The sequence below is a fragment of the Hemibagrus wyckioides genome, linkage group LG13 (genome assembly GCF_019097595.1).
Source record: "Hemibagrus wyckioides isolate EC202008001 linkage group LG13, SWU_Hwy_1.0, whole genome shotgun sequence".
In the NCBI taxonomy this organism is placed as follows: Eukaryota; Metazoa; Chordata; class Actinopteri; order Siluriformes; family Bagridae; genus Hemibagrus; species Hemibagrus wyckioides.
This window is the reverse complement of record NC_080722.1, coordinates 19997009-20063990: the sequence shown is the minus strand read 5'-3', so window position 1 is coordinate 20063990 and position 66982 is coordinate 19997009. Positions and strand designations below refer to the sequence as shown.

At 36.5% G+C, this 66982-nt stretch overlaps 3 protein-coding genes across 8 annotated transcripts in view; 1 reads left to right on the top strand and 2 right to left on the bottom strand.

The window, feature by feature from the left end:
* Positions 1-9580: 9580 nt before the first annotated feature.
* LOC131363523 (uncharacterized) lies at positions 9581-28419 on the bottom strand. The gene is made up of 19 exons (XM_058406145.1): positions 28292-28419; positions 25026-25370; positions 24506-24856; positions 24230-24337; positions 24018-24113; positions 22751-22843; positions 22098-22172; positions 21366-21470; positions 20041-20142; positions 19532-19612; positions 14956-15051; positions 14567-14650; positions 11640-11678; positions 11377-11469; positions 11093-11188; positions 10978-10996; positions 10815-10872; positions 10601-10661; positions 9581-10360 (listed from the first exon to the last, which is right to left on the bottom strand). The coding sequence occupies exons 1-18, from the start codon at positions 28347-28349 to the stop codon at positions 10647-10649; spliced, it is 1914 nt and encodes a 637-aa protein (XP_058262128.1). The 5' UTR covers positions 28350-28419; the 3' UTR covers positions 9581-10360; positions 10601-10646.
* Positions 28420-31305: 2886 nt separating this feature from the next.
* On the top strand, positions 31306-36554 carry LOC131363529 (7-methylguanosine phosphate-specific 5'-nucleotidase-like). Of its 5 annotated transcripts, none has more exons than XM_058406155.1 (6): positions 31306-31445; positions 32225-32323; positions 32585-32654; positions 32856-32902; positions 33414-33499; positions 35253-36554. In XM_058406155.1, the coding sequence occupies exons 2-6, from the start codon at positions 32294-32296 to the stop codon at positions 35311-35313; spliced, it is 294 nt and encodes a 97-aa protein (XP_058262138.1). In that variant the 5' UTR covers positions 31306-31445; positions 32225-32293; the 3' UTR covers positions 35314-36554. The 5 variants fall into 5 exon arrangements, with proteins under 5 accessions (XP_058262138.1, XP_058262140.1, XP_058262139.1 ...); XM_058406157.1 differs by having other exon boundaries at positions 34461-36554; XM_058406156.1 differs by lacking the exon at positions 35253-36554 and adding an exon at positions 33611-33670.
* Positions 36555-49680: 13126 nt separating this feature from the next.
* Positions 49681-66982, bottom strand: part of LOC131363524 (uncharacterized) — an 81793-nt gene continuing 64491 nt past the window's right edge. Inside the window, exons 4-20 of one of the 2 annotated variants that reach the window (XR_009206334.1) lie at positions 66554-66658; positions 66342-66437; positions 65017-65109; positions 63009-63083; positions 61965-62069; positions 59160-59252; positions 58674-58757; positions 56437-56532; positions 56050-56133; positions 52884-52922; positions 52621-52713; positions 52336-52431; positions 52221-52239; positions 52058-52115; positions 51845-51905; positions 51363-51383; positions 49681-51249 (exon numbers count right to left, since the gene is read on the bottom strand). Coding sequence is in view for 1 of the 2 variants with exons in the window: in XM_058406146.1 (XP_058262129.1) it covers positions 51891-51905; positions 52058-52115; positions 52221-52239; positions 52336-52431; positions 52621-52713; positions 52884-52922; positions 56050-56133; positions 56437-56532; positions 58674-58757; positions 59160-59252; positions 61965-62069; positions 63009-63083; positions 65017-65109; positions 66342-66437; positions 66554-66658 (1151 nt within the window). In the remaining variant the exon portion in view is untranslated. Of the gene's footprint in view, positions 51250-51362; positions 51384-51413; positions 51605-51844; positions 51906-52057; positions 52116-52220; positions 52240-52335; positions 52432-52620; positions 52714-52883; positions 52923-56049; positions 56134-56436; positions 56533-58673; positions 58758-59159; positions 59253-61964; positions 62070-63008; positions 63084-65016; positions 65110-66341; positions 66438-66553; positions 66659-66982 lie in introns of those variants that run through there. The other variant, XM_058406146.1, reaches the window with a different exon arrangement.

Here is a 66982-nt window from a genome sequence, read left to right as displayed (position 1 = left end):
CGCTTCAAAATTCGACAATCGTTAACCTAAAGCAATCCGTTGCACTTAAATGAAGGTTTACCACACAATATACTTCGGAATTAATAACTTTGTTAATAATTCACCTTCATTTTTCCGCAATTATCACCTACACACCCGTGATTCACACGGCACGTCCTTTTTTTCCTTTACACACTTCCGCTTCCGCCAATACGATGTCAAGCGTTATAAGTAACTTCCGGTGTCTATTGATTTTATGCATATGTTGTTTTACAAATTCAATTTCTTTTTTTTTTCTTAATTAAATTAAACTAATTGAACTTCTAATTAAACTGGTTCCTCAATTCCTTTATTTTTTTAATTATATATATATATATATATATATATATATATATATATATATATATATATATATATATATACATATATTTTTTTTTTTTTTTTTTTTTTTACCTGGGTTACAATAAGGTTATGGGATGTGTTAAATGTATGCCAGGCTAAAGAGATATGTCTTTAGTCTATGTTTAAACTGGGAGACGATGTCTGAGCCCTGAACACTGTCAGGAAGACTATTCCAAAGTTTAGGAGCTAAATACGAAAACGCTCTACTCCCTTTTGTAGACTTTGATATTCTGGGAACTACCAGAAGTCCGGAGTTTTGTGATCTTAAAGAGTGTGGTGGACTGTAACATGTCAGAAGACTGTTTAGATACATGGGAGCTAAACCATTTAGAGCCTTGAACGTAAGTAGTGTTAGTTTATAATCTGGCCATAGATTCCAACCTGTCTGCTGATTTTCATGAGTTTTTGAGCATGTTAAGACCCCCAAAAGTGCCCAGATGATTGCAAAAAAAAAAAAACCTTAGAAGAACAAGAGGGCCCTTCGCACTGCTAGTGCTTGGGCCCTAATTATAGTTGCAAACAACGATGATCGGGCCCAAGCAATGGCGCCATCGCCGACCAGGCGCACCAGAAAAAGTGGGTACAGTGGGTACATGCAGTAAAAGGGGAAATACCAAAAGGACAAGAGTGACAATTTGGGTCTAATGAAAGTGATCACAGCAATGTCCACTGATGTCAAAAAGAAAACTGCCTCTCCCTCTGAACTATATAAGGGCAAAAGTGACAGTTTGGGTGTAATGAAACAGATCATAGCAATGTCCAGTGATGTCAAAAGGGACAATGACTCTCCCTCTAATCTATATTACTATATCAGGTTTTATATATACATATACTCTATATGTATATGTGTGTAGAGTCACCCAGAAAAATGTATACGCCAGTGGTTTTCAACCTGTGGGCCGGTATTGCAGGGGGGCTGCTAGTTATTATTATTAATAGAAATAATAATATTGCTAATGTATGAAAAATGTGTAGTCATAATTAAATATCATAATTTGATAAATAATTAAATAATGAAAAATTAATAATAAACTGTTACTATGCATTCACTATTCCATCTCGTTGATTGGTTTAATAACAACCCGCCAATTTAGGCTATCTATCATATTTTTGCTGCATACATGCTAAAACAGATGTAAACATGGACAAATGGTTGTCAGTGGGATTGCTGAAAAGGACAAATACAGACTTTTCTTCATCCACAAGTAAGCAGGACACTGAAAAGACTCAAAATAAATCTAAACGAAGAAAATATAGCAGCGATTACCTAGCAGGTTTCACATGTGTGGGAGCAGAGAACGAGCTACCGCTCTGTGTTGTATGCTCAGAAGTCTTGTCAAATGAAGCTTTAAAACTGAGCAAATTACAACAGCACGTGGAAACAAAACATAGTGAATATGCATCTAAGCCAATTGAGTTTTTTGAGCACAAACTTAAAGAGTACCAAAGGAAAAAAACTCTTGAAACTGCGTTCTCTGGCAACGACAACAGTAAAGCAGTGGAGGTATCTTATCGCGTTGCAAAACTAATCGCGAAGGCTGGAAAACTACACACAATTGGTGAAACTTTGATTTTACCTGCCGCGAAAGAAATGGTTGGCGTGATGTGTGGAGAAAAGGCCCGCAAGCAGTTAAATCTGATTTCACTTTCGGATAATACGGTTGAGAGAAGAATAAATGAAATGGCAGATGATATAACTCAGGAGTTTGTTTGTTTCGACTTCTCTGTGAAGAAATGGGAAGTACCATGTTCAGCTTCTGTTACACACTGAGGTACGATGGCTTTCACGAGGCCGGATGCTTACTCGTCTCTTTGAATTACGCAACGAAGAACGGATTTTTTTATCCAACTCAAATTTTCCCCTTTTGGACCGCCTCAGTGATTTTGAGTGGCTTTCAAAATTGTCCTACCTTTCTGATATTTTCAATCACCTTAATGGAGTGAACTTGAGTCTTCAAGGCAAATCAGTGACAACAATGACTATACAACTACATAGTAGGAAAATGTAGATTGGCTTACTTTTACACTGGTGTGTAGGATACGCCAGAGAATAAAGTGCTGCTGGTGATGGAGTAAAAGGTGAAGGAACACTAGCAGAGCTCCTTACTACTCGAGCTTCATGGCTCCTGAACATCGGAATTATCTTTCTCCTCCGGCTACACACAACGTCTTTTTGACACAAACTTTAATAAGTTGCTCTGTTTCATTTTAGTTTAATGTGCAACTAAACTTCGGTGACCCTCTGTGAAATGTGCTCGGTGTGGAGGGAGATGGGCAGCATGAGCGTAGAGACGTTTCATTATCCCTTATTTCAGTTTCCCTTGTGTCTTTGTTTTTCTCTTTAACGTGCCAGCTGCACGTAGCTCAGCCGCTCATTGGTTTCTCTCTCTTAAATTGTTCGCTCTATATCTGCTCTCGATTTGAGCTTCTCACTCGAGCCTGACTCTAGTCTTGCTTTGTCCAGTGTTGGAGTTCTCTGCCAGTTTTGACCGCTCGTCTCAACCCTGCTCTGCCTGTTCCCTCTGACTGATTACTCCGATGACGGTCTACCCACTGCCGACCTCTGAATGGATTTGTTCTCCCGTTTACTTAAGAATTGTCACCCCGAGTGTCTCGGGGCTTGGTGACCCGTGTACCCGTGTTATGTACATTTTCTGTTTATTCAACATTACCAGTTTATTCAATAAAGACAGTTAACAGTCTTGCTTCTGAGTACTCAGTTACTAACCCGACACAAATAGTGGGTTCATTTTTTGCAGTGGGCCGCGGAAACATATGTGTTTGGTTGTGTGGGCCGTGAGTTAAAAAAGGTTGGGAACCACTGATACAGAATTTTAAATTGTGTAGATTTGGTTTTAATTTAATTTCTTTAAAATTTAGGTTAACTTTAATCTATCTGAATAACTTTAATAACGTTAATGTTGAACCAAATCATGGTTGTTGTCGTATATTCCATCGTATATGGGTATTTTATTAACAGTTAAGTAGATTGCTAGCACTGTGCTAACATTACTTACAGTACAATACAGAAATCTGGATGTTCTTCATGTCTTCATGTGTGTATATTGATGATCTCCTATGAATTACCAGCTTCATACTCATTACAGCTGATTTTCATTAGATGACGCACACAACATGCTGTTAAAGGCAAAGGTCACAGAGCTGAAATCACAAAATGACAAATAAACAGAAAAATCTGAATTGCTCAGAGGCAGAAGTGGACATTATGTTGAGTCACCAGGTTGACCATACGTCATAAGACTTGATCATGTCTTTCTTTAGGATATAAACTACACACATAGAGAAATAAAACATCAGATTGATTAATTTATTATTAATTATTGATTAACCACTTTATCCCGTTTAGAGTAGCAGTAAAACTCAGGCATTAATATAAAACATACAGGTAAATAACTCTTATTAAACACAATCATAATTTAAATAATTTTTAGTGTGGCATGGTGAGAGTGATAAAGAAATCAAATCTGTCTAAAGAAGAGAACCAAAGTTAAAGCTAGTGAGAAATCTTTTGCAAAAAATGTTATAATAAATAATTATTTTTTAGAAGTCCTTTAAACTACACTGTTTCTGAAATGATCTTCTAGATACATGAAGCACTGCACAGAGCATGGGACTGGCAGATTCACATATTCACCTGATTTTATTCTATACTGTAATATTTCTGTAATACTGAAACACAGCAGATTATTAAGGTAAGTACCAGTCCTGTGTCATTACTGTTTATTGTTGGTGGAGAAGCTTTTCCACTGGATGATCCTCACATGGTTTTTACGTACATAAGAAGTTCTAATAGTTTTATTTAAAGCTGAACAGAACAGACGATCAGGAAGATAAGAGGAAAAAGATAAGAATCATCCAATACAAAAGCATGACCCTGTGTTTTAGCTTTAAAAGTATGTCATTGCAGTTTAATGAATTATTTGTACATTGAATATTCAGTTAATAACAGTGTCATGATTACACTGATGTATAAATGTGTGTTTTTTCCGGCTTGTAGAACGACAGGCATTGGTCTGTGTGACTGCATTCCTCCAAATCTTGACCCTGATTACATTGTTTACATATATAAACGAGGACTCAGGTATTCATCACTTTTCAGCTCTTTTTCAAATTCTTTTTTTTTTGGATAGCATATTTTAAAAAAACAAATATACAGTATCTCACAAAAGTGAGTACACCCCTCTAATTTCAGCAAACATTTTAGTATATCTTAATGGGGAAGCTTTGAGTTCTGAATTTTATCTGATGATTTTCCTGCTACACATACAGAAGTTACAGCTAATTTCACTCAGCAGTGCTCTTTATTAACAAGCACAAAATAACAGATTCTGTATATTTTTGTTACTTATGAAATCCCCCTCAGGGCATCTTCTCTCTAACAGACCAAATATCATTAGCATTTATTTCCATGTAGAACAGTTTAAGCTGAAAGAATATGGAGTTGTGAAATGTCTGGATTTATTAATTTCACAGAAGGATACTGAACCATGTGAACAAACTGTTGTGCTGGAATATTAGTCAGCATACATATGGCATGCGCTATATGATGTTACACTTCAATTATAGTATTTTTTTTATTTTAATTTTTTTATAATAAATAGACTACTGAAGTGAATTCTCAAATCAGAAAGTGTTGATTAATTTTCTATAATTGTACGGACCTGAGTATTTATAATTTTATTTTAATGCATTAATTGTAATACTGAAAGTTATTGTTTCTAAAGTAACAGTTCTTTCACAAATAGAACTCTGTGGATATTTAACAAAGAAAAGTAAATAATTATTCATGTCTTTTTTTTTGGAACATTTATGGAGTGAATCTTGAGTAGATGCTTTATAACAGTCAGTAAGGTTCCTGACAGGGGGGTTAGATTTTTAGCATTTATGCTGTAAAAGAGAGTCATTCCTCTTTTTTCATAAAGTCATGGGAAAAAGAAAGTACGTGCTACCTGGCTCTGTGTGTTGTTTTCTGTCCCTGCTCAGCGCACTACTATCTATCTATATCTATCTATCTATCTATCTATCTATCTATCTATCTATCTATCTATCTATCTATCTATCTATCTATCTATCTATATATATATATATATATACACTATATATATATACACTATATTAATACGCATATATTAATTAACGCATATGAACTTAAGTGACATCCCATTCCTAATCCGTAGGGTTCAATATGACGTCGGTCCACCCTTTGCAGCTATAACAGCTTCAACTCTTCTGGGAAGGCTGTCCACAAGGTTTAGGAGTGTGTTTATGGGAATTTTTGACCATTCTTCCAGAAGCGCATTTGTGAGGTCACACACTGATGTTGGACGAGAAGGCCTGGCTCTCAGTCTCCACTCTAATTCATCCCAAAGGTGTTCTATGGGGTTGAGGTCAGGACTCTGTGCAGGCCAGTCAAGTTCATCCACACCAGACTCTGTCATCCATGTCTTTATGGACCTTGCTTTGTGCACTGGTGCACAGTCATGTTGGAAGAGGAAGGGGCCAGCTCCAAACTGTTCCCACAAAGTTGGGAGCATGGAATTGTCCAAAATGTCAGAAACCCAGACTCGTCCATCAGATTGCCAGATGGAGAAGCGCGATTCATCACTCCAGAGAACGCGTCTCCACTGCTCTAGACTCCAGTGGCGGCGTGCTTTACACCACTGCATCCGACGCTTTGCATTGCACTTGGTGATGTATGGCTTGGATGCAGCTGCTCGGCCATGGAAACCCATTCCATGAAGCTCTCTGCGCACTGTTCTTGAGCTAATCTGAAGGCCACATGAAGTTTGGAGGTCTATAGCGATTGACTCTGCAGAAAGTTGGCGACCTCTTCGCACTATGCGCCTCAGCATCTGCTGACCCCGCTCCGTCAGTTTACGTGGCCTACCACTTCGTGGCTGAGTTGCTGTCGTTCCCAAACACTTCCACATTCTTATAATACAGCTGACAGTTGACTGTGGAATATTTAGGAGCGAGGAAATTTCACGACTGGATTTGTTGCACAGGTGGCATCCTATCACAGTTCCACGCTGGAATTCACTGAGCTCCTGAGAGCGACCCATTCTTTCACAAATGTTTGTAAAAACAGTCTGCATGCCTAGGTGCTTGATTTTATACACCTGTGACCATGGAAGTGATTGGAACACCTGATTCTGATTATTTGGATGGGTGAGCGAATACTTTTGGCAATATAGTGTATATATATATATATATATATATATATATATATATATATATATATATATATATATATATATATATATATAGCGGCCTGACAACACGTAATGTGCAAAAATATCATCAATATAAAAGATGTCTGATGGCCCTGGATAACCAATGACCCCCCCAACGAGACTGGAGACAAAGGAGGAATCCTGCCTCCATGAATGTTGGAGTTCTGCAGACCATCAGTACTGATAGCCCAGCCTCACACCCCTGGAACTTCCCATCAACTTGTGACCTTAACATGCAAATCACCCTGCGCCTAGAAGTTTACTGCTGTTAAAAGTCAACAAGAATTCCCTAATCTAAACCAAATCAATGCCTTGAGCGGGGGATGACCAAAGTTCTGACTGAAGACACACACACACACATATACATATACACACACACACACACACACACACACACCCAAAGCGTCTGGAAACGCTCATCCTGACCCCCACACCCACACACATAAGGAGAGTTCCTTTATTCCTTGTTCCTTTACCTGACCCATGCCCAACACACCTGTATATGTATTCCCCTTTTTGCCTTTTTATTGTTGTATTACCACTCATGACCTGTTGTTCTGTGTTTTGCATGAAACAGAACATGTTTTATAAGATAAGATTCTATGTTTTAATTGCCTATACCCAGTTTCCTTTCCTCTCATACTGTTTCTTTCGTGTCTACTATCAAAATGATCCTCTTTTACTTTTATAAGCAATAGTGTATGCCATGTGGTCATCCAAGTACATAATATGAGCCTACGTTACTTTAATTGAAACTTTATCCATTCCTGACTTCACCATAAAGTATGCAAATGAGTGACCGAGTGGAGACAAAGAAACTTTTCCCTCCAAAAGTTTCAGGCATTGGAGTGGTCACTCTGAAATACTGGGCACGACCAAGGGATCAATAAAAACCCTAAGCACCCATCTATCGTGGCTTTTTGCTCAGCTTTGGCTTTTTGTCCAGCTTTGACTTTTTGTCCGGCTCAGCTCGGCTCGGCCCTGTGGGGGCCAACCCCCTCTCCGCTCTGCGGTCCCCCGTGCACCTTTTCTTCCCGGCACGACCTCTTCTATTGTCGCCCGACTTGACTCCGATCTTTCTTCGGGACAAGACTTTCACTTTCTTCTGAGACTTTGCTGGCAGCTTCAATCGAAGAACTTTGTTTGCACCACCGAAACCTTTTTCGTTCCAGCAGAATTTCTTGCTTACTCCGAGGACTTCGAATCTCCGAACCTCCTTGATCCACTACATCAGGACTCTTATCAACAAACCAATGCAAGTAAAAGTTACTAATTACTTTAGATCCGCAATTTTAAGCTGAAGCCCCTTTATTAAGGCGAATCCTAATTACCTTGACGATTCTCACACGGTTGTAATGAAAACTCGATCTGAAACTTGCCATATTTGATCTCTTCTCTAGTTCCTTATCTCTATCTCTCTCTTTCTCTCTCTCTCTCTCTCTCTCTCGTTCTGATTTCCTCCGTATTCCCTTCCTTAATCTCCATCTCTCTTTGCCTACTTATCCCCTCTTTATGATCCTTAACCTGTCTTTTATGTATGTATATCATAGTTAGTATGTGTTGTGTGTTTCTGTTTTATTAAATGCATTTTATTCACAAGTGATTGTCTCTGTGCTTTGCTCACAATTTCGGGGTCCCTGAACATTGCTCTTGCTACGTGCTAAATTACAGCTAGTATTTTATAAAGTAGTTATTCTTTCTTGGCCAGGAAGATAACTTTCCCTGGAATTAATACATAATTATACAGTCTGTTCGCTGGAAGCAAATAATTGTGTTATTGATTCTCTGACAGTTAAAACCCCATTTGAATATTTATAATTAATTATAACCAGTTATAACTACACTTAAATATTTAAATTTTGAGCTAAATCCGCTACACAGAAATGAAAAAATTGAAATGAAAACAGATAAAACAGAATTGTAATGAATTTATTTATGTTTTATTATTATTTTAACAAACCTGGAAGCACTGTTTTCACATAGCTGAATATATTATAGAACCAGTACGTGAGATTTGGAAACAATAACAAGTAACATGTAACACTGTATTTCTGTTACACTGAATACTGTTCTGTACTCACAATTTAATTCATGTAGAAAGTGCAAAAATACTGATATTTACATAAACCACATTTTACATGAAAAAATTTTTGGCAGAAGAACCAAAAAACACAATCTGATCAGATGCTGCTGCTATCAATTCAGCATTGATATTCATTGACACACACCTGAGTAGTTTACAGTGTATAAAAGTATACAGTGACATTTCCTGTGTTCCTGTACTGAACGCTATACACAATTATAGAAATACCTTTCCTGCATTACCCTTACATGAAATACTTACATAATATGTAATCTGATTTATTTGTTCTGTATAAAAATATAAACTCTGAGCTCTCAATGATGCAATAAATGAATAGAAAACTTTGTTATCCCTGGAGATTTATACACAGATATCTGATAACAGACTACTGCATCATAAACACAATAAATGTTTTTAATGCCAGACTGAGTTTAAATCCTAATCTTAATCAGTATCTCAAAATAGGCAATTAATTAAAAAATCTCATCATACCTGACAATTAAATAATAAAAACAATTATATAGTAGAAGCAAACATGAAGACAAGAGATCCGCATTTAAGTATCACAGAAAGTATTGTAAAAAAAAAAAAAAAAATACAAATAGGAAAATAAGATATAAAAATATAACACATTACAATAAATCTTTGACGCAATTAAACTAGTGCATTCAGTTACTTACAGTCATGGGGAAAAAGGACACCTTCCTTCAATTTTATATTTTTATTTATCAGGACCTAAATCTCACAAACTTCTATAAAAAAACTAATAACCTCAGGTACTGTACTCACTTTTTCCCCAAAAAATAAATACACCTTTCCTACCGCCAGCATTAATAAGAGAGTAATTAGCAGCCAGGTTACTAAAAAAAAAAAAAAAATTAGTTCATCATTATGAAGTATGACTATGTCTGTAAAAGCAGAACTTTGGGCAGTTTAGTGTACGGGATCACTTGTGTGAGTGTCTACATCATGCCAAGGAGAAAGGACATCAGCCAGGACTCAGAGAAACTGTTGCTGCTCATCAGTCTGTTCAGACATGTAAAGAAATCCTCAAAGCAACATCTTAAGCCTCTGTAAGCAGATTAAACCAACTGTGGAGCATGGTGGTGGAGGGGTGATGATGTGAGCTTGTTGAGCTACAGGACCTGGGAATCGTGCAGTCAGTGAGACAGTTGATAAAGAATATTTTATTCAGTTACTAGAATATTTTTGAGACATATGTGAGACCACTTTATTACTAGAATATTCTTGAGACATTTGAGACCATCTGTCCAGCAGCTTAATCTGAGCTGAAATTAGGTCATGAAACAGGACAATGATGCTAAATGTTCAGAATGTTGGTTCATGTTTAGGGAAAAAATGATTGAAATCTGTGTTTTTTTGTTCTCACCTGAGATTGTTTATAGAAGCTGGTGAGAACCAAACAGTGGTTATTAGTCCCTGATAAATAAAAAGGTGGAACTGATGGAGGGTGTTTTGTTTTCCCCATAACTGCATATGAAAAAACAAAATACAATGAAAAAAACAGATCTTTTACAGTCACTAGTGGTTTCTGTGGGGATGTCAGCTATTCAGGTGACAGTGCAGAAACCAGGTAAATGTACATTAGCAATCTTCTGGATTTGTGTTTGAGGGATTTTTGCTAAAAACAAAAGAGGGAGGATTATTCATGAGTAAAAATATATGAAAAGCCCAGTGTAATGAGTAATGTATTAGTCTGTCTATTATTATTAATGTAAGGAGGAACTGTATTCAGCTGAACATATAGTAAGTGTAAGTAAATGAATTGTGGATCAGATTTTACTGTTTTGTTATTTGTTTAAACTCTATGTAGTTATATAAACAATTACAGTAGAATAAAAGAACATGGGATTGATCCTACCTGCTAAGACCCTGAAGGCTGAGAAACTCGATTCAGATTCTCCATTTCATGTTGTGGAATCCTGTGTTAAAGGCAAGACATTATTTTTAGGAAGCGTTCTGGTTATAGGTCTTATATGATGTAAAATGTGGAAACTGCATAAAAGTTAATGATGTTCATCAGATTTTACTTCTATTTATTCCATGTAAAATATTACACACAGTGATATACTGACCCTCTGTGAATTTGTACACACACACGACTGTTGCAGTTTCTTTATGCCATTTGCTAATCTGTAATAATGAGAATAAAAAATGATCATGTCTTCAGTCTGAACAAAACTGATAAGGAAAATAAATCTATCTGTATATTCACATCCCTTAAAAATACACACATACCTTTCTCTGTTCTTCTTCCCTGTGAGAAAGAAAAACATGACAGTGTTTAAGAACAGAAACTGGTCATGTTTAGAGAGTACACAAGTACTACACAGATCCAGTAGATTATACTTACAGAAAGTAGATATTTGTAAAGCAAGGTAGCACACAGCAAAGACACTTTCAGTGGGTAGGAGAATAAGTCGCAGATCCACTGTCCGCTCACCATTTCCTGTTTATAATGATGTGTGGAAAAGAAAAGAAATTGAATTCTATATGTTTATATTAACTGGACTGATTTCAGTAACATTTTTGTGTATAATATTATTTTTATCTTTTGGTAATTTCACACTAACATATTTTACAGTAATGAATTTTATAGTATTATTATTAAAATCACAGACCATAGAGCTCACTCACGTGCTTTTAAGGTCAGCTCTACTAATAACACAACAGTGTTCACAAGAACAACCCCCACTGTACCAAACATGAACACAACCAAATGGGGTAAAGCTGGAATAGAAAGACAGGAGAAATAGAGAAAACGTTCACTTTTCCTTTCTTAAACTGAGTTTATTGTTTTGTAAATTTTAATGAAGGTATTTTATGGCCTGATTTTAATTCAGATACATGTTGATGGAGACACAGCAGTGTACTGTGACAGAAAATAATAGTGTACTTACAGTGATGTGTCCCAGGGTTTCTGGGCTTATTTCTTTCATCTGTGGTAATTAAAGCAAAATCACTGATATCAGCAGCATCAAGTCTGTGATAGTAGAAACAAAATCTTTTCCCTGTTCATGTCTTAAAGTAATCTTGTGTACTAGGGTCTGCTTATTTTTCCCAACTGGTTTCTAAATGTTGGTTTATGTTGAAAAATAAAATGTATATATATTGAAATCTGTTTTTTTTTTTTTGTAACCTGAGGTAATTTATCTGTTTACAGAAATTTGTGATAAAAACACAAATGTTATATAGGCCATGATAAAAAAAAATAAATAAAAATAAATAAATAAATAAATAATAATAATAATAATAATAATAAAAACTTGAAATATTTACTTGATTTTTCCCATGACTTTATGAAAAAAGAGGCTGGTAAAGAAATGACTCTCTGTAGTTTTTACAGCATAAGTGCTAAAAGCTAACCCCCCCATCAGGAACCTTACTGACTGTTATAAGGCATCAAGATTTATTCCATAAATGTTAAAAAAAAGTCTCCTAACAGAAAACTTCATGAATAATTATTTGCTTTTCTAACTTTGAGTATTACAATTAATGCATTACTATAAAAAATATAAATACTCAGGTCTGTACAATTTGACAATTAATAAAAACTTTCTTTGAGATTTGAGAATTCACCTCAGCAGTAGTCTATTTATTATATAAATAAAGTTACTATTACTGAGGTGTGATCATACAGCACATGTCATATGTACACTGCTTAATATTTCAGCACAATAGATGGTCTAAACAGTTCAGTATCCTTCTGAAATTAACATAAACAGACATTTCACAACTCCACATTCTTTCAGCTTAAACTGTTCTACATGGAAATAAATGCTAATGATATTTGGTCTGTTACAGAGGGGAGATGCTCTGAGGGGGTTTACAGTTTCATATAACACAAAGATCTACAGAATCAGTTCTTTTGTGTTTGTTAATAAAGAGCACTGCTGTGTGAACTTCATCAGCTGTAACATCTAGACCAGGAGTCTCCAACATGTCGCTGAGTAGCTCGCCCAAAGTCTCATAGAATATGTACAAAACTGAATCACATTAACTCAACAAACCTGTTCAAATTTCTCCCCAATCAAACTCAGACGTCCCGTCCCTTTCCAGTGTTGTACCGAAATCTGACTCCCTGGAAAAATCATACTCCTGCGCGTGCTCGCACATCAGGTAGTTCAATAAATCAGTTCATCAATCAATTTCACACACAGCTAGCATCAATACCTATAAACTTACATCTATAAAGCATGAATTGAAGCAGTTTGGATAAAGGATAAAGAACACATGGCAGATTCTTTTAACTTGGAATCTGCTGGAGATTCGACAGCATTGGGAATAAAGCTACGATGCTGCCAAAGTAAAAGCAGTGAATGATTCTATCCTGTGAGTGAGCTGTAGACATTTCTTATTAGTGCAGCTGGTGTTTCAGAGTAAAGTACTGTGTAATATTTCCCATTGCATATGCATATGAAATCTTGCACCTTGCCATAAAAATACTATTATTTAATCCCATAAAGTCCAATACAGTTGCAGGTATCTGGTACCGTAAATATCAAACGTGTTCCTTTTTTATGAAAAGAGTCTTTTTCAGTCTTGCTAAGGACATCAGTGCATGTGCCATGGGACGTGTCAATAATAATGTACTGATAAATAACAGAATTCATATGAATGAACAAAATCTGATGATAATAACTGATAAATCTAGTCAGCAAACCTGTCATGATAAATGTTCAACAACAATGAACATGCTGCTGCTTATTGTGAATTTTAAATAATTTATTGCAAAATATGATGTTCAATATTGACTTTTTTTTTTTAAAGTTCACACAAAAATAGTTTATTCATCTTCTTTGGTTTATGGCAATAAGCTGTGTAAATAAATGGTACTAATAATATAAAACGAGGAGCTCTTGCCTTCATTTTGTCAAAGTAGCTCTCAGAGGAAAAAAAAGGTTGGTGTTGTATATTGTGTTAACGTTGTTAATTTAACTATATAATGCACCGTTACCTTTTCCGGAAGTGTTCCGGTTGAAGTTATATTATATGCTTTACAAAACTCAGTAAAAAAAGAGCAGTCACATTAATTCAGTGTGTGTGTCATCTTTCCTTTATTACCACTATTGTTTGGAAAGACACGACAAAGTGGCGACGAGGATTCAGCATTTTTCCCCGTGTATGTTCTGAGGATACGAGAGTGAAGCGGCTTGACTGTGAAAACGGGATAACACCTGATTCAAAAAAAAAAAGGGGGGGGCGGGCAGACAGACAAGGATTCAGATAAGTGACTGAATTGATTGTTAAGGACTGAGAACAGAACAAAATGGCATCAATTTTAGGCACTATGGGTCCGTTTGATGAAGGCAGTGAGCAGTGGAGTTCTTATACAGAAAGATTTGAGTACTTCGTGGCAGCAAATACTATTGCTCAAGGTAAAGTTGTACCCACTTTTTTAAGTGTGATGGGTCCAGACATTTACTCTACTGCGTAACCTCCTACAGCCAGAGAAACCGGGAGAGAAAACGTATGAGCAAATAGTAAACACTCTCAAAGCACATTTCTCTCCAAAGCCATTAGTAATTGCAGAGCGATTTAGGTTTCACCGACGAAATCAGCTCGAAGGAGAAACTGTGACAGTGTTTGTGGCAGTGTTAAAAAAAATTAGCTGAACATTGTGAATTTGGTGATGCACTGAATGACACTTCGGGACAGATTAGTGTGTGGACTTCGCTGTGAGGGAATACAGAAAAGACTGTTAACTGAGAGCAACCTGACACTACAAAGAGCAATTGAACTGAGTGTGTCTATAAAACTGGCTTTTTGATAAAACTTTTTATCAAAATAAAAAGCATTTGAAAAAGAGCTGAAAAGTGATGAATACCTGAGTCATAGTTCATAAACATAAACAGCGCAATCATGGACAAGATTTGGAGGAATACAGTCACACAGACCAATGCGTCTCGTTCTACAAACCGAGAAACACACACATTCATACATCAGTGTAATCATGACACTGTTATTATCTGAATGTTCTGTGAACAAATAATTCACTAAACTGCAGTGAAACACTTTTAAAGCTAAAGCACAGGGTCATGCTTTTGTACTGGATGATTCTGAGCTTTTTCTTCTTATCTTCCTGATCGTCTGTTCTGTTCAGCTTTAAATAAAACTATTAGAACTTCTTATGTACGTAAAAACCATGTGAGGATCATCCAGTGGAAAAGCTTCTTCACCAACAATAAACAGTAATGACACAGGACTGGTACTTACCTTTCACATCAATATTCAGAGAATAATGGATGTAGATCGACCCTGAAGCCCTTAGAACCTCCAGGAGCAACATCCATGACATCGCTTGTAATTCACCTGCAACAACAAACATCTATTTTTTACATCATCTCTCACAGGTCTTACTGAAGTTATTAAATCTGCTGCACACTACAGAATCTACAATACCTGCTACTTTCTTGTCAAATTAATAATCAACTCCAGAATTATTGACTTTCTTCATTTACAAAGCTGTGGGATTTTATATAATAGGATATGGTTTGAGACATGGCTTATATAATATTACGAGAATAAAATAAGGTGAATCTGTGAACCTGCCAGGAATTTCCTCTCAACTAAAAAAATAATTATTATTTATAACATTTCTTTTTTAAAAAGATCCTACAATAGTTTTGACTTTGGTTTCTCTTCTTTAGACAGATTTGATTTCTTTATCACTCTCACCATGTCACACTCAACATTATTTCAATTATAATTGTGTTTTATCTACCTGTGTGTTTTATGTTAATGCCTGAACAGGATGAAGTGGTTAATCAATAATTAACTAATAAATTAATCAAACTGATGTTTTACTCTATGTGTGTAGTTTCATATTTATACCCAAAAGAAAGACATGATGAAGATTTTCCCTGTACAGTGAACTTGGTGGCTTAATATCCACATCTGCCTCTGAGCAATCATTGGTTTCTGCTTATTGGTCATTTTGTAATTTCAGCACTGAAACCTTTTGCCTTTAACGGCATGTTGTGTGCATCATCTAATGAAAATGTGAGTGTGAATCTGGTAATTCATAGGACATCATCAATATACACACAAGACTAAAAACATCCATGTCTCTGTATTGTTCTGTAATTAAAGTTAGCACAGCGTTAACAAACTACTTAATAGTTAATAAAATAGTTAAATCAGATGGAATATACCACAATAACCACGATTTGGTTTATTATTAAAGTTATTCAGACAGAGAGAAGTTAACCTAAATTTTAAAGAAATTAAATTAAAACCCACATCTACACAATTAAAAATTCTGTATATCATTAACTTTTTTAATGTATAGCATGAAGTGAAATGTGTTTAGAATTATGTAAACTTTGTAAACTTGTGAAATCAATAAAAAAATTTTTACCTAGTGACTTTTACTAATGTAACATGAACTTGCCACAATGCAAAGTATTGTGCCCAGAAAGCCTTGTGTTGATTATATCACTGGCTGGAGTTATGGACTTTGTTTCATGTTTTCCAGTTTTCGAGTTTCGGTTTGTGAGTTTCAGTAAATCGTTTGCCTGATTTACGTCTTTGCTTAGCGTTTTTGTTCTAATAAAGCTTTACATATGGATCCTGAATCTTCTGCATCAGTCCAGTCCTTACAACTAAACAGTTAAAATAAATAAAAAGTCTGGAAATATCATGCAGATCATTTCCAGGAAAAAACACAGCAGGTTTAATTCTCAGACACCAGAATCAAATGTTTTTGTCTCCCGAGTACAGAACATCCTTCACTTTAACATTTTAATTCATTGTATTTCTGGCCAACACACAAAGTTGGTATTTTTAAGAGTTTGTGTTTTATGAATGAAGTTGTTTAATCAGTACACTGTATCTAAGTGTATAAATTTGGAATTAATGTAAAGCAGTGGCAGACCGTCAGGGCCAGCAAGGCCTTCTCTGCTGGCCTAAACAGCAGTGATCTGAATCACTGACTTGCATTTTAATATATTTAATATATTTTTCCATGAATGTGTATTAAATTATTCCCAATAGTCTATTCTCTACATTTCATACTGTAGCTTTTCTCTCGGTTGCGCTGCTTCCAGTAGTGTATATTTATGATAAGAGTATTTATCCAATCATATTTCAGCCAGTGGCTGACATCATGGTTTGTGCGGCCTTAAGGCCTTCACAATGAATAATGCAGGTGCCCGAAGCTTAAAATAAGTGTTGGGTGTTGAGAAAAGCGCCTATAAATAAAATAAATGTATTATTAAGTGGCAATAAAACTGTTCCATTAACCAATCAGATTTCGAGTTGGCGTCACTGGGGCCATCTAGCAGGCATACGATTACGTCAGCAATTTCCCATCCTTTGATTGGATAATTGGAGTAGGCAGAGGCAGACCCGCCCATATACATTGTTTCTATATTCGCTGCGTCTCATTTAGGATGCGGCGTCCTCCGGAGATTGCAGTTTGCTGCATACGGCATCAAGAATGTCTTTTTTGAGAAAAGTAACCATAATAAATTTGACTATTCCTTGTGAGGTGTGAAATACTGTAGCCTAATTTCTTTTTTACTTCGTTATTTAACGGTTGATTAGTATCTACAGGTACATCTCAAAAAATTAGAATATCATGAAAAAGGTCAATATTTTTTGTCACTCAGTTCAGAAAGTGAAACCCATATATTATATAGATTCATTAAACATAGAGTGAAATCTTTCAAGTCTTTATTTCTTGATATTATGATGATTGTGGCTTACAGATAATGAAAACCTAAAATTCTGTGTCTCAGAAAATTAGAATATTGTGAAAAAGTTATATTGAGCAATATTGGAAAGTCATGGTGTCACACCCTAATCAGCTAATTACCTCAAAACACCTGCAAAGGTTTCCTAAGCTTTCAAATGGTCTCTCAGTCTGGGTCAGTAGGTTACACAATCATGGGGAAGACTGCTGACTTGACAGTTGTCCAGAAGACAGTCATTGACACCCTCCACAAGCCACAAAACATCATTGCTAAAGAAGCTGGTTGTTCACAAAGTGCTGTATCCAAGCTTATTCATAGAAAGTTGAGTGGAAGGAAAAAGTGTGGTAAGAAAAGATGGACCAGCAAAAGGGATAACTGCAGCCTTGAGAGGATTGTCAGGCAAAATCCATTCAAGAATTTGGCGGAGCTTCACAAGAAGTGGACTGAGGCTGGAGTCAAGCCATCAAGAGCCACTACACACAGACGAATCCTAGACATGGCCTACAAATGTCACATTCCTCATGTCAAGCCATTCCTGAGAGAAAGAACTGGACTGTTGCTCAGTGGTCCAAAGTCCTCTTTTCAGATCAAAGTAAGTTTTACATTTCATTTGGAAATCAAGGTCCCAGAGTCTGGAGTAAGAGTGGAGAGGCACAGAATCCATGTTGCTTGAAGTCCAGTGTGAAGTTTCCACAGTCAGTGATGATTTGGGCTGCCATGTCATTTGCTGGTGTTGGTCCACTGTGTTTTCTGAAGTCCACAGTCAACACAGCCATCTACCAGGAAATCTTAGAGCACTTCATGCTTCCTTCTGCTGACAAGCTTTATGGAGATGCTGATTTCATTTTCCAGCAGGACTTGGCACCTGCCCACACTGCTAAAGGTACCATAAGCTGTTTCAATGACCATGGTGTTACTGTGCTTGATTGTCCAGCAAACTCGCCTGGCCTGAACCCTATAGAGAATCTATGGGGTATTGTCAAGAGGAAGATGAGAGACACCAGACCCAACAATGCAGATGACCTGAAGGCCGCTGTCAAAGGAACCTGGGCTTCCGTTACACCTGAGCAGTGCCACAGGCTGATTGCCTCCATGCCAAGCCACACTGATGCAGTAATTCATGCAAAAGGAGGCCCAACCAAGTATTGAGTGCATAGAAATGAACATACCTTTCAGTAACCTGACATTTCTGTTTGAAATATCCTTTTTTATTGATCTTATGTAATATTCTAATTTTCTGAGAGACAGAATTTTGGGTTTTCCTTATCTGTAAGCCGTAATCATCACAATGTCAAGAAATAAAGGCTTGTAATATTTCACTCTATGTGTAATGAATCTATATAATATATGGGTTTCACTTTCTGAACTGAATGACAAAAAATATTGACCCTATTCATGATATTATAATTTTTTGAGATTTTTGAGTACCTGTATTGCTGGGGTGTCTGGGGGCGATTGTAGAATTTTCATTTAAGGGGGGCTCAGCCCCCAATGAGGGTATAATAGTAAAAAAAATAAATAAATAGATGAAATAAAATAAAGGTTTGACTAACAGGGTAGGATGGTAAATGTATTGCAGCATTCCACTGTATTGAACAGATGTGTATAACATTTGAGAACTGAACAAGCCAAATACAAATCTTCCTGATCACACACACACACACACTCACACACACACACACACACACACTTGTCCTCTGATCCTCGCTCTGTGACGCCGCGGTCTGCGGATTGAAGAACACACTGAAAGACGGGGAAGAGCCGAAATCTCTCACCGTTTTCATATGAAATTTAAAGGGGACTGAGGCGATCACCAATTTGTGTATAGTTTATGGAGAATCGCAGAATTTTAGGAGGGCTGAGTAGAAAATGTCAGGGGGTCATAATGATGGTATAGAGGTGGATTAATTCAGGAAGGACACAGGTGAAGGCCTACTTGTGAAATGCATGGTCCGCCACTGATGTAAAGTCTGTGGACTCAAAGTACAATCATGTGATTATAAAATCATATTACATTAAATTTAATGTCTGTAATGTCTGACTGGCAAACATAAATGAGATAAAAAGTAGAATAAAATAAGACATGATGTACTTACGCAAATCGAATAAATCAAGAAAATCATCTAGATAAACCCAAAGCACAGTGAAGACTGGAACTAAAAATGCAATCACACTTCCTGAAAAACAGAGAATATTAATTACAGAAATATCACAGTTTTGCTCGTGAAGGTTTATTTTCAAGCTAAAATTAGTATTAGTGTTTTTAGTTATACTAATAAAGCTTAAATAAGTCTAACTATGAAAATGATTCAGTCCCATCAGATACACGAAAACTGAAATATTACATGATTAAACTGATCTTAGGATATGAGTCTGGACAATAAAAACAACAAAATATTGGAATATGTTTTAAAAATAAATATTTATAATTTAAAAAGTTAAATGTGTATAAAATTGGTTACATTCTGTGCATGTATAAATGTTTTATAAATAATAAATAGCCTTTAGTATAAGAAGTGCTGGGGAAAATATAATAGTACATTTAATCATTTAATGAAATCTGAATCAATTAAATGTAACATCACCTGCAAAAAGTGGTACTTACTTTGAATTACCATTGAAAAAACAGTTATTCGTAGAATATCGCAGAGCATTGTAGTTCTGTACATCATTAGTGATACAAAAAAATCATCCCTTTCACGCCATACTGTACAAAAAATATGGAAAATAAAGAAGTATTAAAAGGTTAAAAGAAAACTAATAAAAAAAACATGAAAATAAAATGTTTAAACATCAGTGCACTTGTTCCAGTTTAAGGATCTGTGTAACTGTGATGTATTAATATACAACAAATTATTCATTATGCTTTTATGTGTGAATAATTACAGAACTGAATCATCCACTATTGAAATAAATAAAATACTATAAATAATAATGTCCTCAACACTAGACCTGATTCAGTAGGACTGAGAAACAGAAAATAACAGGAATTCAAACAGAGAAGATAAAAATGTACTTTTTTCAAAAATAAGCATTAATACTTGATCATTTCATATCCTATGGTGTTTAGCCCTCATCACCTGCTGTAGGTTATAACACACTTTAAAAAGTCAAATATTTATAAAAGCTAACACTTTTTAGGGAAGGAAATAAATAAAGTAAGATATTAAAGAGGATATTGTCAGCAGGGATGGTGAACCTTATTCAATAATGTATAGCCACATTATTAGTAATGCCATTACATAAACATAAACTCTGTAATATCAAAGCAAAGTTATCTGGTGTTTAAGGATTGGAGCTTAAATGTAAACTGTTTCTGCAAGATCAGTCTTTATGCTGTCCAAGTAAAACATCTGCACTGCTTTTATTTCTGTCTCTTTTAGACTCGAGATTCTAGACATTATTTCTAGAAATTATTCAACATTTTATTTATAATGTTAAGCAGAGAAAATCAATACTTTACATGCCCAGAGAAAGGAGAGTTATGATCGCATCATAATGGACTGTATACTATATTTATTTTCAGGTTATCTGAGATACATGTAGATATGTACAATCTCAAGCTGCTTCATATTCACTGTACAGGGTATGTACTAATGGCACTGTAATGCTTATATAGTCCACTAGATGGACATTTGATATTACATTTCAGAAAGAGTGACTGATTATGCCCTTATTAGAATGTGTCTGTATCTATCAATCCTATAACATATTATTAAAAAACAAAAGGATTTTCTTAAGAGTAACATTACTTTAAAATAAAAAAATATAAAATTTGTACTCTTCTCTGACATCAATAATCATATACCCACACCAACCTTTTTGTTTTTTCACACACACACACACACACACACACACACACACACACACAAACAAACAAACACACACAGATTATTAGACTTAAATATAATAAATAGTTGAAACACCTACCTGCAGCGATAATACCCAGAATAGGAATAAGTATCACCAGGAGCATGATTATCAGAGCTACTTTCGCTTCAGTGGTTAAATTATACAAAATATTCAGAAAAATAGCTAGACAAGAAAAACAAACAAACAAAAATGTTAGTATATATTACACAAATACACACCATGCTTTGTTAAAAAAAAATACAAAAAGGGAAAAAAATCTAAATAGAGAACTAAAACCTTTTTTTGGATTTATATAGTAAACCTTATCACATCAACTGCAGCAACAGCCGTAATAATTCATCTAGACACTGATGTGATTTATTCAAAGCTGCACTGAGGAGAGCTGACAGAATTATAATACAGTAAAATTATAATACAGCAGAATTATAACACAGCACCAGTGTCACAGTGGCACCAGGGTTAGTTTTGGTAAAAAAGCACAGCATTCGCTAATGATATAAGTGTTTACATTATGTGAGAAATTCAAGGTTTGTAATTTAAATAAAAACTTAAACAAGAAAAGTTACATTTGTGCGTCTCTGTAATGAGAAGAGTTACACAGGATTCAAAACATTTTCATAGTTTATTTGTTTGTTTTTATTTTATGTCACAAAATCTAATTTGTTGCAACATGTACTGTGCAGTTTCCTGAGTTTCCAGGATTGTTTTCTTTTCTAACTTTACTCTTTCTAAAAGTATGTAATAAGATCTTGCAGATAGTAATGGTGTGATGATTTCATGTATACTCACAAGAATAAGCAAAAACAGTCACCACAATATACTGTAGTATAATTCCCAAGTTGACAATTAATTGCTGTGGAGTTTCTGCAATATAATAAATACACAGTATGTATAGATTAGGCAAGTGTTTTCTTAAATCCCACATATAGTCCACATTTCTACTACTTCCTAGCTCCAAAAGCTTAAATAAAGTAATCAAAGGTCCTGTTGTAGCTAAGACTATTACACAGTGCTGTATGAATATTCATCTCACTTCAGTAATGCTTCAGCCAGATCTCTGGTCTATAATTATTTCTCTACTTAAAAAAGCTCTTTCTGTCACAGTAAATGATAATGTGAAATAAAAATTTTTACCATGTAACTTTGTTAAATATATTTATTAGAGATTTGCTGAAAACTTTCTGATGAACAGCATCAAAAACGGCAGCTTTTGGTTTTCAGATGAAAGGGTTAGAAAAAAATGTGTAATTTAAAAATGCTGTCAAAAAAAGTGTCGGCTCTGAAGCTTTATAATTAATTTTAATGCTAGCCATGAGTTTGGCACCGTGAATAAACTGGAACTTGGGCCTAATGACCCAGCAGTCAGAATTTAAAAATGGACTTTTTGTAATAACACCCATGACTGACAAGTTCACAAAGGACCACTGATCATCAAATCATACCTTGAATTGATTTCAAATGAAGACCAATCCAAAATAGGAAAATGATCCGAGCAAAATTAAGGGCTGAACAAGTTGCTGCTTCAGTAAAAATACCTGATAGATAGATAGATAGATAGATAGATAGATAGATAGATAGATAGATAGATAGATAGATAGATAGATAGATAGATAGATAGATAGATAGATAGATAGATAGATATTTTTTCAGTCATAAAGAAAAAGATGGACCAACATCCAAGTTATAGTCATAAGTGTCTTTTTACTCCAGACCGCTACCAAACAACCTAAAATTACTATAACTGTCAATTATTATTAACATATTTCAGTTATAAAATTTCGTTTAATGTTTAGTATTTTAAATGTTAAAAAATGAGGCACGACTGAATTTATTTTTCATCTATCCTCTTTGGCAGTACAGCAGTGTGTTCTCTATAATAATGTTGATGGAGATGGGGAGACAACAAGGGGTTAAATATCTTTAGGTTACAAATGTGAGCCCAGTTCTCTGGTATCATGAGTGAGGCGTGTTTGCCTTGTCTCTCAGAAGCAATAATTCATTACACCAGTCAGGACCTGTCAGAGGTGATGTGTGCATTAAAGAGGTGTGACTTACTCCTGCAACATCACCTAGGCAGTCTAGATAAACTCACCTCTTCCTTACTCTGCCTAAGGAGATGTTCAGTCATGCTAGTAGAGAACTGGACCATGGTCATAACACAAATTTCTTTTTCCAGCATTTCCTTAAGTCAGAATATTATTCCATCATTAGTATCATTGATTTAGTCCAAACCTCAGGTCAGTATGTGGTCATTTCCCTACTGGAGTGGGTGTACCAGCCTGTAGACCCTTTTAGGAAAGTGAGAGTATAACATCTATAATCCAGTATGAGGCATAATCTTTAATGGTCAGTTAGCCAATAACACAAACTGCTTTTCAGATCTCCCAATCCCACTGTACTGTAAACACTCAGTGGACTGAGCAGAGAGCATTGGATTGCTCTTCAGAAGCACATGGCATGCCAGTGATGTGCTGATAGTTTTGGGGACAAATGTAAGATAAGATTCCAGTAAAAACTGAGCCAAAGTCCAGCGTGGATGTCACTAATGAACTTTGCTGAAGCCAGTGCTAGCACCATCAATGAACATCTAAATGATCCAGAGGCTTGAGTAGTGGTTCTGATAATACCATCAGCAACACATCCAATGTGCTTGGAGTGTTCAGAGATTTAGATATGGAGTGGAGTTAAGAAGCCCCTTTCAATATTTACCATCAGTGACACCCCAGAGGATGAAGACAATGGACATAGTAATGTTAGGACAAAGGACATGTGCACACTGTATAGCTAGGGCTCTTCTGCTGTCATCTACAAACAAATAAACAAAAAGAACATATGCATTATTTTTACTTTGAGTTGAAATGTAAACTTACCAAACTTCATTAAATCATAGTCAGAAGTCATAAAATGAAGACCAGACTTACCTTCCTTTTTATAACATGTGTAAGATAGGTAGCCTAGTACAAGTGATCCGATTACAAATCCAAGTATACACAAAATGATAATTGCAAAATGCAGATAGGAAAGGTGACCTGTGTGGCACAAACACCAGAGTTATTAAAAGGAACAGGGCCATTTTTACTTTCTGTATGGTAGTGCACATCACATGATGTTATCCCTGTTAATCCACATCCAGTTTATTAAGACATCAGCTCTGCTACATCTTTACATGTTTTCTGTATAAAAATACAGTGACTTACCCAGCTGCTGTACCTCCACAGTTGTGTTAGCTGATAATGCCCCAGAGAACACTAAACACATATACAGCCCTTTGTCCTCCGTTCGGACATTCTTCAGTCTCAAAGAGAAGTTTCCTTTGTTTCTTTCTTCAGCGCTGAAGAATTTTACTCTGTCCACATATCTCTTATCAGTCGACTCTGTCAGGATCTGACCCTCTTGATAAAACAGCACTAAAATATCTTCATCTATTTTCTTCCATGACACCTCTTCTATATTTTCTGGTGGGAGATGCGAGTCTACAGAGCAGTTCAGAGTGATATCTTCACCCACATGTGCAGATATAACATGGGATCCAGACACGATCAAACGCTCTAAAATGAGAATTGTTTACAATCTTGATTATACATTAAAATAATAATAATAAAAATAATAATAATAATAATAATAATAATAATAATAATAATAATAATATTGATGAAGTTTTAAAAATGAAGTATTTTTACAGAACATTATATGAATTAGGTGAAAATTTTTACCCACCAATCTCCTTTATTTCAATCAGAGTTTCACCAGAATCCAGCTTTGTGTAAACAGTACACTTATAAACTCCTGCATCTTTACTGGTCACATCTGTAAGGAGGAGGGAGAAGTTTCCTTGAGCGATCTTCTCAGTGAAGAAATGAGCTCTTTCATGATAAAGCTGGTTCTGAGACTCTGGTCGACTCTCTCCATCCTGCCACAAGTGCAATAGAGTTTCACTGTCAATTCTTTTCCACTCCACTTCCAGATCTTCCAGTGGTAGAGGAGTTTCTACAAAGCAGGGCAGCATCACTGAGTCTCCCAGCTGAACAATGAGAGGACCAGGTGGACCATGGACATGGAACCCTAAAATAAATAAAAACGCTGTTAAAAGTAGCTGACCTAATGTATTAACTGCTGTTCAGGTCAACATGTCTCAGTATGGTTTGTTCTTCCCAACATTTTGTGGATTTCCTTCATATAGGCAATACCAGATTCCTTTAGCTTTCCTATAGCAAAAAAAAGTCCGATCTGATCCATCTGATGTTACTTGGGTGAAGTCAAACCAAAAGTCCAGGCATAGTAGGTAATTCAGGTTGGATTGGTGTTAAAGATTAATTAAGGTTAGGGTTTGGCTTGTAAGATAAGGTTCCTGTATTTCTGGTTCTGCAGGAAAGAATATCTCATTTGAGGAGTTCCTCTAAATTGCCCCAGTTGTGAATGAGTATATGTGTGTGATTTTCTGAGATGGACTGCAATAACCTGAATGAAACCTGTTAAAGCTGAGGTTTTGGCTCCCGAGTAGCACAATGGAAAAGAATGCCTCACTGGAGGACTGGAGGTCCTGAAGCTGCTACAGCTGTCTGTGGCTGGGAGATCACAACAGTAAATTTGCTGTGTTCTGGGGGTAGGATTGGTGGTGTTACAATCTTCCCTAAGATCCAGAGTGACATTAGCCAATCCCTGGATGTTACTAGTTTTGTAATATGGAAGAGCTAGCTGGTGAATTGGAATTGGCCAATGACCAAACTTGCAGAATATGGAGTTAAAAGTATAATCAACTGTATCAGCATTTAATTGTTTGCAAACATGTCTGCACTGGAAAACATATTTTCAGGACTGTTTTATGACATCTAATTTCACAAATGACCTATGTCCTTCTCTCTGTCTCACTGTCTTAAACTGTCACACCATTGCTGACTGCTTCAACCCCCATTTCCCATCAGCATCACCAACTACTTCATGTGACTGTGTCATGTGTTCAAGTTCACCAGATTTCTAATTACACACGCCTGTTCATAATCACACTCACTCTTATACTCAGACTTTTTAATAGGATTTGTGAAGTCTCACTCACTAGCATTCCAACTATTTTGATTCATTCGATTCATTCTGATAGTGATGGTTCCAAATATTTTGATCCTGTGCCTGAGCATATGTTACAAATATTTGTAGTGTTATTAATCTAAAATTTTCATTTGTAAACTGACATCATCTCTGAAGAGTGGTTTGCTCATTATCGGACTGGTTTTGTTTCATTCACCGCAACGTAAATTTAGCTGCAGCCAAGTGACTTTGTGCGACCCACAGTTTAAAAACCCCTGAAATAGACTGTAGTCTTTTGATCAGGCGGTATAGATACGTAAAGGGTCCTTTGATTTTTTCCTTCTTTTTTCTTCTTTTCAAATCACGCTTACAACAGTGAGTGTTTTGTATTGTCCAAGCCTACTTTAAAGACTAAAATAAAAATAAATCAGTGGTTCTCTAATGGTCCTTTATTGCTGAGCTCAGCACTTAACAATGTTCAGATCTGAAAAAGCAGATTCACCAAAACCACAGATTAAACCAAAACCACAGATTCACCAAAACCACAGATTCACCAAAACCACAGATTAAACCAAAACCACAGATTAAACCAAAACCACAGATTAAACCAAAACCACAGATTCACCAAAACCACAGATTCACCAAAACCACAGATTAAACCAAAACCACAGATTCACCAAAACCACAGATTCACCAAAACCACAGATTAAACCAAAACCACAGATTCACCAAAACCACAGATTCACCAAAACCACAGATTAAACCTAAACCACAGATTCACCAAAACCACAGATTCACCAAAACCACAGATTCACCAAAACCACAGATTAAACCAAAACCACAGATTCACCAAAACCACAGATTCACCAAAACCACAGATTAAACCTAAACCACAGATTCACCAAAACCACAGATTCACCAAAACCACAGATTCACCAAAACCACAGATTAAACCAAAACCACAGATTCACCAAAACCACAGATTAATCCTAAACCACAGGTATACCACCTGTACTCATTTTAAGAAACAATAAAATAACACCACCAACAACAACTATTATTATTATTATTAATCTGCATTTATTAATATGCAAACCCAAACATTTAAACAGTCATTGTGAAGTCTCACAATGCATTCCAACTATTTTGATTCATTCTGATAATGATGGTTCCAAACATTTTGATCCTGTGTTTTATTTTTCTGATTTTATAAAGAAACAGAATGACTAAAAAAGAATCATAGTGATGAATAGTGATGTTGAGAAGATGATAGAGACTGCTCACATCACAGCTGATAAATATATATGAGGAGAGAGAGCAGGTTCAGTCCAATCACCAACATCGTGTAAGACAACAACTAATCCCTAGTGGATCACCATTGTTCCAGTCAATCACTGATCAGTGATTTTCCCTCAAATTAATCACAAATTAATCACTTTACAGCAATGAAAGTGAGAACAGTAATTTCATGAGAAAACATTTTTCTTCATTGTAAATATGTTTTAAAAAAGCTCTGCTACTGCAGTCTGTCATCAGAAAATCCTCCTTGATTTTGATATGCTAATGATCATGACAATTCAGTGAATATGCAAATTAGCCCATGACTTTATCTAGTTTCATCTAGAAAAAATTGGATCTTTGTACCGTATCTACAGATGAGGAGCATTATCACTTCCTGCTAATGCATGAACCACACCCTCTATTTATCTTTTTAACAAATGCCACAATGCATACTTCTGTTGGATTTATATAAGTATTTATATATTATAGAAATGTAGTTATATGTGGATATTTTTTTTCCTGGTTCAGGTTGATCTGCAGTTTTCCAGACGAACTATTACAAGTTGAATTGAGGAAAAAAATCATCTTCATTTAGATAAAATCCTACTCTGCATTTCAGCTTCATATAACTAAATGTTAATTCACAGAGCAGTAACAAGCAGAATAATACTTTACATTACCGTCACAGATGAACACTAACAGCATCAGATACAAGTACATTTTCAGAGCAGTCTCCATTCCTGCGAAGAAAACAACACCTTTCTTTCATCTTTCACTTTTCCGATCAGGTAGGTAGAGGAGCTCTGTGAACCCCGCCCCCTCCCCCACCCTCTGATCACACCTGAACACATTGTGCAAATATTTGTTTTGTTAATCTTTTTTTTTTTTAAATAATTCTTTTATAAACTGACTATATTTTCTTATGAAGCTGTGTTCAGCTTAGCTCTGCTCTTAGCATGAGGTTGCATAACTGTATTGAAACTTTTTTATTCCAAGACCCACCTAGACAAATACAATCCATCTCAAGACCCACCATCATATTATATCAGCAGCTTGATGTTTCTTAATATTATGAGAGGAATAACTACTGAGTACTGAGTTCTAACTATGACAATTCTAACTGTTTTTTTCAACTGTGTTAAAAACTACTTCAAGCTTAAGAGTTAGCAAGGGAAACTTACTAGTGATTATTTATTAGTAATTATTTGTGATTTGATATGGAGCTGAAAATGAGGCTCACAGTGCTTTTTCTGGCTGTGCCATAGATCAGTTTTTCTGACGAAGATACTCTTCTTTTTTTAGAAGAAAATATGATCACCCTTTGTTGGAGCATGCAGAATATTTTGTGGTGAGGTGCTGTTTAAGTTATGAGAGTTTCATGTTAGCACTCGCCAACATTTCTAAGCATAAAAGTCACTTTTCCATTTTATCACACGCTGCACGGTCATTCAGTGCTGCAGTGTGTTGTACTTTACTGATGCAGACACATGACACTTCAACACAAATAAATCAGATTATTTATTCAGTGAGTCTTTCCAATGAATGCTGTTGTAGTATTAGGTGAAATACCCAGATAGAAACCTTGTGTTGTGTGGCTGGGGGACAATAATAAAAGAGGAAAGCACAGAGAATCATACTTGAAGCGTCTATCCTGTGTTCACTAACAAGCCTTCAGATATTTATTCTGTGTGCATTTAACTAACAGAACAGCTATGTTGATTCACACTTCTGATTCTTCTGTGTGTTTTTGTTTTAATTGAAATGATTCCTTTGAAAAAAGATTCATCTCTGAGAGTGGTTTGCTCATTATCAGTCTGGTTTTGTTTCATTCACCGTAACGTAAATTTATCTGCAGCCAAGTGACTTTGTGAGACCCACAGTTTAAAATCCCCTGAAACAGACTATAGTCTTTTGATCAGGCAGTATAGATACCTAAAGGGTCATTAGGGCCCAAGCACTAGCAGTGCGAAGGGCCCTCTTGTTCTTCTAAGGATTATTCCTCTTTTTTTTGAAACCTTAGGATTATGTTAAGCATAGAAAGCTGCTCTGTGTTGTTCTTGTGTTTGCACTCTATGTTGTTTATGTAGCACCAGGTCCTGGAGAAACGTTGTTTCATTTCACTATGTACTGCATCAGCTATATGTGGTTGAAATGACAATAAATCTTCTTGAATCTTGAATCTTGAGTCTTGATCACAGAGATATAACAACTATGAGTCTCTGTTATAGCGCCACCAACTGGCAGCAGGAAGTGTGTCATTTTTTGAAATCTCTAATATCTTGTCCCTTACTTTCACCTGATTTGTTTCAAAATCAGTCAAAATAATGTCAGGACATGGCTGATGTGAAACTGTGAAGGAATTTGTTATATTGTGAATGACGTTGCTATAGTGAGGACATAATAGAAAAGAATTAATGTTCTTATATCTTAAAAGTTGAAAGTCCTAGTGTTTCAAAACATTCCACATATAAAGAACAACTGGTTGTGAGTAGGTTTGCTTAGTTTCATTATTTTGTGATGCTCTAATGGCTCACAACAAATTTTTACATTTATCAGTCCATTGACTAGACATGGTTTTGGCCAGACTCCTGCAGTACTAGACTATGTCCACTAGAGGCTCTTTCCCCTTTACTTTTATTTTTTAAACAAGGCTTCATTTTCACAATTTATATATACAGAGTAATATACATACATATACAGAGTCAACCAAAAATGTATATACACTTCAGGAAAAGAAAAAATAGTATGATGTAAATTATCATAATATTTTCATAATATCATCATATACACTATATTGCCAAAAGTATTCACTCACCCATCCAAATAATCAGAATCAGGTGTTCCAATCACTTCCATGGCCACAGGTGTATAAAATCAAGCACCTAGGCATGCAGACTGTTTTTACAAACATTTGTGAAAGAATGGGTCGCTCTCAGGAGCTCAGTGAATTCCAGCGTGGAACTGTGATAGGATGCCACCTGTGCAACAAATCCAGTTGTGAAATTTCCTCGCTCCTAAATATTCCACAGTCAACTGTCAGCTGTATTATAAGAACGTGGAAGTGTTTGGGAACGACAGCAACTCAGCCACGAAGTGGTAGGCCACGTAAACTGACGGAGCGGGGTCCTAAACCTTGTGGACACCAGTGACCAAAGCAAGGTCCATAAAGACATGGATGACAGAGTCTGGTGTGGATGAACTTGACTGGCCTGCACAGAGTCCTGACCTCAACCCGATAGAACACCTTTGGGATGAATTAGAGCGGAGACTGAGAGCCAGGCCTTCTCGTCCAACATCAGTGTGTGACCTCACAAATGCACTTCTGGAAGAATGGTCAAAAATTCCCATAAACACACTCCTAAACCTTGTGGACAGCCTTCCCAGAAGAGTTGAAGCTGTTATAGCTGCAACGTCATATTGAACCCTGTGGATTAGGAATGGGATGTCACTTAAGTTCATATGTGAGTCAAGGCAGGTGAGCGAATACTTTTGGCAATATAGTGTATCTCTTTAGCCTGTTTACCCTTAAATTCGGGTATTTAGTATTTTTTGTTATATTCCTTCTTATTTTATCTATTACATGTGCTTGTGGATACTGCTGGAAGCTGTAAATTTCCCTTTGGGATAAATTATCTATCTATCTATCTATCTATCTATCTATCTATCTATCTATCAGGCGAAATTCACAGCTACCTAAATCGCTCTGGATTAGCTCTCTTTATTTTCACACCGGCTTTCTTATTAAATTCCTAACTCCTTTGTTTTCCTGTGGAGAAACACGGTGATTATTCAGCATTAGAAACGCGCACAGTTCGGAACATCATGTTAAAAATGGTAAGACTCGTCGCTAGCTGTTACAAAACTGCGCTAATTTATTTCGCCTCGTTATTCTTTCGTATTTTCCACACCCGTATTCCGGATTACTGCTGTCACTGCTCGGTCCGTACCGGACAGGTTTTGTTCTGCGCATGCGCAAAATTGCTGCTAACAACACATTATAAGAACAGTTATAAATAAACTAGGGTCAGTGTGAGAAAGCTGATGAACAGAAACATTCTCCGCTTATTTAATGATAGTGTGTGCGCGCGCGCGAATATTTTTTCGTCCCTTAACAGTCTTCCATCAGCTGATATAGTGTGAGGTCAGACCTGTTTCTGTCTGGACTGAGTGAAGACTGTCAGGGTTTTTAAAACGCACTGCTGCATTCTGATTGGTGTTCACGTGTTGATTATTTCTGTAGCAGCTCTGTCCATATTGCAGGTTCATCCTGATACAGTTAAAAAAAAACTATTTTTCGAGACGATTTCATGTTCCAGCTCTGATTGGTGATCAGATCAGCCAATCACGTCCTCTCTCGCACTTCACTCTTTGCGTCTCTGTTCATCCCCAAATTCTGCACTACAGTAAGAACCGAATAATCAAGCCCTCGAACCCCAGGCCTTTATTCCTGCTGTGCTTTTTTACATCCATACATCTTTTTTACATCATCCATCAACTCAGGTCCAGGATCCAGAAACCTTATTTCCTCTCACATGATCTAATGATAATCTGATTACAATAGAGATCTTTCAAATAAAATCAATTTAATAGAGTTAAATGTTTATCTTTTTCAGATTCCGGAGCTGAACAAAGCGACGGTGCGTATGAGAGACTGAGGACAAGTGGAAACCATCATCAGAAACATGCAGAGAGAAGGAGCTTCTGCACTGCAGGTACTGAGGAAAACAATCAGGAAATACATGATATTTAAATAAAGAAATATAATATGATTTTTAACATTTTATCTCCAGGATTTCTTGATTTGTGATTTCTTGATCACATATTTTATTGGAAAATCATGCAAACTCTGATATTCCGAGTTTGACATGTTCTGCTAGTGTCTGTGTGGGCTTCCTCGAGTTCTCCAGTTTTCTCAAGGAAAAAAAACACATTCATGTAAGAGGACTGGCTATACTACGTGTGTGTGTGTTTAGGTGATCTCTGACTTCGACATGATACTCACCAGATTTGCTCATGAAGGGAAACGCTGCCCTACAACATACAGTGAGTAAACAGAATAAATGTTGTTGTTGTTGTGAACGATGTGAACGGTTTCTTGTTAACTCTTACATGAATCCCCTCGGAGCTGCAGCGGTCACTCGGCATTAACACACGGCTCTTTACAGAAGTGTTTCCTGATTGGTTAAATGATGTGAAGTAATTAAATCAGTCTAACGGTTTATTATTTTTATTTTTCCTCTTCAGATATTCTTCACAACACCAATCTGATTAGTGAGGAGTGTAAAGCGAAGGTAAACAACTGCCAACGTTCATGACTAAAACTCGTACAAAACTTTGAAGAGAAGAGGAATCAGACTCTGTGTGTGCTGCTCTTACAGGAAAATAATCAGCAGTGTGCAGTTACTTTTATTCCACAGTGAAGTGGACTGTAAGGTAGTTATTAGAGTTAAAGGTCTGATTAAATAATCACTTGATCATATAACTGTATCATACAGAATGGGTTCAGATCTGCCGTGGTTGGGTTAATAAACAAATGCCTTTACTAAATCTATATAATGGCACACATTTGATGTGATTATTTACATTATTGGATTATGAATGAAAAAATAATATTGTGCTACAATCCTAAAGGAAGCATGGAAATTATTAATATACATGTTTATTCAGTCTTTTATTTGGTCATTTATTCAACTGTTTTTTTTGCTGACCTCATACTGTTTGAGACTCAATTTCCTTTTTAGGAAAAATGTATTTATTTTTTAATTCGCCTGTTTTATGTGTTTTTTCCCCCTTTTTATGCAGATGTCGAATTTGGTGGCTCATTATTACCCCATTGAGATCGACAGCTCAAAGTCTGTGGAGGAGAAAATTCCTCACATGGTGGAGTGGTCAGTGATCACGCTGTCATTAACACTCAGATTCATTCTGCTACATTTTATTTCTTACTCAATTAACAGAATTGTGACAAACCAGCCTTTAAAAAACTGTGTGTGTGTCAGGTGGACGCGAGCTCACGATTTGCTCATCCAGCAGAAAATCAAGAAAGTCTAGCTATGATGGTGTGTGTGTGTGTGTGTGTGTGTGTGTGTGTGTGTGTGTGTGAGTTCATATTTTTATATTAGAATTTTCATATAATCTGCAGTTTATGATGAAACTGATATTTTAGTAGCTCTGGCCTGTAATAGCAAACATCAGTCCTGACTCTTCAGATGTTTTTATTTTTTGTGTAAGGCACTACAATAAGAACAGGAAGGGTTTAACAGAACTATGACAGAACAATGATTTATCTGCAGTTAACAACTCACTAACAACAAATTTATATTCAAGTATTTCATGCATAACAAAGAAATGCATCTATTCAACCTTTTTAGTGCATGAGGATGAGGAAGGTATATAGACCTTAAGTCACATGTTTTGCAAATCCATCATAAATAACATGCATTGACATTTGTCAACCTCAAAAAAAATTAAAAGCGAAAGTGCATCCTCTACAAAAATAAAGTGCATCCTCAACAAAAGAACATAAGCCATAGTTGAGATTTCTCTGAAATTACATAGTTTAGCATAAAATAAATCCTCTACCATGGAAAAAGTTTGGTCATCATAGACTATACATTCCATGACTTTGTCTTTTATGGGCCTTTTTGCTATCTCTGGAAAACTTTTTAGAATTTTCAAATGCCTGCTGAATGGGGACATCGATGCTCCGTGTTTTAGGTCTAGCGCTAATAGCTGCTGCTGCCGCGGCTGCTTCATTTTCTTTTAATACAGCTTCACCGCAATGACGACCCTTCAAGTGAGATATAAGATTTGTTGTGTTAAAACTTGACGCCTTTTTCCTCCTCTCAGAATCCTTGCTGAACATGCATTGCAAATAGCAATGGCATTGTCCTCCGCTGCCACTGAGAAACACTTCCAGACCAGTGAAGACATGTTCACAGATGATGACCTAATGACCGCGACACAGGCTGAGAGTCACTGCAGGCTAAAGCTGCAATCACGTGCACTCCGAAAGCGGATGAATCTTGGATAAATCAGACTGATTGATTGATTTAGATAGATCTAGTTAACGGATTTAATTTATTTATCGGAGCAATAAAATGACGTCATTTTCACCCATATCGGCTGATAATTTATCTGTCCCATAAATATTCTGCATCCCTACTTAAAAGCTGCAGTGTGTCGTGTTCATGTCCCTCTGCTGGCCACCAGATGAACTGCAGTAACCTCTCAGCTTCTAAGCACCAAAAGTCATTTATTCAGATCATTTTACATAAAACCACCGACACTTCAGAGTCAACAAAACACTTTTATACAAAATGAAAAAAAAAACTCTGTCTCCTCATTCCATCTGTATGGACTGGAGAGGGAAGGCCACATTATTTTTTTTTACTTAAAAAAAAGTTTCTTGCTTTTAGGAAAAAGACAACAAATGGTTTTCATCTCCAAGAGGATTTTGTTTACTTTGTGTGTGTGTGTGTGTGTGTGTGTGTGAGAGAGAGAGAGAGACTCACAGTTCTTCATGCCGAGTTATATCTTTTTCTGCGTCTTCCTCCACTTTGAGTTTCAGTTCGTCTGCTGTGATTCGTCCGTCTCTGTTCCTGTCCTGGTTTTTAAACATGTCTCCAATGATGCTTTCAGGATCCTGGGCCGGTTTCAGACGACCTTTACCCTCTGCCACTTGACGCTTTATGAACTCTAAGAACTGGAGAGAAGAAAGAGATGAAAATAGAGAAGTTAAATGTGGTGATATTCAGGACTTTTTCGAGCACACAGTCACTTTGGAAGTGAAAGTCTGAACTGAGATCTAGCAAGAGTAATGCTGTTGTAGGACAAACAGTGAAGTGGTTCATCTACCAGTACAGGATTTAATAATCAGAGTGAAACACAGTAATACAACTGAAATATCAATCTGCAGAGTTACAGGAGACACTGTAGATTATACTTATTAATATACTAATTAATATACTTATTAATATACTAATTGTGTGACTTGTTTAGTTAATGTGATGGTGAGATTACGGTGGCCGAGAAGTGCCAAACAAAATAAGTAATCTAAAAACTGTCTGTTTTTTTACAGTAATTTGTTGCAAAACAAACAAGTTTTAAATAAAGCATTCCATAAAGTGGTGAAGGGTGTTATTTACGGTGAATTTCTGGCAACCACAGCTGCTGGTATTTTGCTGTAAAATATATATAAAAAAAAAATTAACACAGTCTGTCATTGTGAAGAATGAGATCTCAGAATCAGTGACAAGCTTTTTTTTTTCCTCTAAAGCAACCTAAATGTGAAGTGGCCCCTCAGAGTGTGTAATTTATTACATTTTTAAACATTGCATATGTGTTTAACATTTGTGTTTTTTATTTATCAGAAAGAATCCTAGAAAATAAACCCCATAATGTGTCAGTAAGCTGTGGCCTCAAACCACATCACCCTGTTTCCACACACTAATAAATCATAGCTTTAAATTAATGATCTCGTTTCCACAATTTAATCACATTGACATAATTTAATGATCAGGAACCTGCAGCTGCCTTACGTTTTAATATACACTGCTCAAAAAAATTAAAGCAACACTTTTTAATCAGAGTATGGCATCAAGTCAGGGGGTTTCACACTGCTTGACTTCACAATAGGAAGAATCGCCTACAACTCTGTCTGGTCCACAAACTGTGTTTCACAACTGAATGTACGAGTGAGAAATGATAAGGAAATAACACAAGATCACACGAGAGTTCTCACACGAGACTGGAAATGGAACGACGCAAAAAGTTTGCGATCCAAATGGTCAGTGCGGGTAACAAGGATTCTGGGTTCTGCATAACTGAACAAACGAATAATTTTGCAATGTGCTGCTGCTGATGCGGCTGGTCAAGCAAATATTTCTGCTTTATTTCTGTTTGATGTAATTGTAAAGCTTATTTATTCTGATATAACTATATTTAAGACTTTTTTTTATTAAAAACCTATAACACTGTCCTGTTTCTCACTCTCTCATTGGCTGTAGGTCATCGCCGTATTTTCCATTCAAAACTTCTTTCACACTGCAGGATTGTGAGTTGCCCACAGGTCCAGAAATTTAGCATGCCACATATTTCTGAGGCGTCAGCGACTCATCAGCGACTCTCTCAGATCGCGTCTTTGGTAATTCTCATTGCGTGATTGTCACTCATGTGCCCAAGCTCTGATTTGTCTTGATTTTGGGCATTTGTCAGCGATTTTGCAAAACCAGTCGGCGACTGCAAATCAGAGCTAAAATTGTGCAGTGTGAACTCAGCAAAAGTAGTAGAGGGGAGGTTGTTTCACCTGCTTTGGTGTTAATGAAATTAACAACGGATGCACTAGACGGGCAACAATGAGATGACCCCCAAAATAGGAATGTTTTTACAGGTGGAGGCCACTGACATTTTTTTCAGGATGGCACATCAATATGTGTCATTGCCGGAAGGTGTGCTGTGTCTCCCAGCACAGTCTCAAGAGCATGGAGGACATTCCAGGAGATAGGCAGTTACTATAGGAGAGCTGGACAGGGTCGCTTAACCCATCAGCAGGACCGGTATCTGCTTCTTTGTGCAAGGAGGAATAGGATGAGCACTGCCAGAACCCTACAAAATCACCTGCAGCAGGCCACTGGTGTAAATGTCTCTGACCAAACAATCAGAAACAGACTTCATGAGGGTGGCCGGAGGACTCAACGTCCTCTAGTGGGCCCTGTGCTCACTGCCCGGCACTGTGGAGCTCGACTGCACTGTAAACCCCGAAAAGTTCACAGAACTCAAAAAAATTAAGCAACTGATTGCCTTAAAACTTTTAAGTTGATGAACTTAAAACTCAAATGTCTTAATAACTTAAAAATGTTGATTACATACTACATGTTTCTTTTGATTGCAGTTAAATTAATTTGCTCATTAAGTCAACTCAAATATTTTCATTTAATGTGACAAAGTTTTCATTCACATCTCCCTATTGGACTAATTTAACAGAACTTAAAAAAATTAAGTACAAGAACACACAATTTTAAGTTAATGATTTATTTGTTCTCTTACAAGATTATTTTTAATTATACTTAAGTCGAACAATTTGACTTAAAAAAAACCTCAAAATAATTTTGCTCAAAACTTAAAAAATTTGTGGCAACTGATTGCCTCAATTAATTTGACTACAACAAACTTTAACAGCTTGAGTAAATGTCTGCTATTGAACAGTATTTTTCTTACAATTTAAAAACACTATATTTAAAAGAACAATAAAGTATAATTCATAATTAAATATAAAATATAATTTTTAAAAAAAGTACAGAAATTTATGTGCACCATGACTATTGGGCGAAAACTTGAATTGGGCAACAGGGGAGAAAATTTTATGAACGTACAATAAGTGTAACAAACAAACTTGCTAACATTGTTGAAGTGTTACATTTGTAGAACATAAAAAACACCTGACTGAAAACCTGCAGATATCACAGCAACTTAAGGCATTATTTTCACAGAAGGAAAATCATTTGGAACCAGTAATAATGCCCCACTCACACCTCTCTGTTAGATGACTTTCTATACATTTATCATTAAGTCATTCTTGAGAGTCTGCAACTTGGGCGACAGTTTGCCATCTAAGTAAAATTTTCATAATAAATTCAAAAGTGTTGGTCAGTCCCATGGGATAGCTAAGGTGTAATGCATAGATCAATCCAAACATTACCAAAAAGACATCAGCAAGTCTGGAGAGGCTGACCACAATCTCACTTTCAATAATGACAGATTTTCAAAGGCTGGTAATGAACTGAACCTCTATCATTGTCACTAATGAATGTAAGGAGGGCCACTGCGACATCACCGAGCTCTGGTTCATCAGTCTCATCCTGAATGGGTGAAAGAACCACAAATCACAAATCAACTGATGGTGTCTGCAAATATCAGAGAGCTAAATTTCATTGATTAAAAAAACATTTGTCTTTTTTAAAAAAATATTCTCTCCTGATCAGTTAAGTACTGTGGGTCCAGTGCAAAATTAAGTACATGCTAGTCATAAACTACACGATTCTATGAACTAGAGGAATCTACAAAACATTATGCTGTTATGTACTGTCATATTTCAAGTTTTGTTGAGGTCAGATAGCAAGGTAAGGTACTTGTTAGGTGATCACATGCAAGACTGAGCAGGTGCTGGACTGTATTACCCAAAGTAATACAAGGGTAGTTTAACACTACACAGTACCTTTATTAAGAAGCATAGAAAAAGCAAAGAGAAAACAGTCCATTACTTTGTTCCCTTTGTGAAAACACCAGCAAATATTGTCTATCTAGCCTCCCAATTCATACTCACTGGGTGTGAGAAAGAATTTGGCATTGTTCTTTGAAGATAATACTGCCATTTCTAGATCACAAGATCTAATTTCTCCTACAGCACCTATATTTGGAAAATTAGAATTCAAAATACTTTAGACTACTGCTTCTTTATTTGACACACTTAAAGTCAAAAATTAAAAGCTCTATCCAACAAGTTGTTTTGTGTATGAGGATAATTTTTGACTAACTATTGGAGTTATGTCTGAGAGAATGCCTCTGATTGGCTGTTCAGCGTAGTGAATCGGTGTACGATAAGAGAAATGGAAGTGATAGAATTGAAGAAAGCAAAAAACGGTGTGAAGAGGGCACTCACGGAAGTCACTCACTCATTTTTCATCTTCATCTCATATGACCAGTTAAATAAGGGAATATTTCCACAACAACAAGGCCATCTGGAATGAAGAAACGAAAATTGTCTGTGGTAAACGACAGTTGTGTGAAAATTCTAAGCAAACACTGCTAAGTTTACAGCTTGTCTGCAGTCCATGGTCTTTCGCTTTCTTTCTTTGATTGACAAATACAGACTACATCCGCTTGTCATTATGGAGAGTTCTTCTCATGCAGGTGCAGAATGTACATAGACATTTGCTGTCGACTTTAGTATTTGCAGTGTGTACAGTTTTTGGCCCAGGCGGATGCGACATGAGGCGATGCTGCGACAGGTCTTCGTTGCTAGTTTTTTCATTTGACCTTGGTGTGTCTCTGCCATGAGTTACAACTATAATTTGAGAGTTGTTTGTGAACAGACTACAAATGAAGAGGTGAAACAGAAGATCGGTCTTCTACACAAGATTCAGTTAAGCTACTAGTGAACTTAAGTGGCAGGAGACATATATTAAACTCAAGAACATGTACAGAAAAATGTTTTACTAAACAACTGGCACTTTGAACAAGACAACAATGATCTGTTATTCTGCAGTGGAGTGAAGAAAAACATAAGAACCTCTAACAATCACCTATGTGGATGGATAGACTTAACAAAGGTAAGTGTGAAAACATGTTTGTATTTTGATGAACTGTTCACTTAAAATAGAGTGGTGGTGTTATTTTTTCAAGGATACTCACTGTGCAGGTTCTGAAAAATCCAGATACACAGAAAGGGCATGGAGAACAGTGAATGGTGCCTGGTGTGAATGTCTTGTAATTCCTATAATAATGAAAATAGAATTGTACATACTGCTGACTGTGAAGTTTACTAAACAAACTGATTTTAAACAGTAATTCAACATATATCCACTAATAACCTGTTCACATCATAATTTGAATCAGAGAACCTGTCCAACATCATAAAGGTTTAACCCATGAAGTGTATAATAATCTCTTCACCTGCTCATCATGGATTTTTTAAATTTCAGCCAGAGCATCTGCTGTCTTCCCAGTTTTGGAAGCCTTCTGCCTGAATAAGGTAATCAGTCTAGGAAGATGGCGGTCAAGCTCAGCATAGAATGTGTTTGGGAGGTTCTGGTTTGTAATCCGTTGGAACTCTTGATTCAAGTGTAATAGATTCTCCAAGTTGGACCATCAGCTCCTTCCCTATGGTGACGACAAGAGCTTCACCTGGAATTTTCTCCAAATAACTGAAGTGGCGAATTGGCTTTGTACCAGCAAACACCACCACTTTTAGCTGAAACGGTGATGTGAAGGATGCACAACAATATACTTTAATTCATTATCAATATTATTTTCCAGACTCTTGCATTCAAACTGGTCTAACTGCTTTTTGTATCGCTTTGCTACAGGTTCACCTACCAAAAGTGTAAACAAACATACAGTGCAGCTTCAAGTGATAGAGACAAAACAGTTCTACTAGTTTGATAGTAACAGGGCTGTGAAAGACCTTGGATAATGAATCCCAAACGTGTGTTTTTGTAATCCTCCAGTACGTGTTTTCAGCTCAAAACAGTGGTGTTTGCTGGTCCGGTACCACTTCATTCATTTTGGAAAAAAAAGAGTTAATTGCTTGGTTTGACCTTAGGGAAGAAGCTGATGGGTCTGGAGGATTTATTACAATGCTATAAAGCAGCAAAAAACCATATATGAGTAATAACCAAACTGTAAGTTTTGAAATTGGCTTTAAACTAGACAGAATTTGCAATGTGTTATCAACCAAGTGAAAACTGGAAAAAGAGAGCTAATCCATTTGACCTCAGACTCCATTTTAAGAGTAGGCCAGAGGTCCATGAGCTCCTTCACTGGTGGGCAGGTATTGACTATGGTCTGTCGCCGCAGGGCAAATGTGGCCTGCATCATCTTTCTAATGAAGGGCAGGTTTTTCTCAGTCTTTTTGACTTCAACAATTTGCTGCCTCAATTGCTCAAGGCTTAAGGGACTCTCTCCATTGGGAAAATTTGGTAGGAAGTTCAGTTCTGCTCGCTTGGGTCTTAATGTTAGAGTGTGAAGGTTCACACTCTGGCTTGGTTCAACTTCTTTTTCCAGCATTTACAGTGACCTCCTGACATCCAGCCTGCCTCATCTTGCCCCTGTAATTGCCCATCTTAAACTGTGCTTCCATCCATTCCAGCCAGTCTTAGATTATAGAGAAGATTCAAGCAGATTATTAGAAGATCATGTAATATATCTGGAGGAAAGCCTGTGATTGGATGGAAGTAATCCAGGGACTCATGCAAGACACAGCCACCTTTCACCTTTCAAAGAAACACAAAAGATGGTGCCTTTGACATTTTGACCAACTCTTTCAATGAAGACACCATCCTGCTCAAGAGTATGAACATCACGCACCAGTGGAGCAAGTACAGCTGCATATCCATATTTATGGATGTCTGTCACTTTTGCTATTATTGCTAGCTGTATAGCATGTAATGCTGATCGGTATTTTGGTGAACAATTGGCAAGGACCCAGTAAACAACAAAAAGTTTGTGAATTTTATGTGATGTGCCAAGTGGGTTGACAATTTCAAGCTCATCAGTATATAGCTGGAGTGGTAGGATGAGATCCTTTGTTGACAGTAACTCATTTTCAAGGAAATATCAGCCACTAGAGCACAACAGATATTGAGCAGGTTCATTATTTGGTTCAATAATCTTAACAATGTCTGTGTTTCTGAACAATTCCTGAATCATGTTGTTCTTTAGATCAGTGTCACACTGATCATCATCCTCCACTTCTGTGCTCTGGCCTGGACATTCTACATGGAAATCACTAGTGACCTCAGATATACTGGATTGGGGATTTTAAGTATCTTTGCTGACAATGTTACTGCGTAAGTCTGATGCAAGACTTGCTTGGTGTGCTCTACTTTTATGGGAATTTAATGAAGAGTATATATTTGTGCTATAGTTACAATCCTTCAGTGGCGGACCCTCAGGGCCAGCAAGGCCTTCTCTGCTGGCCTAAACAGCAGTGATCTGAATCACTGACTTGCATTTTAATATATTGAATATATTTTTCCATGAATGTGTATTAAATTATTCCCAATAGTCTATTCTCTACATTTCAAATTCAAATTCAAATTCAAATTTTTATTGGTCACATACGAAATCATACACAGAGTATACACATATACATACACACATATACAAAGAGTAAAAAAGAAAAATTTAAAGTGTGGACATGAAAAATAGGAGATATAGTTAAGAATATATAGGAGGGAAAAGTATATATACATATACATATATATATATATATATATATATATATATATATATATATATATATATGTATACTATACTTGAGATATATATATATATATATATATATATATATACATATATATAGTATCAATATAGCAGTAATATAAATAAAATAAAATAAAAATAATAATAATAAAAATAGTAACAAAATAGTTATATAAAACTAAATATAAAAAACAAATATAAAAAACAAAAATATAATACTATACATAAAAATAATACTATACAATAATACAGTACAACATATATATATATATATAGTATATGTGAAAAATAAAACAATATATAAATAAATATATACGTGTAGACTCTAATATATAGAAGATACAGTATATGCACATACACTATATTGCCAAAAGTATTCGCTCACCTGCCTTGACTCGCATATGAACTTAAGTGACATCCCATTCCTAATCCATAGGGTGTCTTGGTAAAATGTCTTGGTATGCTGAAGCATTCAGAGTTCCTTTCACTGGAACTAAGGGGCCAAGCCCAGCTCCTGAAAAACAACCCCATACCATAATCCCCCCTCCACCAAACTTTACACTTGGCACAATGCAGTCAGACAAGTACCGTTCTCCTGGCAACTGCCAAACCCAGACTTGTCCATCAGATTGCCAGATGGAGAAGCGCGATTTGTCACTCCAGAGAACGCGTCTCCACTGCTCTAGAGTCCAGTGGCAGTGTGCTTTACACCACTGCATCCGACACTTTGCATTGCACTTGGTGATGTATGGCTTGGATGCAGCTGCTCGGCCATGGAAACCCATTCCATGAAGCTCTCTGCGCACTGTTCTTGAGCTAATCTGAAGGCCACATGAAGTTTGGAGGTCTGTAGCGATTGACTCTGCAGAAAGTTGGCGACCTCTTCGCACTATGTGCCTCAGCATCCGCTGACCCCGCTCCGTCAGTTTACGTGGCCTACCACTTCGTGGCTGAGTTGCTGTCGTTCCCAAACACTTCCACGTTCTTATAATACAGCTGACAGTTGACTGTGGAATATTTAGGAGCGAGGAAATTTCACGACTGGATTTGTTGCACAGGTGGCATCCTATCACAGTTCCACGCTGGAATTCACTGAGCTCCTGAGAGCGACCCATTCTTTCACAAATGTTTGTAAAAACAGTCTGCATGCCTAGGTGCTTGATTTTATACACCTGTGGCCATGGAAGTGATTGGAACACCTGATTCTGATTATTTGGATGGGTGAGCGAATACTTTTGGCAATATAGTGTATGTAGATAAAAATGGTCAACTCTGAAATGGTGTAGCAAATGAATACAGTATGTACAGTGTGCATATGTAAGATAAATATATATGTAAATGTATATGTATATATAAGGCAAATATAAATGTCCAATTGAACAGGGAGTAAAGTGTCAGTGCAGTGTGCACACAAAGATGTACAGAAAAGATGTACAGTGAGAGTGTTATTGTGTGTACAGAGTAGTGCAGAGTACAAAGTAGTGCAATTATTGCATGTGCAACAATCAACTGAGATAGAATGTGATGTCGTGTGGGGGTAAGTCCAGAAAGTCCATATTCTAGGTGTACTGGTTGAGGGCCTGAATGGCCTGCGGGAAGAAGCTCCTCCTCATTCTCTCTGTGTTCGCCTTCAAGGAACAGAAACATTTCCCTGACCTCAACAGAGAGAAGAGTCCATTGTTGGGATGGCTGAGGTCCTTCATAATCTTCCTGGCTTTGGTCCAGCACCGCTTGCTGTATATGTTGTCCAGGTCAGGAAGCTCGGTGCGGATGGTACGCTCTGCTGATCGCACCACCCTCTGGAGAGCTTGCCTGTCCTGTTTGGTGTTGTTCCCAAACCAGGCTGTGATACTTCCCATCAGGATGATCTCAATGGTGCAGGTGTAGAATGTCTTTAGCACCTTTGAGGGCAGTTTAAAGTCCTTCAGGTGTCTGAGATGATAAAGACACTGCCGGGCCTTTTCACCAGGGTGTTAATGTGACAGGACCATGTCAGGTCCTGCGTGATGTAAACACCTAGGTACCGGAACCTGTCCACTCTCTCCACCTGGGTCCCGTCGATAGTGAGGGGCTGGTAATTCCTTTCCTGCTTTGTGCTAAAGTCCACTATCAGCTCCTTAGTCTTGCTGACGTTCAGGAAGAGATTGTTGACCTGGCACTATGTCTCCAGGTTTTTGATCTCCTCTAGGTAGGCCGTCTCGTCGTTATTGGAGATCAGGCCCACCACCACAGTATCGTCTGCAAACTTCACGATGTTGGTGGAGCTGGAAGTGGCAACACAGTCAAAGGTGTACAGTGAGTACAGCAGGGGGCTCAGAACACAACCCTGGGGGGCTCCAGTGCTGAGGGTGAGTGAGGGTGAGACATGGTTGCCCACCCTTACTGCCTGAGGTCTGTCTCGCAGGAAGTTGGAGATCCATTGACACAGGGATGGGCTAAGGCCCAGGATCTCCAACTTAGTGGTGAGTATGGAGGGAATTATGGTGTTAAACGCTGAACTGTAGTCGACAAACAGCATTTTGACATAATTCCCCTTCCTGCTGTCCAGATGGCTCAGGGCTGCATGATGGAGGTGTGCGATGGCATCCTCAGTAGATCGGCTGGGACGGTACACGAACTGTAGCAGGTCAAAGGTGTCAGGTAGGGAAAAAGTGATGAAGTCTCTGATTAGTCTTTCAAAGCACTTCATCACTACTGAGGTCAGGGCTACTGGGCGGTAGTTGTTAAGGCAGGCGTGTTGGGGTTTCTTGGGGACAGGAACAATGGTGGACTGTTTGAAGCACAGTGTTCCAAGGAGAGGCTGAATATATCAGTGAACACAGGTGCAAGCTGGTTAGCACAGGCCTTCAGAACCTGACCCGTGAAGCCATCTGGTCCTGCTGCTTTCCTGGTATTCACTCTCCTGAATGCCTTTCTCACGTCGTGCTCCGAGATGATGAACGCGTTGTCCTCTCCGGCATGCTCCTCGTGTGTGCTGCCTATAACACTGTTAGCACTGCTAATGCCATTAGCGCTATGAGCTGCAAACTTGAAGCGAGCATAAAAGGTGTTTAGCTCATCTTCCAGAGAAGCGTCCGCATTCATCGATCTGGAAGATGGTGTTTTGTAGTCCATCATAGTTCTTAGTCCCTGCCACAGACTCCTAGAGCCACTCTGTTGAAATTGTGACTCTATTTACTGTCCATAGCGCCGCTTCGCCTCCTTCACCACTCTGCGCACTCTCTAGGATGCAGCTTTATACTCCTCCATGTTTCCACTGGCGAGCCCCGTGTTGTACGCAGCGGAGCAGGTTTCTCAGAGCGTCGCGAATGGATTTATCCACCCACGGCTTCTGATTAGGAAACATTCTGATGATAGTCTTGTGAACTGTATCATCCGCTAGTTTCCCGATGAATCCCACAACCGCTTCCATAAACATGTTGACGTCATCAGAGCTGAGCTGGAACATGTCCCAGAGCGTCCTCCAGAGCGTCCTGCAGAGCGGCCACTGATTGGTCCGTCCAGCGTAAGACCTCCCTCCGAGCCGGAACTTCCGGCTTGAGCCTTTGTTTATATTTTGGCATGAGGAAGATGCCGGCATGGTCGGATTTCCCAAACGGTGGGCGAGATTGTGCCTTGTAGCCATCTCTGACTGTAATGTAGCAGTGGTCCAGTGTCCTTTCACCCCTGGTAGGGCAGCTGATGTGCTGGTAAAAGTTCGGGGCTGTGCGTTTGAGGTTGGCACTGTTAAAGTCCCCCACCACAATAAGCGCAGCGTCCCGGTGCTGAGTCTGGTGTTGTATGAGTGCTTCATGCAGCTCGCATAAAGCAGTGTCCGTGTCCGCCTGAGGCGGAATATAAACAGCGCTGACTATGACCAATGTAAAACTCCAGAGGAAGATGATTTGACGACATTTGATGGTCAGTAGTTCCAGGTTGGGTGTGCAGGAGCGTGTGATAGGAACAATGCTCGCGCTGTTGCACCAGCCACTGTTCACCATTAAACACACGCCACCTCCTCTTGACTTCCCCGAGTCCAGTGTCCTGTCCATGCGGTAAACCGAGAAGAACTCGGCCGGCTGGATGGCATGGTCTGGCACCGCTGGGTTCAGCCATGTCTCTGTGAAGCAGAGGAGATTGCAGTCCCGTATGTCTCTCTGGAACTTTACCCTGGCCCTGAGGTCATCAAGCTTGTTCTCCAGTGACTGGACGTTGGCGAGCAGGATGCTAAGCAGAGGTGTGCACGGGCTCTCAGCCTGTTCCTGACGCCGGCTCATTTCCCCCGAGGCCGCCGCTTCGGGTCGCATCCTTTGTTCTCCCTCAGGATCTCACTCAGCCAGCTTGGATCCGGGGTCAAAAACGTCGAATTGTGAGTACATTGTACACCAATAGAAATAAGAGTATCTCTACTGTAACAAATGTACTCCATGATGAAGAATTAGCTGGTATTACTGAACTGAAACGTAATTTAAAAGACAAAAATAAAGAAAAAGTGGTAGGAGCAGTCGTGACGGCAGCCGACCTCACCGGTGCCATCATAGATTATGTAAGCTTTATTTTGGAGCTTTTCTCTCTTGGTTGCGCTGCTTCCAGTAGTGTATATTTATGATAAGAGTATTTATCCAATCATATTTCAGCCTGTGGCTGGCATCATGGTTTGTGCGGCCTTAAGGCCTTCAGAATTAAAAGTGCAGGCAGCCAAAGCTTAAAATAAGTGGCAATGGAATTGTTACCTTAACCAATCAGATTTCGAGTTGGCGTCAGTGGGGCCATCTAGCAGGTATACGATTACGTAGGCAACTTACTGTCCTTTGATTGGATAGTTGGAGTAGTCAGAGGCAGTGACCCACCCATATACATTGTTTCTATATTCACTGCATCTCATTTCAGATGAGAATGTCTTTTTGAGAAAAGTAACCGTAATAAAATGGACTATTCCTTGTGAGGTGTGAAATACTGTAGTCTAATAACGGTTGATTAGTGTCTATTGCCGTGGTGTCCAGGAGCGATTCTAGAATTTTCAGGGGGGCTCGGCCCCCAATGAGGGTATAATAGTAAAAAAAAAATAATAAAAAAAAATAAATAAATAAAATAAATGTTTGACTAACAGGGTAGGATGGTAAATGTATTGCAGCATTCCAGTGTATTGCACAGATGTGTATAACATTTGAGTATTGAAAAGCCAAATACGAGTCTTCCTGATCACACACACACACACTTGTCCTCTGATCCTCGCTCTGCAACGCCGCAGTGAAGAACGCGCTGAAAGACAGGGAGGAGCCGAAAGTCTGCCGCTGTGTCATATAAAATTATATATAAAAAGGGGACTGAGACGATCACCAGTTTGTGTACAGTTTATGGAAAATTGCAGAAATTTATGAGGGCTGAGTAGAAAATGTCAGGGGTTCATAATGATGGTATAAAGGTGGATTAATTCAGGAAGGACACCAGTGAAGGCCTAGGTGTGAAATGCACAGTCCGCCACTGCAATCCTTGTATGGGCAGACCATTGTTTCATGATTTTTTAAATGTTTTTTTCATTGTCTAGACACATTTACATTTCCAGGAGAAGCTAAGGAACACAAAATATCCCAGTCTATTGCACACGCGTAAAGCTATGACGTGCCGGGTTTGCCATGTTGCTATCTTCACGGGGGGGCCATGTTGCTAATCACTTCACAGGGGGTACATTTGGGGTCTGGATTCTATTCGCTCAGACATTTCCATAGAGGTGTAAATCATCTAAATCGACCAATGGGTTCCAGAGATATGAGCGTGTGTAACAAAGAATGCAGAATAATTTTAGGTGAAGGGCAATATAATTATTACCTTAATTATGTACCTTAACCATGCACCTGAACTATGCAGGGACATCTACTGGCAGAAATACACTTATTATTGATCTGTTGCGTGAACTCCAACAAAATCATAAAAAATATTAAATAATTTTAAGCACTCACCCGGGGGACTTAGTTTGCCTATATGTGGCCTTGACCACATGTGCTAACACTACCAAGTTTGAGGCATGCTCTAATGTTGAAATAATAGAAATAAATGAAATTATGCTTTCAAGTAGTGCTTACTTAATCAGAAAAATAGTTGAAGTTAATCAAAAATTATCAGTTTAATTTATTCAAAAGCAGTAAAATGTCACAGAAACTCGAAATCTCGAAAAGTCAGTAGAACTTTTTCTTAAAAAGTAAGTTTACAGTACTTAATCTATTTAATTACTTTCAACATTCGGGTTTACAGTGGCTTTTGTTATTAAACGCCAGAATTGGCAGGTACACCACTGGCGCCCTGTGCTTTTCACAGATGAGAGCAGGTTCACCTTGAACACATGTGACAGATCTGAAAGGGTCTGGAGATGCCGTGGAGAATGTTATGCTGCCTGTAACATCATTCAGCATGACCAGTTTGGTGGTGTGTCAGTGATGGTGCGGGGAGGCTTATCCATGGAGGGACACACACATGCCTACAGGCTAGACAAAGGCACCCAGACTGCAAATTAAGTATCGGGAAGAAATCCTAGGACCCATTGTCAGACCCTACGCTGGTGCAGTGGGTCCTGGGTTCCTCCTGGTTCATGACAATGCCCAGCCTCATGTGGAGAGAGTATGCAGGCAGTTCCTGGAGGATGAAGGGATTGATATCTTTGAATGGTTTTTGTTTGTTTTTAAGGGTGATTCATGTAGAAAGTGTTTTCTGTGAGTAACAAATCACACAAAGTGTGACAAATCCCACTGCAAAGCAGAACTAAGCTCCAATACTGAAAATAATTATCCAGGTTTCAGCTGAAATGCAGTGTTTGGGTTTATATCAGCTTCAGTGTAGTCTCTCATACATAAAGAACTTTAATAAACATTATTTTATTTCAGGGGCAGGAAACGCTAAATAACGCTTCTGTTCATAATAAAGCAAAATGAAGAATAAATCTTTCTGAATTATTTTAATATAAATTAGACTTCCTTAGAGAAGACATGGTTTTAATCAGAATAATTGTATAACAACAAATACACCAAAATTTATAGTCAGAAATAAAAATTAATTAAACAGATAAATCAGAATAGTAATGAATTTATTTATGTTTCATTATTATCATAACAAACCTGGAAGCACTGTGTTCACATGGCTGAATATATTATAGAACCAGTACATGAGATTTGGAAACAATAAAAAAGTAAAACAAGCAACATATAACACTGTATTTCTGTTATACTGAATACTGTTCTGTACTCACAATTTAATTCATGTAGAAAGTGAAAAAATACTGATATTTACATAAGCCACATTTTACATATAAAAAATCAGTGTTTTAAGACACAGCACATCATGATTCCTGCTCCTTTTTTTAAATTTTTTTGAAATGCAGAACAACCAAAAACACAATCTGATCAGATGCTGCTGCTATCAATTCAGCATTGATATTCATTGACACACACCTGAGTAGTTTACAGTGTATAAAAGTATACAGTGACATTTCCTGTGTTCCTGTACTGAACGTTATACACAATTATAGAATTTTTTTTTTTTTTTACTTTTTGTACCGTTCCTGCATGACTCTTACATTAAATATTTACATAGCATGTAATCTGATTTGTTCTGTATATAAATAATAAACTCTGAGCTCCCAAAGATGCAATAAATGAATAGAAATCCCTGGAGATTTATACACAGATTTCTGATAACAGACTACTGTGTCATAAACACAGGTGAATTTGGCAGATGATTAAACAATACAATAAATGTTTTTAATGCCAGACTGAGTTTAAATCCTAATTTTAATCCTACAAAATGTCTTAAAATAGGCAATTTAGTAAAAAAATCTAGTCATAATACCTGACAATTAAATAATAAAAACAATTATATAGCAGAAGCAAACATGAATATAAGAGATTCACATTTAAGTATCACATGAAGGATTGTAAAAAAAAAAAATACAAATATAAAAATAAGATATAAAAATATAACACATTACAGGCATCTTTAAAATAAATCTTTGACACAATTAAACTAGTGCATTCAGTTACTTACAGTCTCAGGGGGAAAAAAAATCTATATTTTTATTTATCAGGACCTAAATAATAACTGTGTGGTTCTCACTAACTTCTATAAAGAAACTAATAACCTCAGATACTCATTTTTTTTTCCCCTAAAAATAAATACACCTTTCCTTCCGCCACCATTAATAAGAGAGGAATTAGCAGCCAGGTTACTAATGAAATAAACCAAATTAGTTCATCATCATGAAGTGTGACTATGTCTGTAAAAGCAGAACTTTGGGCAGTTTGGTGTACAGGATCACTCGTGTGAGTGTCTACATCATGTCAAGAAGAAAGGACATCAGCCAGGACTCATCATTTTACAGTGTGAAGGACTGTTTACATACATATGGGGAGATACAGCTGCTCTGTATTTATGAGGAGTGAGCATCTCAGCAAATTCAGTCCAATCTCACACCGCTTAATGTTCAGACATATAAAGAAAAACCGAAAGCAACATATTAAGCAGATTAAACCAACTGTGAAGCATGGTGGTGTAGGAATGATGATGTGGGCTTGTTGAGCTATAGGACCTGGGAATCATGCAGTCAGTGAGACAGTTGATAAAGTCCATTTTATTACCAGAATATTCTTGAAACATATGTGAGATCATCTGTCCAGCAGCTTAATCTGAGCTGAAATTAGGTCATGAAACAGGACAAAGATGCTAAATGTTCAGAATGTTGGTTCATGTTTAGGGAAAAAATGATTACATGTCAAAATGTGTTTTTTTTTTTTTTGTTCTCACCTGAGTTGTTTCCAGAAGTTGCTGTAAACCAAACAGTGGTTATTAGTCCCTGACATATAAAAAGACAACTGTGTTTTGTTTTCCCCATAAGTGCAAACCACAGCTAGAAAAGTTGTATAGACTAATAACCTATTACAGTCACTAGTGGTTGCTGTAGGGATGTCAGCTATTCAGGTGACAGTGCAGAAACCAGGTAAATGTACATTAGCAATCTTCTGGGGTTGTGTTGGAGGAATTTTTTGCTTTAAACAAAAGAGGGAGGGTTATTCATGAGTATAAATATATGAAAAGCCCAGTGTAATGAGTAATGTATTAGTCTGTCTATTATTATTAATGTAGGGAGGAACTGTATTCAGCTGAACATATAGTAAGTGTAAGTAAATTAATTGTGGATCAGATTTTACTGTTTTGTTATTTGTTTAAACTCTATGTAGTTATATAAACAATTAATGTAAAATAAAATAATGCGGTATTTACCCTACCTGCTAAGACCCTGAGGGCTGAGGATCAGGAGCCAGATTCGCCAGTTCATGTTGTGGAATCCTGTGTTAAAGGCAAGACATTATTTTTAGGAAGTGTTCTGCTTATTTGTCTCATACAATGTAAAATGTGGAAACTGCATAAAAGTTAATGATGTTCATCAGATTTATTTCTATTTATTCCATGTTAAATATTACACACAGTGATATACTGACCCTCTGAGTCTTTTTACACACACACGACTGTCGCAGCTTCTTTATGCCATTTGCTAATCTGTAATAATGAGAATAAAAAATGATCATGTCTTCAGTCTGAACTGAACTGATAATGACAATAAATCTATCTGTATATTTATATCCTTTAAAAATACACACATACCTTTCTCTGTTCTTCTTCCCTGTGAAAAAGTAAAACATGACAGTATTTTAGAACAGAAACTGGTCATGTTTAGAGAGTACACAAGTACTACACAGATCCAGTAGATTATACTTACAGAAAGTAGATATTTGTAAAGTAAGGTAGCACACAGCAAAGACACTTTCAGTGGGTAGGAGAATAAGTCGCAGATCCACTGTCCGCTCACCATTTCCTGTTTATAATGATGTGTGGAAAAGATAAGAAATTGTAATTCTATATGTTTATATTAACTGGACTGATTTCAGTAACATTTTTGTGTATAATATTATTTTTATCTTTCGGTAATTTCACACTAACATATTTTACAGTGATGAATTTTATAGTATTATTATTAAAATCACAGACCATAGAGCTCACTCACGTGCTTTTAGGATCAGCTCTACTAATAACACAACAGTGTTCACAAGAACAACCCCCACTGTACCAAACATGAACACAACCAAATGGGGTAAAGCTGGAATACAAAGACAGGAGAATTAGAGAAAACATTCATTTTTCCTTTTTTAAACTGATTTTATTGTTTTATAAATTTTAATAAAGGTATTTTATGGCCTGATTTTAATTCAGATACATGTTGATGGAGACACAGCAGTGTACTGTGACAGAAAATAATAGTGTACTTACAGTGATGTGTCTCAGGGTCTCTGGAGTCATATCTTTTATCTGTGGTAATTAAAGCAAAATCATTGATATCAGCAGCATCAAGTCTGTGATAGTAGAAACAAAATCTTTTCCCTGTTCATGTCTTAAAGTAATCTTGTGTATTTTATTAGTATCCTGGATGAGAATTTTTCTCCTGTATTGATTGTGGAAGTAGGAAGGATCTGCTTATTTTTCCCAATTGGTTTCTAAATGTTGGTTTATGTTGAGGGAAATTGTATATATATTGAATATATACTGTTTTTTTTTGTAACCTGAGGTAATTTATTTGTTTACAGAAATTTGTGATGAAAACACGAATGTTATATAGACCATGATAAATAATAATAATAATAATAATAATAATGAAATATTAACTTGATTTTTCCAATGACTTTATGAAAAAAGAGGCTGGTAAAGAAATGACTCTCTGTAGTTTTTACAGCATAAGTGCTGAAAGCTAACCCCCCCATCAGGAACCTTACTGACTGTTATAAAGCATCAAGATTTATTCCATAAATGTTAAAAAAAAGTCTCCTAACAGAAAATGTCATGAATAATTATTTGCTTTTTTTTGTTAAATATCCACAGAGCTTCTACTTGTGAAAGAACTGTTACTATAGAAACAGTAACTTTCAGTATTACAATGAATGCATTAATATAAAACATAAATACTCAGGTCTGTGCAATTTTTGACAATTAATAAAAACTTTCTGATTTGAGAATTCACCTGATCAGTAGTCTTTTTTATTATAAAAATAAAAATACTATTACTGAGGTGTGACATTATAGCACATGCCACAATAGATGGTCTAAACAGTTCAGTATCCTTCTGTGTAATTAACAAATCCATATTCCTTCAGCTTAAACTAGCTTAAACTAGCTTAAACTGTTCTACATGGAAGTAAATGCTAATGATATTTGGTCTGTTACAGAGGGGAGATGCTCTGAGGGGGTTTACAATTTCATATAACACAAAGATCTACAGAATCTGTTCTTTTGTGTTTGTTAATAAAGAGCACTGCTGTGTGAACTTCATCAGCTGTAACATCTAGACCAGGAGTCTCCAACATGTCGCTGAGTAGCTCGCCCAAAGTCTCATAGAATATGTACAAAACTGATAAAATCACATTAACTCAACAAACCTGTTTAAATTTCTCCCCAATCAAACTTACATCAAACTTAACTTCTATCCTGCTGCAGCAAGATGCAGGACGCGTGTGCTGTAGACATTTCTTATTAGTGCAGCTGGTGTTTCAGAGTAAAGTACTGTGTAATATTTCCCATTGCATATGCATATGAAATCTTGCACCTTGCCATAAAAATACTATTATTTAATCCCATAAAATCCAATACAGTTGCAGGTATCTGGTACCGTAAATATCAAATGTGTTCCTTTTTTATGAAAAGTGTCTTTTTCAGTCTTGCTGAGGCCATCAGTGCATGTGCCATGGGACGTGTCAATAATAATGTACAGATAAATAACAGAATTCATATGAATGAACAAAATCTGATGATAATAACTGATAAATCTAGTCAGTAAACCTGTCGTGATAAATCAGTTAACTCACTCAACAATGAACATGCTGCTGCTTATTATGAATTTTAAATGATTTATTGCAAAATATGACTGTTCAATATTGACTTTTTTTTAAAGTTCACACAAAAATTGTTTATTCACCTGCTTTGGTTTATGGCAATAAGCTGTGTAAATAAATGTTGTTAATAATATAAGAGGAGTGGCTCTTGGCCACATTCATTTTGTCAAAGTAGCTCTCACAGAATAAAAGGTTGGAGACCCCTGATCTAGACTGTATGTGTAACAGGATAATCATCATATAAAATTCTGAACTCAGAGCTTCCCCATTAACCAAAGACATGTACATTTCTACACTGAACTGTCTGCATAAAAACTTGTCACAAAAAAAGACGTTTCAAATTTTCTGCTTTGCGATTTGATCTGAATGAAAAAAAATCTTTACAGCATTTACAAAAAAAAAACCTCCCAAATTCAGGTTGAAAAAAAAAATTCAGGCATTAATATTCAGGTCGAAAAAAACCCCCGCAAGCCTTCAAATTCAGGTCTTAACATCTGGGCTTTTACAGGAAGAGCAATGGATTGCAGATGTCTCGGGCCCGTGTCTCAGTGCACTTTAAAGTGTACATCCTGCTCCCTGTACAGTTCACTTGGAGGGGAATTGTTTTGCCGATTGGAACACGGCTCTTGTAATTAACCTGCAGGAGAAACTGCTCTGAGGAAGATTGTGCAGGGATTGCAGGCTGTGAAGACCAAGGGGTAAGTTAAATTAGTTTTATTAATGAACAGGGCAGTATGAGTTATTTTAATCTAATATTAGTCTAAAAAAAGAACGTAACTTCGCTTATTGACTAGCATTGTGCTGAAGACACAAAAAGACAAAAAAATTAACAGTACACTAAAATAACTCATACTGCCCTGCTATTTAATAAAACTAATTTAACTTAACACTTGGTATAAAGATTGTGTTTTCTTGTAAATGCTGTAATGATTTTTTTTTCATTCAGATCAAATTGCAAAGCAGAAAAATTCAAACTTCTTTTTTGTGACAAGTTTTTATGCAGTTTATGTGATTCAATATGATATTTTACTTTCAGGAATTTTGGCACTATTATACTTCCATATCAGGCTCTAAGAATAGCAGCAGGATGAACCCATGTTAGAGAGCACTGATATAAACTACATGTATAAACATAAGAAGATAAAATGTAAGCAGAAACACAGAGTGACGTCATTATCTCAACACAAGGTGGAATATCAGTGCAGCTGCTTCTGAATTTGGGGACATTGCTATTTTAAAGGTTTAATTTCCCTCTTATTTGCCCTGAATTGCTACAGATACAGATTCATCCAACATGACATTCAGAATGTAAATGTTTCTACAATATTAACATGTCACTTGATTTTGTTGACATAATCACTGACATTAACAATGTTTGTATTTAAAGGTATCTGTGAAAATCCAGTGATTAAAAACTTAATGTTCTTATGCTGTAAAACAAATGTTTACATTTTAATGTAGTTTTAAGCATTTATGTTGAATTGACTTGAATATTTTATTTTATGCTTTCATAATAAAAGGGATTTGAAAAAGAGCTGAAAAGTGATGAATACCTGTGACATAGTTTATATGCGTAAACAGCGTAATCTTGGACAAGATTTGGAGGAATACAGTCACACAGACCAATGCATCACGTTCTACAAACCGAGAAAAACACACATTTATACACCAAAAATCATGACACTGTTATTACCTGAATGTTCTGTGAACAAATAATTCACTAAACTGCAGTGAAACACTTTTAAAGCTAAAACACAGGGTCATGCTTTTGTACTGGATGATTCTGAGCTTTTTCCTCTTATCTTCCTGATCGTCTGTTCTGTTCAGCTTTAAATAAAACTATTAGAACTTCTTATGGACATAATAACCATGTGAGGATCATCCAGTGGAAAAGCTTCTCCACCAACAATAAACAGTAATGACACAGGACTGGTACTTACCTTTCACATCAATATTCAGATAATAATGGATGTAGATCGACCCTGAAGTCTTTAGAACCTCCAGGAGCAACATCAATGATATCTGGCGTAAATCCCCTGCAACAAGAAACAGCTATTTTTACATCATCTTCATATGACACATCTCTCACAGGTCTTGCTGAAGCTATTAAATCCACTGAACACTACAGAATCTACAACACCTGATACTTTCTTATCAAATTAATAATAAAATCCAGAATTATTGACTTCCTTCATTTACAAAGCTGTGTGATTTTATATAATAGGATATGGTTTGAGACATGGTGTGTGTGTGTGTGTGAGAGAGAGAGAGAGAGATCAAGTATTTGGCTTGTTCAGTACTCAAATGTTATACACATCTATGCAATACAGTGCAACAACCGTTAAATAAAAAGTAAAAAAAGAAATTAGTCTACAGTATTTCACATCTCACAAGAAATAGTCCATTTTATTACAGTTACTTTTCTCAAAAAAGGCATTCTTGATGCTGTATGTAGCAAACTGCAACCTCCAGAGGACGCAGCATCCGAAATGAGACCCAGTGAATATAGAAACACTGTATATGGGCCGGTCTCTGCCTCTGACTACTCCAACTATCCAATCAAAGGACGGGAAATTGCTGACGTAATCGTATGCCTGCTAGATGCCCCCAGTGACGCCAACTCGAAATCTGATTGGTTAACATAACAATTTCAATACCACTTATTTTAAGCTGCACTATTGATTCTGAAGGCCTTAAGGCAGATTTTCACTTTGGCGACACATGATGTCAGACACTAGCTGAAATATGATTGGATAAATAAAAGTTTTATCATAAATATACACTACTGAAAGCAGCGCAACCCGAGAGAAAAGCTATGAAATGTAGAAAAAAGACTATTGGGAATAATTTAATACACATTCATGGAAAAATATATTAAACATTAAAATGCAAGTCAGTGTTTCAGATCACTGCTGTTTAGGCCAGCAGAGAAGGCCTTGCTGGCCCTGACGGTCCACCACTGGATGGAATATACCACAACAACCATGATTTGGTTCATCATTAAAATGATTAAAGTTATTCAGACAGAGGGAAGGGAGAGAAGTTAAACTAAAATTTAAAGAAATGAAATTAAAACCCAAATCTAGACAATTAAATATTCTGTATATCATGAACATTTTTTATGTATAGCATGAAGTGAAATGTGTTTAGAATTATGTAAACTTTGTAAATTTGTGAAATCAATAAAAAAAATGTCTGCTAGTGACTTTTACTAATGTAACATGAACTTGGCGTCAGGCCAACAGAGGGAGGCCTCACCCGAATTCTAACGCAGCCACGAAGAACACTTCCGGGGTGTTGTATTCTTAAGCAGCGTGTTCTCGACGTGACAGGCAGCGAATCAGGTAATGATTGACAGCGCTCTGATCCAATGGCGTTGGGCATTGTCAGATTGTCGGGGGCGGGGCGGTTACTATCATATTTGAAGGGAAGCCGGCGCCTCGGTCCTCAGAGCATCTCTGTCTTTCCTGGGTGTTTTTAGGGAATATTTGCATTTATTCACAATTTAACTCGGTTAGCTACTCATGATGATCTTTCATGATTTTCGATAAAGCAGGACACAAGAGAATGATGCGCATCAGAGGGGATTTAGAAGTGGCTATATGCCATATACCTGCCTATAAACCCTGCACTACACCACTGTGTATCACTGGCTGGAGTTACTGGTTCCAGTTTCGGTTTCGTTTACCCCGTGTTTGATTTTGATTTTCCGATTTCTTTGCTTAGCGTTTTTGTTCTAATAAAGCTTTACATATGGATCCTGAATCTTCTGCATCAGTCCAGTCCTTACAACTAAACAGTTAAAATAAATAAAAAGTCTGGAAATATCATGCAGATCATTTCCAGGGAAAAACACAGCAGGTTTAATTCTCAGACACCAGAATCAAATGTTTTTGTCTCCCGAGTACAGAACATCCTTCACTTTAACATTTTAATTCATTGTATTTCTGGCCAACACACAAACTTTGGATCTTTAAGAGTTTGTGTTTTAGGAATGAACTTGTTTAATCAGTTAATTCTATCTAAGTCTATGGATTTGTAATTAATGTAAAGTCTGTGGACTCAAAGTACAGTCATGTGGTTATGAAATTATATTACATCAAATTTAATGTCTGTATTTTCTGACTGGCAAAAATAAATAAGATAAAAAGTAGAATAAAGTATTACACTTACTTACTCGAACTGAAAAAATAATAAAGAAAATCATCCAAATAAACCCAAAGCACAGTGAAGAGTGGAACTAATAACTCAATCGCACCTCCTGAAAAACAGAGAATATTAATTACAGAAATATCACAGTTGAAGGTTTATTTTCAAGCTAAAATTAGTATTAGGGTTTTTAGTTATACTAATAAAGTCATTATTAAAATGATTCAGTCCCATCAGATACACTAAAACTGAAATATTACATGATTAAACTGATCCTAGGATATGTCTGGACAATAAAAACAACAAAATATTGTTTAAGAAATGAATATTTATAATTTAAAAAGTTAAATGTGTATAAAATTGATTACATTCTGTGCATGTATTCTAAATGTTTTATAAATAATAAATAGCCTTTAGTATAAGAAGTGCTGGGGAAAATATAATAGTACATTTAATCATTTAATGAAATGTGAATCAATGAAATGTAACATTACCTGCAAAAAGTGGTACTTACTTTGAATTACCATTGAAAAAACAGTTATTCGTAGAATATCGCAGAGCAATGTAATTCTGTAAATTATTAGTGTTCTAGTCCTTTTACGCCATACTGTATAAAATATAGGAAATAAAGAATTATTAAAAGGTTATTTCAGAGGTGTGTAAAACCTTTTTAAAAAGAAAACTAATAAAAAACATGAAAATGAAATGTTTAAACATCAGTGCACTTGTTCCAGTTTAAGGATCTGTGTAACTGTGATGTATTAATATACAACAAATTATTCAATATGCTTTTATATGTGAATAATTACAGAACTGAATCATCCACTATTGAAATAAATAAAATACTATAAATAATGTTGTCCTCAACACTAGACCTGATTACAGGAATACAAAATAACAGGAATTCACACAGAGAAGACAAAAATGTACTTTTTTCAAAAATAAGAATTAATACTTGATCATTTCATATCCCATGGTGTTTAACCCTCATCACCTGCTGTAGGTTATAACACACTTTAAAAAGTCAATTAATTATAAAACCTACTACTTTTTAAAGGAAATAAAGTAAGATATTAAAGAGGATATTATCAGCAGGGATGGTGAACCTTATTCAATAATGTATAGCCACATTATTAGTTATTAGATAAACATCTATAACAAAACTTTGATTTAAAATAATTTCTAATCATAAACATAATCTTTTTTTATTATAAATGATTTTAAAAATACGTTCAACACTACTGTATATTTTTCTGTAGTTTAATGTATCATTCAATCAGTAAACTGTTCAACTGCTCAGTCAACTGATTAAATATTAATTATCTATTTTTCTAACACAGTCAAGACGTTAATCAAGAATTTAAGTGGAAATGAATCTGAACAGGTACACTTATTATTTAGTGTATGTAGAAATGTTCAGGTTCAGTGTATTAGATATTATAAAATGTCAGATTATGATGATGGAGTCTGCACACTCACTAAGTCTGGATTAAAATCACTGTAGAGAAACATAAATATTGTTTCAGCTGAAACTACAGACTTATAACACAGAGGTGTGTCTCAGAAACTCTGGATTCTGATGTTGAGCTCAAACGCATGACTCTTGTGTGATTTCAGACTCAGTGTGAAGTCCAGCATCACCATCTGACTGTCTGATGGAACTACAACATTTCACACTTATGTTCTGGCTGTAAACACATTCAGACAAACTGTGGAATGACATTTGAGGATAATATTAAACATAACATAAATATAACACAGATGAGAAAATATATATATGTATATGATATATATAATATATGAATTCCGAATGACTGACAGCAGTGTAGGTGTTTCTAACTCTCTTATATTAATAGTCAAGAAGATTTTATTGTCATTTCATTATATAGAGCTTGTGCAGTATACAGTGAAATGAAACAAAGTTCCTCCTGGACCCTGCTGCTACATTAAACACAGAACTACATAAGACAACACAGAACCAAAAACCAAGAACTAAGTGCTCGAACACTACATAAAGTTCTACATAAAGTACATGTGTGCAAGACAGAGTGCTGGTTCTGTCTGGAATCACTTTCCCGTCCTCTGTCTCACATAATGCCGTGTTATTGTTCCCGTCTTCCAGAATCACAGTAAACAAAAACAGTAAACAGTCAGTAAACAAATACTGTAAAATATTTCTTCAGTTTCTGTTGTTCTCTTGGTGGATTACAGAAAATTTAATTAATCACCAGAACAACACCAATAACTTATCTTGACTAAAACCTAACAAAGCTAATATCATCTGAGGATCTGAGGACTTTGTGTGTCCAGTTTGTCGCACAGCGGCCTGTTCCTAACCTGTTCACATGTGCTCAACAGAAACCACAGAAATCTTTATAAAATATGAAGTGTTCTTATATCTGTTCTACACATGCTCAGGTAAAAGAGACAGATTCTGGAAATTGGTAATATTATTTATTTATATTATTATAAACCAGTCAGTCTAGGATTTTGTGGTTTTGGAATCACAGAAATGAAAATAAAATTAAGAAAACTCTACAATATTCTGAGAAGGTTTTTCACAATTACTGCAGAATTTCAGCAGATTTTGGCATTTTAGCACATTTCATAATTCATTACCTTTAGTTTTAAATTTAACTCTATAATATCAAAGTTATCTGGTGTTTAAGGATTGGAGCTTAAATGTAAACTGTTTCTGCAAGATCAGTCTTTATGCTGTCCAAGTAAAACATCTGCACTGCTTTTATTTCTGTCTCTTTTAGACTCGAGATTCTAGACATTGAAATTATTCAACATTTTTATGTTAAGCAGAGAAAATCAATACTTTACATGCCCAGAAAAAGGAGAGTTATGATCGCATCATAATGGACTGTATACTATATTTATTTTCAGGTTATCTGAGATACATATAGATATGTAAAATCTCAAGCTGCTTCATATTCACTATACAGGGTATGTTCTAATGGCACTGTAATGCTCATATAGTCCACTAGATGGACAATTACATAACACTTGATATTACATTTCAGAAAGAGTGACTGATTATGCCCTTATTAGAGTGTGTCTGTATCTGTCAATCAATTCTATAATATATTATAAAGAAAAAGGATTTTCTTAAAAGTAACGTTACTTTAAAATAAGAAAATATAAAATTTGTACTCTTCTCTGACCTCAATGCTCATATACACACACCAACTTTCTCTGTCTCACGCTCTATCTTTTTTGTTTTTTTCACACACACACACACACACACACACACACACACACACACACACACAGATTATTAGACTTAAATATAATAAATAGTTGAAACACCTACCTGCAGCGATAATACCCAGAATAGGAATAAGTATCACCAGGAGCAAGATTATCAGAGCTACTTTCGCTTCAGTGGTTAAATTATACACAATATTCAGAAAAATAGCTAGACAAGAAACACAAACAAACAAAAATGTTAGTATATATTACACAAATACACACCGTGCTTTGTAAAGAAAAATACAAAAAGGAAACAACAATCTAAATAGAGAACTAAAACCTTTTTTTGGATTCATACAGTAAACCTTATCACATCAACTGCAGCAAGCAGCCGTAATAATTCATCTAGACACTGATGTGATTTATTCAAAGCTGCACTGAGGAGAGCTGACAGAATTATAATACAGTAAAATTATAATACAGCAGAATTATAACACATCACCAGTGTCACAGTGGCACCAGGGTTAGTTTCGGAAAAGTTAGTTAGTTAGTTAGTGTTAGTTTTTGAAAAAGCACAGCATTCACTAATGATATAAGTGTTTACATTATGTGAGAAAGTTTTGTAATTTAAATAAAAACTTAAACAAGAAAAGTTACATTTGTGCGTCTCTATAATGAGAAGAGTTACACAGGATTCAAAACATTTTCATGGTTTATTTGTTTGTTTTTATTTTAGGTCACAAAATCTAATTTGTTGCAACATGTACTGTGCAGTTTCCTGAGTTTCCAGGTTTCATTTTATGATTTTAATTCTTTTACGGGACAATAAGTAAATATAAAAGCACTTCTAACACTCCAACCACTTATAATATATTAAATAATATATTTTAAAACAGGACTTTATCTCCTGGGTCCAAGACCTTTGTCTAATCCTGTCTTACTGTAACTGATCCCCTGATTTGAGGGAGAATGTAACATAACACTATATGATCAATCAGGTAACATTCTGTTTGGAGATTCTCAGACCAGTGTTTCATGGAGAAGAAGAACATAATTATAAAATTATTTTATTCCTTAATTGGTTTCTTCCTAACTTTACTCTTTCTAAAGGTATGTAATAAGATCTTGCAGATAGTAATGGTGTGATGATTTCATGTATACTCACAAGAATAAGCAAAAATAGTCACCACAATGTACTGTAGTAGAATTGCCAAGTTGACAGTTAATCGCTGTGGAGTTTCTGCAATATAATAAATACACAGTATGTACAGTGAGGGAAAAAATTATTTCATCCCCTGCTGATTTTGTATGTTTGCCCACTGACAAAGAAATGATCAGTCTGTAATTTTAATGGTAGGTTTATCTGAACAGTGAGAGACAGAATAACAACAAAAAAAAAATCCCAAAAAAAACACATTTCAGAAAAGTTCTACATTGATTTGCATTTTAATGAGTGAAATAAGTATTTGATCCCCTATCAATCAGAAAGATTTCTGGCTCCCAGGTGTCTTTTATACAGGTAATGAGCTGAGATTACAGTAGGAGCACTCTCAGGGAATGCTCTTAATCTCAGCTCATTAACTGTATGAAAGACACCCTGTCCACAGAAGGAAGCAACCAATCAGATTCCAAACTCTCCATCATGGCCAAGACCAAAGAGCTGTCCATGGATGTCAGGGACAAGACTGTAGACCTACACAAGGCTGGAATGAGCTACAAAGACCATCGCCAAGCAGCTTGGTGAGGAGGTGACAACAGTTGGTGCGATTATTCCCAAATGGAAGAAACACAAAAGGACTGTCAATCTTCCTCGGTCTGGGGCTCCATGCAAGATCTCACCTCATGGAGTTTCAATGATCATGAGAACGGCGAGGAATCAGCCCAGAATTACACTGGAGGATTTTGTCAATGATCTCAAGGCAGCTGAGAAAGAAAACCAAGAAAACAATTGGTAACACACTACGCTGTGAAAGAATGAAATCCAGTAGCGCCCGCAAGGTCCCCCTGCTAAAGAAAGCACATGTACAGGCTCATCTGAAGTTTGCCAGTGAACATCTGAACGATTCAGAGGAGAACTGGGTGAAAGTGTTGTGGTCAAATGAGACCATAATCCAGCTCTTTGGCATCAACTCAACTCGCCGTGTTTGGAGGAGGAGGAATGCTGCCTATGACCCCAAGTACACCATCCCCAGGTGACAGGACAACTACACCACATCAAAGGGACAATGGACTGGGCCATGTACCATTAAATCTTGGATGAGAACCTCCTTCCCTCAGCCAGGGCATTGAAAATGGGTCGTGGATGGATATTCCAGCCTGACAATGACCCAAATACTTATTTCACTCAATAAAATGCAAATCAATATATAACTTTTCTGAAATGCATTTTTATGGATTTTTTTGTTGCTATTCTGCCTCTCACTGTTCAAATACACCTACCATTAAAATTACAGACTGATCATTTCTTTGTCAGTGGGCAAACGTACAAAATCAGCAGGGGATCAAAAAATTTTTTTCCCTCACTGTATAGATTAAGCAAGTGTTTTCTTAAATCCCATATATAGTCCACATTTCTACTACTTCCTAGCTCCAAAAAGCTTAAATAAAGTGATCAAAGGTCCTGTTGTAGCTAAGACTATTACACAGTGCTGTATGAATATTCTTCATTCAGTAATGCTTCAGCCAGATCTCTGGTCTCTAATTATTTCTCTACTTAAAAAATTTCTCTTTTGTCACAGTAAATTATAATGTGAAATAAAATCTTTTAACATGTAACACTGTTAAATATATTTGTTAGAGATTCGCTGAAAACTTTCTGCTGAGCAGCATCAAAAATGGCATCTCTTAGTTTTCAGATGAAAGGGTTAGAAAAAAAATGTGTAATTTAAAAATGCTGTCAAAAAAGTGTCGGATCTGAAGCTTTATAATTAATTTTAATGCTAGCCATACTTTCAGAAGTATTTATTTCCTTCTCTGTTATGTAACATTATACAGTTTTCATGAAGAAAATGAGACAAGCTATTTGTTTAAGGATGATATTGAAAAGGTGTCTATTACATTTTCCTCCTACCTCCAACACACACAAGGTGGGACTAAACTGGAACTTGGGCCTAATTACTCAGCAGTCAGAATTTAAAAATGTTCACAAAGGACCACTGATCATCAAATCATACCTTGAATTGATTTCAAATGAAGACCAATCCAAAATAGGAAAAGGATCCGAGCAAAATTGAGGGCTGAACAAGTTGCTGCTTCAATAAAAATACCTGAAGGAAGGAAGGAAGGAAGGAGGGAGAGAGGGAGGGAGGATGGATGGATAGATAGATAGATAGATAGATAGATAGATAGATAGATAGATAGATAGATAGATAGATAGATAGATAGATAGATAGATAGATAGATAGATAGATAGATAGATAGATAGATAGATAGATAGATATTTTTTCAGTCATAAAGAAAAATTTGGACCAACATCCAACTGAATTATAGTCATAATAGTGTCTATTTACTCCAGAACGCTACCAAACAACCTAAAATTACCATAACTGTCAATTATTATTAATATATTTCAGTTATAAAATTTCCTTTAATGTTTAGTATATGTTAAAAAATGAGGCACGACTGAATTTATTTCTTTCATCTATCCTCTTTGGCAGTACAGCAGTGTGTTCTCTATAATAATGTTGATGGAGATGGGGAGACAACAAGGGGTTAAAAATCTTTAGGTTACAAATGTGAGCCCAGTTCTCTGGTAGCATGAGTGAGGCGTGTTTGCCTTGTCTCTCAGAAACAATAATTTATTACACCAGTCAGGACCTGTCAGAGGTGATGCATTGTGTAACATCACCTAGGCAGTCTACCTAAGGAGAGTGGTGTAATGAGATGCTCAGTCATGCTAGTAGAGAACTGGACCATGGTCATAACACAAATTTCTTTTTCCAGCATTTCCTTAAGTCAGAATATTGTGAGTTCCATGATTAGTATCATTGATTTAGTCCAAACCTCAGGTCAGTATGTGGCCGTTTCCCTTGTGGAGTGAGTGTACAAGCCTGTAGACCCTTTTAGGAAGGTGAGAGTATAACATCTATAATCCAGTATGAGACATAATCTTTAATGGTCAGTTAGCCAATAACACAAACTGCTTTTCGGATCTCCTGATCCCAGTCTGCTGTGAACAACCAGTAGACTGAGCAGAGAGCATTGGATTGTTGCTCTTCAGAAGCACATGGCATGCCAGTGATGTGCTGATAGTTTTGGGGACAAATGTAAGATAAGGTTCCAGTAAAAACTGAGCCAAAGTGCAGTGTGGATGTCACTAATGAACTTTGCTGAAGCCAGTGCTAGCATAATCAAGATTTTAAAAAAAATATTTACATCTAAATGATCCAGAGGCTTGAATAGTGGTTCTGATAATATCATCAACAACACATCCAATGTCCTTGGAGTGTTCAGAGATTTAGATATGGAGTGGAGTTAAGAAGCCCCTTTCAATATTTACCATCAGTGACACCCCAGAGGATGAAGACAATGGACATAGTAATGTTAGGACAAAGGACATGTGCACACTGTATAGCTACAGCTCTTCTGCTGTCATCTACAAACAAATAAACAAAAAGAATATATGCATTATTTTTACTTTGAGTTGAAATGTAAACTTACCAAACTTCATTAAATCATAGTCAGAAGTCATAAAATGAAGACCAGACTTACCTTTCTTTTTATAACATGTGTAAGATAGGTAGCCTAGTACAAGTGATCCGATTACAAATCCAAGTATACACAAAATGATAATTGCAAAATGCAGATAGGAAAGACCTGTGTGGCACAAACACCAGAGTTATTAAAAGGAGCAGGGCATTTTTACTTTCTGTATGGTAGGGCATCAAACGCTCTGAAATGAGAATTGTTTACAATCTTGATTATACATAATAATAATAATAATAATAATAATAATAATAATATTGACCCAGTTTTAAATATCAAGTATTTTTACAGAACATTATATGAATTAGGTGAAAATTTTTACCCACCAATCTCCTTTATTTCAATCAGAGTTTCACCAGAATCCAGCTTTGTGTAAACAGCACACTTATAAACTCCTGCATCTTTATTAGTCACATCTGTAAGGAGGAGGGAGAA

Coding starts and splice junctions, on each gene's coding strand:
- LOC131363523 (XM_058406145.1), bottom strand. CDS start 28,349: ATGGAGACTGCTCTGAAAATGTACTTGTATCTGATGCTGTTAGTGTTC. Junction 19,613..20,040: donor TTTTTCAATGGTAATTCAAA/GTAAGTACCACT, acceptor TCTGTTTTTCAG/GAAGTGTGATTGCATTTTTA. Junction 11,470..11,639: donor AAACCCTGGGACACATCACT/GTAAGTACACTA, acceptor TTTCTATTCCAG/CTTTACCCCATTTGGTTGTG.
- LOC131363529 (XM_058406153.1), top strand. CDS start 32,294: ATGCAGAGAGAAGGAGCTTCTGCACTGCAG. Junction 32,324..32,584: donor AAGGAGCTTCTGCACTGCAG/GTACTGAGGAAA, acceptor GTGTGTGTTTAG/GTGATCTCTGACTTCGACAT. Junction 32,655..32,855: donor ACGCTGCCCTACAACATACA/GTGAGTAAACAG, acceptor TTTCCTCTTCAG/ATATTCTTCACAACACCAAT.